Below are 51,930 nucleotides of genomic sequence, written 5' to 3' on the forward strand. Positions count from 1 at the left end.
GCTGTTATACGAATGTTGGCGTATGGTTCATCTGCTGATTAGATGGATGAGATTGCCCGGATGGGGAAGTCCATTACGTTGGAGGCCTTGGTAAGTGTTCACCCGTTTTTGTTTTTTACTCCTGTGATGGAAGGGCAAAGTTCCTCATTGCCTTGAAAACTATTGACTGGTCAACAAGCCAACTTTCTTTGGTGTGCGAGCGTGCCACTGCTAGTAATGAAAAATCCTAGTAGACTTCTTTGAAACAGATAACTTGCGCCCCAAGTTACTAATTTCTAAACAAGTGATTGTGAATTCGGGTGAGGAATATCTCCTAAGTAAGTTCTTTTCTTGTATGAGACTGGTGATGACTTCATAATTTATCACAGTATAAAATTGGTAGTTCTGGCCAGATAGATGATAATAAAGTGGACTGTTTTAGGCAGAACTGCCTTCTACAGAATTAAAAAGGGAAAAATCAACTCTATAAAGACAAAAAGACGGCTGGAATCCCATTTCTGCCTGGGTAAAAACTTCTGATCCGGGCTGGACTGAGTATATTTATGCTGGACTGAGCTGTTAACAACTTCAACTGCTTAGCTTTAGTTGTAAATCGATACCAAAGTTCAATTTTGGCAGAGCATTAATCTACTTCAAGCCTCGGGAGGCTTTTGAGCGGGCAGAACTGCGGCTTCTTTAGTCTGAAGGGGCAGAAGTGGCTGGACTTGAGGACTTAATAAGCTGGAACTACACTGTAAAATTTGTTGAGGTTTTCATATTTGTGAAAACTCAAACTCTGCTTGTCTTGGCTTTTGCTTAACCAAATTTATAGCGAGAGAAGTCTCGTTTTGAATGACTTATTTCTCTAAGTCTGAACTTTGGAAGTTCTGATCTATAGCTGGCTTATTTTGTGGCTCAAATGAGCTTTTGGTTGCTCCAGTTTGTTTGAAGGTTCTCAGTGATCAAGTGATCATTTTTAGTTTTTAGTTTTTTTTTTTTGCCTTTGGTTGATTTTTGATTGTTTGATTTATTTGTTGAAAAAATGAGTGTCCTTGCTCTGTTTACCCTCTCTTTATATTTATAAGAAATGTTCTGGAGTAGGGTTTCTTTCTTTCAATAATGGGCAGCAAAGATTCTCAAAAGATCTTTCATTTTTTAAATACAAAGAAGAGGGGGTTTTTATCAATTTCTGGCAGATAGGCTTTCAATAGTCAGTTCTTTTCAAGACCAATCACTTCTCTGTTTTTTTGAAAGAGAACCTTACCCCTATTTAATTCCAATTGCCCATTTGTGAGAGCTCAAACCGTGATGTTCAGTTTGCTTTTCCAGTTTTGAACAACTCCCTGTTTTCCCGCTTATATCTTTTTGAGAACTTTAGCCTGCGATCCCTTGAAAGATGGTGCTTTCTTTGGAGTAGAAACAATATCTCTAAATATATAAAAGGGTTTTGATCTTGTGGTGGCAGAGATTTCAGAGACGTCTCTTCTTTTTGCCTGCCTCTGTCAACTGTTTTATCAACCCAGTTGAATTTGTTTGACTTTTCCAAGTCAGAGAGAAAAAAAATCACGTGGGTCTGTTTCCTTTTGAGTTTCCACCTTTTTACTTTGATCATGCCAAGCCCAATTTAGTTTCTTCGAAGCCCAAGCTTGAGATAGGTTCTGGGCCGGGCTTTTGTTGGATTTTGGACCTTTGGCTCATGTTTATTTTTAGAGTCCAAACTTCTCGGGCCCAGCGTTTTTGTCTTTGTTAGTCTGGGTTCTGTAGCGTTGGGCTGGGTGAGCAAGATTTTGGCCCAAACAGTAAGATTTTGGCCCAAACAATAAGATTTTGTGATGCAGTCGAAACTCTATACACTAGGAACTACCCGCGCAGACCTACGCCCAGGGACCTCCAATGGCTTCTACAAAAAGTCGAGGCTCGAGGATTTCCAGGAATAATTGGTAGCATCGACTGCATGCACTGGCAATGGAAGAATTGCCCAACTGCCTGGCAAGGAGATTACTGAAATAGAAAAGGGTAAAATAGTATCATCCTTGAAGCCGTTACTGGCTTCGATACATGGGTTTGACATACCTTCTTTGGAGTTGTCGGATCTCAAAATGACCTCAATGTGCTGGGTCAATCCCCGCTTTTCAAAGATGTTTTGAGAGGTGAAGCCTCGACTATCACCTATCAAATCAACAATACCGTCTACCAGACTGGGTATTATCTAGCAGACGACATCTACCTGAGGTGGACCACATTTGTCAAATCAATTCTGAATCCCCGATTCCAGGAGCAAAGATTATTTGCTTCCTATCAAGAAGGATACAGAAAAGATGTCAAAAGGTGTTTTGGCATCCTCCAAGCTCGGTGGTTGATTATTCGAGGTGCGATGCGTATGTTTGATGATGAAGTGCTGAGGAGCATTATGATAACTTGCATCATCCTTCATAATATGATTATAGAGGATGAGTATGATTACAATGCTGCAGAGGTCTACGAACCGGATCTCATGAACACGGCCTTTACACAAATTTATGAAAAGCCCATGGGGCCAAGTGGAGAACCAATGGAGCAGGAACCGTTGGTTAGGGATAGTCGTTTCATGACCCGTATGATTGATCGATATACAAAGATGTAATCTTCTGATATTCATGAAATGCATCAAGTTGACTTGATGGAGCATCTATGGGCGATGAAAGGCAATGACAGTGAATGATGGAGCATAGATGCTTTAGTTAGGTTTTATTTAGTTATGATTTGGTTATGTTGTTTTTTTAAAATATTATGGTTTGGTTGTGGTTTGTTTTTATTATTGTGCTTTGGTTGTAGTTTTTATTTTATTTTTTATTATGCTTTGGTTGTGGTTTTTCCTTTTAATTATGTTTTGTTTGATGTATGGAATATGTTGAATAAAAAGGTATTTTATTGAATGCTTTCTTTATTAAATAAAGAAAGACGATACAAGTCATTAAGAATTACTACTACTAAAATAAAATACATGAATTACAACACCTTTAATACAAAACATGAAAAATACAAATAAATAAAAGGTATGCCAACTAATTTAATGGTTTTGATCATTTAACTAATCCGTGTTGCTAGGTCCATCGTTATGGAAAAGTCTTCTTCTCATAACATCCCTTCATTCTAGCTTTCAAAATTCTTTTGTTTCAGGGGACATATGGCTTATATCCATGACCATGGTTTCCCGTTCCATCTTGTCAATGTGTTGCTTGCGCAAATACTCCCTTTCTTGTACATATTCTGCTCGAATTGTCATCTCATTCTCTTGGTGTTTCTTCTCAATTTCAATTCTTATGGTGCTCTGTCTTGCAATTTCCTCCAAATTTTTTGATGTATTAGTGCTAGAATTACTCATTTTCTTCTTCTTCGCAGCCTTTCGGCCAATGGGCGTCGGCTCCTTTTCGTTGGATGAGTCTTGACTCATAGGGGAATCGATTGGTGAATCTGATGCCATTGAATCATGGAGTGGCGTCTCGTTTAACATAACGGGGGGAGCCGTGGGAATAATTCTGAATCGTTTGCAATTTTTCACCACCTCCCATTCGTGATGGTTGAAAGTTTTTTTGCCTTGCCCAATTACACCAAACCACATCTGTGCTTGCATAATCTATTAACAAAAAAATAATAATGGAAATGCAAGAAATATTAACAATATATTGAAAATGCAAGTAACCAAAAAAAATAATGGAAATGCAATTAACCTTACAAATATATTGGAAATGCAAGAAATATTAACAAAATATTGAAAATGCAAGAAACATTAAAATACATATATATATATATATTAGGACATTAAACTTAATAAAACAAAAATTAAAAAATATTTACCTTGCTACTAAGATTTTTCCCGCTTCTACGGTTGTCCATCGCTTTTGCAAAGGCATCTCTCCATTTTTCCAACTCTTTATTGAGAATTTTCCACCTATTAGACAATGTCATTTCAGTACAAGTCGACCCCGGAATTCTTTCACAAAATTCGGTATGAATTTTTTTCCACATATGATAAAATTTCATCTCATTGCCTGACAAGGGACAATGACTAATTTGGACCCAACACTCAGACAAGAAAACATCTTCCATGGTGCTCCACGCCCCTCCGGTTTCGATAGAAGAAGCCATAAAGATAAGAAATAAAAATACAATTTGAAAGAGAATAAAATGTTGAGTAAAGAGTGAATAATAGTAGAAGTAGAAGAAAATGTATGAGGATTAATAGGTATTTATAGAAAGAAAAAAAATTCAGAATTTTTTGGTATTTTTTTTCATAATTTATAGCAAAAAAAAAAAGGCTAGCCATTGAATTGGAGGAGGAGAAGCAGATCGAAGTGCCCAGGCAAAGACACGTGTCTTCTAGCCTTTGGAAATGCACAGGGATGACGTCAGCGCACGCGAGTTCAAATTTTTTTTTTTACCATTGGCGTGTGCATTGAACACGCCAACGGTAAAAAATTTTGAACAGCACACTGATGTCATCCTCCCTCTCGAGCTGTAGCTCAGGCGAGACTTGCCTTCGAGCCAGCCCTTCTTCATGAGTCCCACATCTAGCCTGGGCAAAAGTGGCCCGCTGGAACTGGATTTTTCACTTGGCCTCCCCCCCCAGCCTCGGGCTTGGGCTCCTCGGTGGAGCTTCTCTTATACAATTACAAGATGAAATTTTTACAAGCTAGACAAAAAGAAAAGCAAAAAACGCAAAGTAATTTGATTACCTCTAACAAGAGTAGCATATCCAAGGGTTAGTTTCTAAGACATTGACATCCCTTTCTTTTCTCTTCTTTTTTGGTCCCTCCTCTTCCTCGCTTTTATCATCACTATTATCACCTCCACCGCTTCCGCCACCTCCGCCTCTACTACCATAATTATATCTACCTCTGCTGCCGGTGTCAATATCCTTTATCCCCAAGTCAACAGTGAATATGGTGGAAGATTTGGTGTCAGAGACAACCCCAATACGTGCCTCAACAAAATAGCGTTATCACAGAAAGCCCCAAATCCCCAATAGTTGAGATTGCTGTGTTGCAGGCGTCAACCTTGAGAAATGGAGTCACTTCATTAGTGGCTCGAAGGTTAAGACTTAGAGTAAAGGAAACAAGTGGGTAGTGAAAATTTGGCTTCAATTATGTGCAAATAGTGGAAAGCAGAACTGGATTTGAGATGGATTTTCGTCAAAATTGATGAAGTTTATTTCTTTTTTGGTTTTTTTTGGGGTCGCCGGCTACTCTTGCCGCCGAATGAGGAAAGAGGGAGGGAAGGTGCCGGATATGGATGTGGGAAGATGGGAGAATCAAGGGCGGGCTGGTAGTGAAGGATTGTAATTTTAGTTTTTTTTTTTTTTTTAAATGTAATTTTTAATGTTTTTATTTTAATTATATTTTTATTTTATATGCGTAGAGGTGGGCTCCACTTGCCAAGTTACCCACTCAATTGGTGGATAATGAGTTATATGTATAAATTACAAAAACACCCATGACACGTCATCAAAGCTAACAGACTTTGGGATGAAGTTGACAGCAAGGGATAAAGTGAGTCACCAAACTTCGGTCAATGGATGAAAGTAAGTCATTTTGAGTTTCGGGGGATAAAGTGAGATTTGACTAAGTTTCAAGGGGCATTAGTGTAATTAAACCTTTTTGGTAAGTTTAATTTTCAAATCTTGTTCTTCGCATCAAACTTTGATAACTGTAGCTTCATAAATTGCAAACTCATAGAAGATGAGAAGTGGACACTAGAAATCTCTACGAATTTCAGATTGATGCGCTACAACTGCAAGGTCTTGATATCAACGAATCGATTTTTGCGAAGTTTAATATTGACAATTTCAATTCTCTCTAAAAAGTAAGGCTGCAAAGCGGCTTCTACGAAGGAAAGGGATAGCTAGTCGAAGTTAGAGAACTTTACGTTCTTTCTTGAGAAGTATTTTCTACAATTAGCATAGCCATTGTTGGAATTTTAAAAGGTTTTAAAAATTTAATTGTTTTATTTATTTAATTACTTTGGCTGTTTTATTTTATTTATTGTGGGGGTTATAAATATTTAATATTTAGGTTTTATTTCTAGTTGGTGAATGCCTTAATTTTTTGGTTGGTAAACTTTTATGGTTGGTGAATGTTACATGTTTTTGGATGCCTATAAAAGGCCACTCCTCCTTCAAATTTGATATACACACAATAACACACAATACATTATCAGAATATCACATACACATTCTAATTCTCTCCTTGTCTACTTTTACATATATTCTCTATTTTATATTATTATTATTTTGGGCAATGGTTATGTGACTTGGATACCTATATCTGTCTGTGAACGTGCTCATAGCGGATCTTGAGTTTGTGTACAAGGGGTCGTATTTTGGAGTCTTGTAGACCGTCAGTACCTGCACGTAGGGAGGCTACAAAGGCTTTAGGCCAGCGTCTTTGACGTGCTTCACCGTACCAAACTCACATTCTTACTTATTATTTATTTTCCTTTACTTACCTATTATTTTGTTTTCTTTAATTTCATTATACCTTCAAAACTTTCCAATTTGTTTATATGTTATTTATAATATAAATATTTTGCATTTGGCTTTACGGAAAGAGGAAAACTATTATTTTTTATAACAGCCACATCATCTGCTAGTTTGCTGCTTCTCAAATATGGTGCTTCTGGGGTAAGATTTAGTTTTGAATTCTTAACCCAAAAGCACCATCTCCGAGACGCATCGAGCTAACAAATAATTTCGCTCTACTAATCGTGGAAAAGACTTCTTGGGAAAGAACTTAAAGTTCTCCAACTTCTACTAAAAGTCCCATTCCTTCATAAAAACTGCTTTGGAGACCTACTTCTTGAAGAGAATTGAAATTGTCGATATTTAACTTCGCAAAACATGACTTGCCGATATCAAGCACTTGTGGTTGCAGTGCATCAATTTGAAATTCGTAGAGATTTTCTGCATAAATGTACACTTCCCATCCGCTATAAAGCTGTAGTTTAAACTTTAGCCTCTCAAGGCTCTAAGACCTTATTAGGAAATTATGCCCTCTCTCAGGAAGTTTCATAATTTTTCATTCTATTTGAAGATCTTGGAGCACCCGACACCACCTGTAGAAATGTTAAACATGCCTTGTTTAGGTTCAAAATGCAATAAAATGCAAAAATTGAAGCCAACTAAGGAGAATTCTCCTTGTTTAGGTTCAAAATGCAATAAAAGTGCAAAAAGTGCAATAAATCTATCTCCTTAGATTTAGGAGCTTTTAGAGGTCTATCTATTTTAGGAGGTGGATATGGGCATGGTTGGAGTTGTATTTTTTCAATTCCTAGTCTAAGGAGATGGTTTAGAGAGCCCATTGTAATTGCTCTAACTCATTGTAAAAAGTGTAACTCCAAATATAAGACAAATTATGTATGCAAATATAAATAACAGATCCTATTCATATCCATTTAAATACTTGAGTACTTTTTTTATGCACTTGCTTTAAGATACAATTAATTAAACAATATTAAAAGAAAATAATCGCTAAAACAAAAATTTGAAGGGAGAAAAACCAAGATACATTGTGTTGTGCATGCTTAAAACATTTTCCGACATAAACAAGAAAGAATATATCTCTTAAGAGCATTTTCAGCGGTGAGTTCAGCCCAGGCAAAACGCCCTCTAGGCTTCCAAAACTAGCTCCAACAATGAATTCCTGCCATGTTAACACATGGGGTCCACCAAGCCCAGACAAGGTCCAATGCAAGATCAGCTCAACCTCCTGCCTCGAGGGCGATGACGCTAGTGAATAACAAAATTGAAAAAAATTCAGATTTTTTTCAATAAAAAACCTACCAGTTTTATATTTATTAATCTCATACATATAAATAAAATTAATCTTATGTAAATAGTAAGTGCCATTGAGTTGATATGGCAATGGGTTTAGCCTAAAATAATTGCTAGAGCAGATACTATTCACACTATTCACATGAATAGTAACAATTCTTACTTACCTTTATCTTTTGCCATGATAAATTAGTGAAAATGCTCTAAACGTTAATTTTATCAACAGTTGAACACCCAACCCAACATGGAAAAGATATGGGAGACTTTGGAAAAGGCCAAAAGAGAGAGAATTTTTTTAAAAGAAGCCTAAATGGACAAAATTGCCCTTATTTATTTTTGAATTTCATAAGGAATTCTTTACATTTGCATATCTTTGATTTCAAAGTTGAGAAGTTTTTTTGTCTTTTTTGAAAAAGCTTTGACTTTTTCCAAAAGTGAAAGTTTTTTTTATGGCTAAAATCTAAATTTACTAAAAGGGTATGTATGTGACATGTGGTAATTGCTTGCATGTGACAAACCAGAACAACCACCAAAAAATATAGTTGTGAAATAACAACAAATAATTTTAGCCTATTTATTTAATATATACTAGCCTCTCTGCACGCGCTTCCGCGCCTGCAAGAGGCTTTTTTTTTTTTTTTAAAATTAAATTTATTTTAGAATTAAAAAAGATAATGGATAGTTGTGTTCCATAAAAATAGGATCCATTATCTGAATTTTCTTTTTTTTTTTAAATTTTTTTAATACGAAAAATTTTGAATTTACCATATTATCCTCATTTAATTAATAATTTCAATTTGTAATGTTTGCATTAACCAATGACATTTTCTGGTATTTTGAATGTTTCACCATTCTCTGCCTTTTGCTTTATATATATAGATTAATTTGTATTTTCAAGTGGAAAACAATTTTCGAGAACAAAAATAGTGAAAAATATATATGTGATTTAAATACGTGAAATTCGTTTTTATTAATAAATTGTGTATATAAAAAAAACCATCTGTGGATTGGGCCAAACCGAACTGTGGCTGGGTCGTTGGTAAAACCATTTGTGGATTTAAATACGTGAAAAACGTTAGGACGGGGATACGACGTCGTAACTGCAAAATGAGTTTCTTCAGCACAGAGACTACTCTCTGAAAAAGTGATTTGTGGCTGCGCTGCGCGAGCTGCGAAAGACAAGAATAACAATGGCGACGGAGCTGGAAGAACTAGTGGGATTTCTATCTTCTCCATCTCCAACAGTAAGTAATCTTCACACTTGATCAAACCCAACCCAGTTTACTAATCCTACTCGCAAACAATCCTACTTGCTTAGTAATTAAAAGAAAAAAAGCTGGTTTTTATTTTTAGAATTTTAATTAGTTTAAGAGAATTACATGTAACGTACTTGTCGTCTCTTTGATTTGATGGTAACTGTTTAGTTATTATTTATTATAATTAAGGTGGCGAAGGCAGCTGTTGATATCGTTCGGGGACTAACCGGGTCTGAAGATGGCTTGCAGTCTCTTGCCAATTATGCAAAGATTCTGCTGCCTTCATTGGCTCGCCTCTTAGCTGGAAAGAAGGTGCTTAATTAGCATGGAAGTTCCTCTTGACAACTTTTATTTATTTATTTATTTCCTGTGCTCGTTTATAAAATTCTTCAATTTGATGTTTACAAAGTAATGCAAATAGAGCAACTGAGTTTACGTTTTTGATTCTATAAGCACTGTGCAGCAGGCTAACTGGTTCTTACAATTCTCTGGTCTGATGGGTATTTATTTGGAAATATAAAAATTGGTTTTACATCATGTCTCAGGAGGTCTCAGAACCTGCAGCAGAAGCTCTTGTTAATCTTTCACAAAATTCAGGTCTAGCAGCAAAGATGGTTGAAATGGGAATGATTAACGCAGCTATGTACATTTTATATAAGCCAGATTCTAGTATTGGCCGATTGTTGGCTATGCTTTTAGTTAATCTCACACAGTTGGATGTTGGTGTTGCTTCTTTACTGCAGGTGTGGCTTTTTTCTTACTTCATCTTATGATTATCAAATCCCCTGGAATCATTGTTGGAGAAATTGCACTCTTAACAAGCATTTTCGTTTTTTTTTTTTTTGGTGTTTTGAAAAAAGGCAGAGATTTGTTTATTTATCTCTGTACATCCATCAATAAAGAAATAAAATATTTTTTCATGTTTTCGTCGCATGAAAGATTAGTTAGTAACAGTGTGAATTATATATATTTGCTAGACTGGAGAAGAGAAGATGCAAGGGCTCTATGTTTTGAAGCTTGTGAGATCATTTTGTAGATCCTCCGATGAAGCTAGAGGTGTGTTTTCAATTTTGAAATTGATTTGTTTTGATGTACACAAAGATGTAATCTTAATGCCTAAATTTGAAAACTGGTAATTCTTCTACTCAGTACATGTTGGTGGAGAAGCATAAAAGTTAAGTTTGCATTGTTGTTCCTCTAGATCATTTTAGGTTCCAGAGGTCACCATCAATGGGTGGTTTCAGACAATTAATCTCTGAATTTCTCGTAAAATCCTTGATTGTGACATTTATTTCTTTTTTCTGGTGACATAAGTGCCTTTAGTTGGCCAGATGTCTCTTTGGGTTCAGAAATACACAAGTTCTAGCTCTATAAACTTATAATTTTCACGTTGATTCTTGTTTGCGGTCTCCAATATTAGCATGCTTTACTCACTACACTTTTGTTGTTGCACATGTATCAGAAGATCCATTTGAACATGTTGGTTCCGTACTTGTAAACATCTCAAAGCAGGAAGCAGGCAGGAAGCTTTTACTGGACCCTAGGCGAGGGCTTTTAAAGCAGATTATTAGGCAGTTCGACTCTTCTAGTCCTTTAAGAAGGAAGGGGGTATGTACAATAAATCACCACAAAGGAGCAAGATAAGGGCTCTTCTTTGTTGTTTACTCTATATTTCACCTTTGATTGTCATCAGTTAGTAACAAAAGTAGGTAACCAATGCTTTGGCTTAAGTTGTTAGCAGCCAAGCAAAAGATGAACTAGGTTTCATACAAATTAGAGGATAATTATTTGAGAAGGTCCTTAAACAAAAATGTTAATTTACTAATTTTATGTAACCGTGCTTTACAGTCTGGACCTTAAAAAAAAAAAGCTTTACAATCTGCACATTTATGAGCTATCAGTTAGATTTTCTGGATGAGTTCAAAGTCTTCCAGCTATCAAGCACAGCTTACTCTGGTCAAGGTTGAGCAGCCAAGCTGGGGGCCAATCTAACCAAGGGAAGCTTAGTTAGTCACTGCTTACTTATGTTAATGAGATATTTGTTTGCTTTTAGGTTTCTGGAACTATTCGCAACTGTTGTTTTGAAGCTGAGAGTCAGCTTCAGAATTTGCTTTTGATTTCAGAGTTTCTCTGGCCAGCTCTGCTTCTGCCAGTTGCTGGTAACAAGGTAAACATTCAGCATCTTCTTGACTTTAGAGACTTTCATATGTTTGTCTTTCTACTATCCTACACATTATTTTTGGATTCATTTTGTATTGATCCGGTAAGTTTTGCCCAGATTTATAGTGAACAGGATAGATCTAAAATGCCACTTGAGCTTGGGAGTGCTCTCTCAATTGAGCGTGAACCAGTTGATGATCCTGAAATTCGTGTTCAAGCACTGGAGGCAATATACTTAATCTCATTACAGGTCAAATGAGTAACTTTGTTTTTGTTTTTGTTTTTTTTTTCTGGGTTCACGATTTTATTTGTCCTCCTCTCTCTTTATCTTTGTTGTAGTTTTATTCTCTTATTGGCAATATTTATAGTTTCTTCACAACATTTAACCACATGTATGGTTCTATCGCCTTCCAGGAGGCAGGTCTAAGAGCCTTTTGGTCTGTCAATGGACCGAGAATAATACAAGTCGGTTATGAAGATGAGGAAGATCCTAAAGTAATGGGAGCATATGAGCAACTTGGCTCCATGGTATGTTAAAATTTCTACCCTCACACATAGACGTAGACACTTTTTTCTCATTGCGGCTTCTTCTTCCTCCACTTCATATTCTATTATATATCATGTGCTTTTTCCTGTGACAACTAATATTACTGCCATCACTGTTTTACCAGTTGATTAATAGCAGCGGGACGGAGGAACCAACAACAGAGACATCGAATTAGCAACACCGGTGTTCATTCATTTGATCGAGCAGATCTTCCACAAGCAATTTTCAGCTGGTTTGGAATGGAGCATGTGATTTAGGGATTGAAATCTGAGTTCTTGTTATGCTTGGGTTGTTGAAATAGATTTACTTGGTAGTTTCATTTGTTCTTATGTGAACCCTCTGCTTTTTTTCTGAATCTCTCAAGTTGGCAAATCGAATCTTTTACTTTTACATAGATTAGTCACCGGCTCATGGTGGCCAACAATTTCAATCTTGAATCCAATTCGTTTCGTGCCACTGCCTGCCAGGCTCATCAAATAGCATTTAATCAATTAATTTTTTTTTCACTGAATAAATTTGACCAAACACGCCATAAAGATTTGGTCCAGCTATGATTAGCTTCACCCACCAACTGATCATGCCACCAAAAATTATTTATCACCTCCTGCAATAATATATATATATATAACTTTATTTAGGGATTCCTCAAATAAGTATTTGAGGGATACTTTTATAAAGCCTATTTTACATTGTATTTTACTAATCAAAACCGTCTATTTTGTAGATATTCATTTAGAGATATCTCTACAAAAAATACTTGAATCTGATATCATTTGATCACTCGACTCAATTACATTATTGAAATTCAAGTGCTTTCTTGAAGCATTGTGTTCATTGATTTTGTTGGTCTCAATTTTAATAATTTTCAATTTGCATGATTTTTTTGCAAGGATGATATCTGAATGAATATGTGAAAATAGATTGTTTGGGTTGTTAAATTTTTTTTTTTTTTTTTTTATAAAGGACCCTAAATAGTGTTTCTCAATAAAATTATTTAAGGGATCTCTTAATAAAAATTGAATATATATATATATATATATATATAAACTATACTCTAAAATGAAATTGCTATTTATGGATCACCCCACAAAATATCATTTTATACAAAATTTACGAATATTAAGTACCCCTACCCGGGAAATCGCGTTTAGCAATTTACAAAATCAGCGGGCACGTGATCTTTAATTTCGCAGCGGCGCCAAAAACTACCCGGGAAATCCAGTGTAATCTTTTAAGCGCGAAAACCACCGATTTTATCTCCCGCCATTTCAAGTGCTCAAATGGCAACGCCAATGCCAAACCCACTCCTCTCTCACTCAGTTTCTCTCTTTCCGCCAAAACCTGACAAACAGTGAGAGCCCATCTCAAGAAAGATGGATCTCTCAGACATAGCAAGGAAGCTTGACCTCTCCGACTCCAAGCACGTCATCCGCAGAGCCTCCGAGCTCCGCCGTCTCTGTGACATCCAGTTTGACTCTTCTATAATCGGCGTCGTAAGTTTCATTCGAACCCCATATCCTTGTTTGATTGATTTTTCGAAGTGGGTATTTATCAAGTTGCTTATGATTTGCAGGGTGAGGTATGCAAAGCTGTGATTTGCTTAGAAATCGCCGCAACAAGGTAAACGAAAACAAAAAAATTTCTTTTTGCATAGTCTCTTGCGTGCGTTTTAAGATTCATATTGGGTCTTTGTGGTTGTAAGTCTTTTGGGTTGAATGGTTATAGGTCGGGGCTTCTGTTCGATCGGCAAAAAGCGATAAGGTTGAGTGGGATGTCCGAAAAGGCTTACACCAGATCCTACAATTCCATGCAGAACGGTCTTGGGGTCAAGTGGGTTTTCGTTTTCTCATTTACTTTGTTCCAATTTTTATGCCATTTTTGGTTTAGTGGATTCTGATTGTTCGATTGGATTGTATGTTGTGGTGGTGGTGTAGGAACAAGCTGGATGTTAGAGAACTGGCAATTCAGTTTGGGTGCGTTAGGATCATCCCCTTTGTGCAGAAGGGTTTGTCTCTGTAAGATTTAATTTCCTTTCCACAATGCAAATTCAATCTCTTTTGTTTTTCTGTATGGGACTGCCATATTACATGTTAGATGTTCGACAAAATGCTTCTGAACATCAAGTTTTGTTGGCTTAGCATGCCTTTGGATAATTTAGTTATTATGGATGCTGTCTGGTCCCAGAGGATTAAACAATTATAAGTAGAGACCCTTTGGACAAGACAAATTTCTTTGCCTGATATTTGAGTGGTTAGGGAGGTTGTTTGGTAAATGGCTTGATTCTAAGTATGAATTTCTTGTATTCTTATATTTCAGTTACAGGAGTCGGTTTCTTGCATCACTGCCAGCGTCTCGGCGGGCAAGTGCTGACTTCACTCGACCTGTCTTCATTGCCGTGGCATTCTACTTGTGTGCCAAAAAACACAAGGTATCCCATGATTGATCCCTCTCTCTTTTGATTCAGGGACAAAAAAAAGAGGCTTCCATCCCTATAGTTTCACTAATTACATTGTCATATCCTGTATGTTTGCAGCTAAAGGTAGACAAACTTAAGTTGATTGAGCTCTGTGGTGCATCTGAATCTGAATTCTCTTCGGTAAGATACAAACTTTCTTACTATGCAATAGTCCCTCCTGTTGCCAATCATAATTTCTTTCTTTCATTATATATTTCTATCTTATTCGACAACTTCTTTCGCAGGTTTCTACTTCCATGAAGGACTTGTGCTTTGATATTTGTGGGATTGAAAAGGAAAAGAAAGATCCCAAGAATGTCAAGGGAAACCGAGGTTGGTGTCTGCTGCTGATTTTACGTTTTAACTTTGCCGTGGAGCAGAACTTTTGAGATTTTTTCAGCCCCTAGAATTTTGGTTTTTCAGACAACTTCCTACGTTATATATGTTTATTGTTTGTGTGCAGAACTTCTAGATGTTTTGCCAGAGAAAAGAAAACTTGAGGATGGTGGTTATTCATCTGATGAAGGAGCTGAGGTACTAAAAGCTAATTCTGATTCTATTTGTTCCTTAAAACTCATTACGTTTGTTGGCAAAACATAAATTCAAAGATTTGGATATAGTGAAATGTAACATTGTAACTGTTTGATGCACTTGCAGCCTTCAAGTTACAAGAAGCACAAAAAGATGGAAAAGCACGCCTATGAGGGTTGGAAAACCACTGTCATTGCATCAAATAACCAAACCAAGGCAAAAGGTTTTGAAGGCAATTCCTTTATCTTTTTCACACTGCACCAATGCACATTGAGATAGAACCTAACCATGTGTGTTTGTTTTTTCTCAGTTCTTTGCAAGCCCACCAGACAAACTCGGCTAGACTTTCTCAAGGACGTACCCGATACCCAGAACTTGAAGGCTGTATAGGACGACATCTGAAAACGAACTTATCAATATCCAAAGAAATCATATGCAAACTTTGAGTGAAATGTATCAAAAGTACCAAAACTTCAGCCATGAATATATGATGAGGTGCTGTGTTTTGGGCTGGGCTGATTTGTTCTTACCTTGTGAATCTGATATTGGAAGAGAATAAATTTAATTGATAGGTACAATTGGTTATACAAGAGTGTCTTAGTGTACAAGGAAACAAGTCCTCCAATCTAGGAAACTTACTAGGAAAGTAAATCCTAATTACAATAGTGTTGATATTAATTGATATTATACAAACTTATTTCCTAACACTCCCCCTCAAGTTGAAGAGTGGATATCAAGAACTCTCAACTTGTGAACAAGATTGTTGAATTCTTCTCGTCCCAACGCCTTAGTAAGAATATCGGCTAATTGAGAGGACGAACTCACATGTTGTGTAGCAATCAAACCTTCCTGAATCTTATCTCGAATAAAAGGACAATCCATCTCAATATGTCTTGTTCTCTCATGAAATACTGGATTAGCAGCAATATGTAAAGTTGCCTTGTTGTCACAATACAAAAGCAGATTGGCGATGAAGGATGCGCAAATCCTTGAGAAGGGATCGAAGCCAAGACAACTCACAACATGCTGCCACCATAAATCTATATTTAGCTTTTGCTGATGATAAAGATACAGTTTTCTGTCGCTTCGATTTCCATGAAATTAAAGAAGATCCCAGAAACACACAATAGCTTGTAGTAGACTTTCTAATATTAGGACAACTTGCCCAATCAGAATCACAGAAGGCACGCAAAGTCAAGTCATTCTGAGAAGACAATAATATGCCTTGACCTAGCGATTTTTTCAAATAACGAAGAATGCGGAGTGCAGCCTCCATGTGAGGTTTACGTGGGGCATGCATAAACCTGCTTAAGACATGAACAGAGTAAGTAATATCTGGCCTTGTGATGGTCAAATAGATTAAGCGACCAACGAGTCTTCTATAATAAGCTGGATCTTTAAGTAATTCACCCTTATCTGAGAGCTTAAGACATTTTTTCATAGGAAAATCAACAAGTGCGGCACCTAGGAGTTTTGCATCCTTCAAAATTTCCAATGCATACTTGCGTTGAGATAAGAAAATGCCCTGTTTTGATCTTGATACCTCAATCCCCAAAAAGTATTTCAAATCTCCAAGATCTTTAATACGAAAATGACGGTGCAAAAAATCCTTGAGTGCCGAGATAGCTATAGGGTCATTGCTCGTGATAACAATGTCATCAACATAAATCAATAATGCTGTGAAAGAGTGCCCCTTATGGCATGTAAATAATGAATAGTCAGCTTTAGACTGAATGTAACCAGTAGAACAAATGGCCTGAGAAAACTTAGCAAACCATTGACGAGAAGCTTGCTTTAAACTATAAAGAGATTTATGAAGGCGACGTACCAAGTTCTCCCCCTGTCGCCGAAGACCAGGTGGAGGGAGCATGTAGATTTCCTCATGGAGATCACCATGAAGAAAAGCATTGTTGACGTCAAGCTGATGAAGGGGTCAATTACGGGGGGCAGCAAGAGCAAGGAGGCAGCGGACAGATTTTAGCAGTAGGAGAAAAAGTATCATAATAATCAACACCTTCTAGCTGAGTAAAACCTTTAGCAACTAACCGGGCTTTATATTGCTCAACAGAGTCATCTGATTTAAACTTTATTTTATACACCCACCGACAACCAATGGGCTTCTTTCCAGCAGGTAACAGAGTAAGACTCCAAGTGTGGTTATCAGACAAGGCTTGCAATTCATACTGCATGGCCTCTTGCCAATGAGATTGGGGAGCAGCTTCCTCATAAGAACTGGGTTCAACAATGTTACTAACTTTTGTAATGAAAGCAAGGTGAGTCGAGGAATAACAATGATATGAGAGATAATTGCAAAGCGGAAAACGTGTACCTTTAGTAGGACCAGGCAGTAAAGAAGACGAGTGATCAGGGATGGGCAACATGGCCTGATTGGAGATGTAGTCATGTAAGCGAACGGAAGGCACAAAGATGCATTCAGATCAGCGGAGAGGTGGTGGTTCAGGTGTGGGTGCATGAAGACTGGTGGCGGTTGAACTATGGGCGCGCTCAACTAGTGGGGATAATAGCAAAGGCGGACCAGGCTCATCAGGCTCAGTGGTGGTGTCAGGTGGGGACGAAGGCATGGGATGTGGACTAGTGGGGGTTGACTCAGGTAAAGTAGCGGCTGGAGAAGAAAAAATTGGGTCCACGTCAGAAGGGAAAGGAGGAGCCAGAAAAGAAGAGGGAACCGAAAGTGAAGAGAGGGAAGGAAAAGTGTGATAGGGAAAAATATTTTCATGGAATTTAACATTATGACTTGTGAAAATTTTGTGAGACTCAAGATCATAAAGTTTGAAGGCTTTTTGACCAAAGGGATAACCAAGGAAAATAGATGGAATAGCACGAGGAGCGAATTTATGTGTCACATGAACATTAGTGGCATATGCAAGACAACCAAAAATGCGAAGGTGAGAGAAAGACGGGTTTTTGGAATAAAGACGTTCAAAATGAGTGTTAAAAGAAAGAAGAGGAGTAGGAAAACGGTTGATGAGATGAACTGCAGTTAAAACACATTCCCCCCAAAATTTGGAAGGAAGATTGGCCTGAATTTTTAAAGCACGAGCCGTTTCAAGGATGTGGCGATGCTTACGTTCTACGACCCCATTTTGTTGAGGCATATAAATGCAAGAGTGTGGAAAAATGACGCCATGTTCATGAAAGAAAGTCTGAAGAGAAAGAAATTCCCCTCCGTTATCGGCACGAAGTTGTTTAATTTGGGAATTAAATTGAGTGCCAACAAAAGAAAAAAAGGTTTTTAAAAGATGTTGAGTCTCATGTTTATTGCACATTAAAAATACACACGTAAAGCGAGAATAATCATCAACTATTGTAAGAAAATAACGGGCACCAGAAATTGACGAATGCTTATAAGGGCCCCAAATATCACAATGAATTAAATTAAATGTTTTGACAGAGGAAATTGAACTTGTTCCAAAAGGGAGATGACTTTGCTTTGCCAAGGGACAAACATGACAAGCATTATTAGAGACAAAAGGGAAATCTATTAAATGCTTAGACATAAAATTTAATATGGAGGAAGAAATATGGCCAAGACAACCATGCCAAAGGTCGGTAATGGTGACAATTTGGTTGCAGGATGGACGGTGAGACGGATATTGGTGAGGGGTTTCTCCGCCAATAGTGCCGCCAAATAATAAAGCCCGCCATGTTGCTTACCCAAACCAATCGTCTTCCTCATAGCAAGGTCCTGCAAAATACACAAATATGGGAAATTCAAATTTTTTGTAAGCCTACTCACAGACATCAAATCTACTGTGAAAGTAGGTACACATAGCACATCACGCAAAGTATAAGTAGAATTGAGAGGGAGTGATCCTATTGTAGTAATTGAAGCCTTCTCCCCACTAGGCATACGAACCGGTTGCATAGAATGATCAATATTACGATGATCTGACAATTTTGGAGAAGAAACAATGTGGTCAGTCCCGCCATTGTCGATAATTCATCGCTGAAATTTTAATTTTGACAAACCTTTATTGGTGGCAGCGGCATTGACCTGGGATTTCTTGTCAGGCATTGGTTTGTCATGCATGATAGCCAATATTTGCTGAATTTGAAGGTCCGAAAGGCCGGACATAAGAACTGCATCTCATCCTTGGTTGGGCTTTCCGAAACATGATTGGAAGATGGACCTCCGTGATTTTTCTTAGGTTTGTGGCGTGGATGACCTTCTGGATACCCATGAAGCTTCCAGCAGGTATCAATATGATGGCCATCATCATCACAATGGATGCAATGGGGTCGATTTTTTGAAGATCCAGCGCGGCTGTCATCACGGTTGGAAGTCTGGGAACGGTTTTGGTCTGACCTGTCAGTGCGATAATCCTCGTGGTTGGTTGATCGATTCTGATTAGGGCGTCCAGTTCTAACAACCATGGTAGCAGTATCGGAGGTTCCAGCAGCGGCTTGTGAAGCTCCAAGCGTGCGTTGCTTTTCTTCTTGGCTGATGAAGGCATATGCTTGCCTAACAGACAGCAAAGGATTCATCAAGAGAATTTGGCCATGCACAGCACTGTAATACTCATTCAATCCAATAAGGAATTGCATGAGTTTGTTGCAATCACCATGGGCTGCACAGGTACAGGTAGAAGAATCTGTGTAGGAAGCAAGTTCATCCCAAAGACCTTTCAACTTGGTATAATAGGCAGTAACTGACAATTGGTCTTGTGTCAAATGTGAAGTCTCCCGTTGAAGTTGGAAGATACGAGGAGCGTTGCTTTGAGAGAATCGTTCACGGAGATCCTCCCAAATTTCACAGGTTGTGGTGCACTATATGACACTATCGCTGATTTCGGGATCAAGCGTGTTGACAATTCAGGAGAAAACCATGTCGTTACAGCGCATCCATACCGCTTGTTCATCAGGATTGGATTCCGATGACGGCCTTTTGAGAGTTCCATCAACAAAACCCAATTTATTCTTTGCGTTCAATGAAACAGTCATGAATTTGCGCCACGTTGCATAATTATCTCCATTCAAAGGCTTTGGTACAATTACCAAACATGGATGATCTGAATTATTGATGTAGTAAGGACTTGAAGGTTCAACCTTGAATGTGCCAGAGGAATCACCCATGGTTTCCGGCGGCGAAAGATCTACGGCACGAGAAGGTAAGGTGCGGCATAAAAAGAAATATGAAGAGCTAAGGATTGATGTCTTACTTTGATACCATGTGAATCTGATATTGGAAGAGAATAAATTTAATTGATAGGTACAATTGGTTTATACAAGAGTGTCTTAGTGTACAAGGAAACAAGTCCTCCAATCTAAAAAACTTACTAGGAAAATAAATCCTAATTACAACAGTATTGATATTAATTGATATTATACAAACTTATTTCTTAACCTAACTGGATCTCAATTGCTTGTTTGCAACGTTCTTTTATGAAAATACCCCCAAAAATAGATGAATTTTTTTAATAAAAAAAATTGTAGTCCTCACCGGCTATTGTGCAAGTCTTCTTATTGACACGTGCGGAGGGCACTTTGGACTTTTTATGCTTCGGGTCGAATTGTCGGCTTTGAAACGGTAGAAAAATCTTCCAGTCATTTTCCAGTCAAACCCGGTGTCCGTTTTTTGTCCGTCCCACAGAAAGGCAAACCCTGAAACAAAAAAAGAGTAGGTCCCCAGTTTTATTCCCGTGCGGACGCATCATGCCACGCATCCTTTCCAAATGGGCTGCTTTAACGATGTAAAAACTCCTACGAAATAGGGGACCGACGCCAGTTCTTTCCGCAAAGAGGCCACGTAGCAAGTTCACGTCCACAAATATGAAATCACAAACACCAAAATAAACCTCCACAAACGATACGAGGGTTTGAATATTCTCTCTCTCTCTCTCTCTCGCACATTGATTTCAACGAGTCTAACGAGCCTGCTCTCATTTTAAAAATCCAAACTTGACCCACTTCTTCTTCAACGATCGATAAATGTTATCTCAAAATTTCATTTTTAAAACTCTATATTCCAACCAACGTCAATAATAGTGGGAAAGGCCTATTTTAGTTAGGGTTAGGTTTCTCTTCTCCTATTTAGGATTTTGGGTTATTTGGGGAAAATCATCCTATCTCATGCAAATTTCGATTCTTGGGTTCCCTTTTTGATCATCGTTTTTCCTTTTTCAAAGATGGGATTTGAGGTTTCTGATGAGCTATTGGGAACTTTCGTCCCAGTTTTGATATATTGGGCGTACTCGGGGATTTATGTGGTTCTGGATTCGTTTGAGAACTACCGGCTTCACACGAGGAAAGACGAAGATGAGAAGAATTTGGTGTCCAAGAGAACGGTGGTCAAAGGGGTTCTTCTTCAGCAAACCATTCAGGCTATTGTTGCTATCCTCCTGTTTACGGTATCACTTCATTTTTTTTCTCTTTCATTTCACATGAAGATTAAAATTTGGTCAATGATCGAGAATCTTCTTAGCTTCAGCTAACATATTGATTTATGAATTGTGCAAGATTAGTTGTTTTGTGGGTAATTATTACTGTTTGTGGTAGTGAATTCCGATGAAGAAAATTGGGGCTAAAATTCTGTTGATTTTGCATATAAATTTCTCCGTGAAATAAATTGGTGTTTTCAGTGTGTTATTTCTGTGGTGTGATAATTGTAGTATGCAGGCTACTAAACCTTCTGCCTAGTTGTATAACATCTTGAATTTTCATATATGGTTAGAACAATGGTTGGCAATTTGATGATTACAGGAGTTCCTGCGGTTTTTGATGTTGTATGATTAATATATTATCACCTTCATAGTTCTTATCCTCTTCTTGTTATATGCTATTGGGTGATCAATAACTTATCTAATTAACTAAGTTTCAGCTTTTAGTGGTCCATTGTATTTATCCTAATCCTTTAGTGATCCTGATCCTAAATTTATCTAAATACCTAGGCTTTACTGTCGAAGTTGTTTGAATTTTCAAGTGAGTGACTTGCTCGTTAATTCTGAGCTTCTTTCATTTTTTTATTTCCATAAGAGGAAACTGTTACATGATTATAGAAAATTGTCCACCTTCAGGCAATAAAAGGAAAATATTTGCAATGGATTCTGCATTTTTTCTTCACTTGCTTTTGATTCTACCATGGATGTAGCTTTGTTCAGAAAGTCAGTTCACACTTTCATTTTATTTAAGCCCCAATTGATATATGAAGGCGAGTCGTTACTGTAATTGTCTCATTGATTTAGGGATAATGTCATGGCAATTTTGTTTTCATTCGCCGCACCCTGCCATCAGCTGTTTTTCATTTCCAGCCCCCTACTCGAGTGTTCTGATTGTTACATTGGTTGAGAAAATTCAGACCTGATGCATCATCTATGATATGCTTATGCATGCTTGATGGTTTTGACATGTGTGTCTTATGACTTCTTTTTAATGTACTTTGTTATTGTATAGGTGACGGGAAATGATGATGGGGATTCAGGTGTAAAGCCTTCTTTCATTGATCTAGCAAGACAGTTTGTTACTGCAATGATTGTTTTGGATACCTGGCAATACTTTATGCACAGATACATGCATCACAACAAGTTCTTATACAAACATATCCATTCCCAACATCACAGGCTTGTTGTGCCCTATGCATTTGGAGCTCTGTACAATCACCCTGTGGAGGGACTTCTTCTTGACACAATTGGTGGAGCCTTATCTTTTCTTCTATCTGGCATGTCTCCTAGAGCCTCCATATTCTTCTTCTCCTTTGCCACCATCAAAACCGTAGATGACCATTGTGGATTATGGCTTCCGGGGAACCTGTTCCATGTATTTTTCAGTAATAATACTGCTTACCATGATGTCCACCACCAGCTCTATGGAAGCAAGTACAACTTCTCCCAGCCGTTCTTTGTTATGTGGGATAGGATACTTGGTACCCATATGCCTTACTCATTAGAGAAGAGAGCAGGTGGGGGATTTGAAGTGCGGCCTAAGAAAGTAGACAAGGAGAATTGATTCTTGCTTGAGGAAACACGAATCTATATTGATTGTACCAGTATTAGGGAACCTCACTGCTTGCATAGTTTGTTGTATATACATATATATTGTTGTGCCTTATTCTTTTGTTTTCTTCTTCGAATGAGTTTTAAAACTTAGTTGTGGAATTGAGAATTCATGTATCGAGATCAAATCTGACAGCAGCTTCAATTTGGTTTGAGCATCTGATATGGAGCAACTGTTATGGGGGGCTTACTTGCTCATTTAGTCTCATTTTCACTAAATTGTTTTCCAATTCCTGTTCATGCTGTAATGATCAACATTCTGGTGGTGTCATGTTATTCGATCTCTGTTAATAAACTCTCTGGTTTTTTGGTTTAAAGCACGATAATTTACTAAGGAAATGGTTATGTTGTTTACGGATAAACTAGAATTATCAGCTTAATCAACTAGAGGTTTTATGTGATAAGCTCGCTCTTTAGAAAATTTTCACCATCATACGAACCTTTTAAAGTCTGATTGTTAGTTGAAAATTCTTGCTGATATTATGGATCCAAAAGGGACTTACTTTCTTTTTACCATTATTCTTACAGGAACCGACACCTCTCGCCACGATTTCTGAGTGGTTCCCAATCATTATCGTCATCGTGTGTGTGATACTTGAAATATAATACATGTATGTATGCCCTACCTAACAAGATAGTTGAGTTTGCCATTTTGAAGCATACACTTGATATGCTATTCTAACCACAGAAAGCTTCCTCCAGCTCCAAATTCCGCACAACCCAATTCGACTCACTTGTGTTGTGTGTTTGAGATTTATCATGCATGTGTTCTCAAGCATTTATGGCCCAACAACCTTCTCTGTCTTGATCTTGAATTACATCTTCACCTCATCGACATGCACAATTGCAGATGCTTGTCTCCTTACCTCTCTACTCTGCCTTCTCATGCCATTGCGTTGTGTGTTTTGTAACTTATTATTTACATCATGACAAGACAAGTGGAATGTTTCTGAGACTAAAATCTACTCTCTGCCCAACAACAACAACACACACATAAAGTTGGAAACTTTCTCTGATTGTTCATTTGGGATTAGTTCTAGCAATGAAATGGTTAAACATACCTGCTAAAAATGACTTCTTCAAAGTGGGCATGCTATTTTTCCACATCCAAAAAGACTGGTCCTATGTTTTGATTTTGAAACAAAATGGTCCACTGTATTTATAAGGTAGTTGCAGATTTTGATTGCACATCCAATTATGTTCTAATCTAATTATAATGAATGTTTCACCGGGAGAGTGTCAATTTTGGACGACATTCCTTTGCTTTAAAATTGAAAGCTAGACATTAAATAGCTGGATAATGGAAAAGAATAAGATGCAGCTACAGATATAAATGACTAAATTGATTGAATTATTAGCAAGACTTTGGAACCTTATACTCAGAGACGCATGTGAACCTTTCTGGCTTCTGGCCCCTTCATGGTTAAACTTTTTTTTTGGGGAACTTGTGGAATCTTTCTAGCCCCTGGGGTGAGGGTCCCTAAAGTAAAGCACTTTATGGGTGATTATAATGTTGCTTCTTCTAATACAAAAAGGAAAACCAAATCCATCCCTGATGAGGAGCTTTCTGTTGCTCCATTTTTTTTCCTATGGTAGTTTAACAAGTGTAAAAAAGTTGTTAACTGTTTAACTCTTACATGGTAGTTTAATTAGTTGAAGGCTTTCCTTTTTTACAGCTTACACAGCCGACAATTAAAAAGGATTATGGTAATTAAGTGTCTAGAGCTTTCTAAATTTGGTATATATCACCTCAGATGTGGTCCTCAAGAGGATATGGACAAGATGTTTGACAACTCAGTCATGTTAGGCTCCGGTTTTGAGTTGCTTCTTTGTGAAGCGCATTGAAAGTGGAGTGTTAAGGGCCTCAGGTTTAAATCAAAAATATACAAGAAAAAGAAAGCTAGATTTGTAGCCTTCTAAGGATGTCATGGCAGAGGAAGCATTTGAAAACTGAAAAGTAACTTTCCTATGCACGCCTGAAGAAAGGTGCCCGTGCCTCTCTGCACACTGCAGACCAATTGTTTGCAACAGCAGCCCAGCAACTTACACTTTTTGTCAAAAGAAAAAAAAAAAGACAATACTGGCAGAAACTAGTATGAAAACTAGTTAGAATGTATTATACATTGTCCAGGAAGGTGGTTTTAATGCCAGGCTGCTCTGACTCTTAATCATACTTGAAAACACATGAAAAGATTTGAATTAAAGAAGCAACTAGACCAACTTTTGGAATTAATCACTACTACAGATCAGGAAAAAAATATTTAATCATACATGGTACTAGAGATTCTAGATAATATTATGATCACACACTATATGTACTACCTTAATAACTATTAGATTTAATTCACTACATGAACAAAAGATGTGAGGCATGTGGTGAATGCGAACGAGACTGTGCTGCAAGAGCATGCTGCCCTTGTACTCTTGAGTCAAAGCCTGTCAACTTATTAGGGGACGTCTCAGCTTGAAACTTTGTTGCTGGCACGAACGATTCTGGCCTGTTGCGGCGCATCATCTGTTGGTCAAAGTTGGTCTTCTCATGATGATATGTTTTGTGGGCATCTCCTGCAATTTTGACAGCTTTTTGGCTCTTACAACCCAATAGAGCCGTGGGACGATGCCTTGGAATCTCCTTGTTCATTCTTGTTTTGGCATTTCTGGTGTTGTTTGGAACAATTTTCATTGGACTTAGTCTTTGCAGATCTTCACAGTCTGACGTCACAGAGAAATCAGCAACACTGGCAGTGGCCACACTCCACTCTATGCTTGCCTCACTTGGGGCATAACAAGTTGTTGTGGTCATGCAAGGGTTGGCTTTGCCTGTGAGGCTCTCTATCTCAAAAAGATCTGAACTTGCATCACTATCTGACTCATTATTGTATATCACTCCACCAGAGTTTGCAGGAAACTCATCCCAAGGCAACATTGTTAGCCTTTTGTCAAGGCCTAAAGACCTGTTCCTTTTCTCAAACACAGGAGAACCAAATACCTCCAGAGATTTCCTCACTTTCTCTGCTTCTTGTTCTTCTTGAAAGGGCATCTTCACTGGCAAACTCCCCATCCCAGGTTTTGAAGATGGGAAAGTAAAACAGTTTTCTCTGCTCAACCCAACTCCCAACTTATCAAGCTTTTGGCTGTTGTTCATCTCAACTAGAGCTTCACCGACAAGGTCTACTACAGCTGCAGGTTTATTGTTAATGGTGCTTGTTGTGCTTGCTTTGCCATGGACCAATGTTCCACTGTTAGCAGCACCATTATTCTTCTTGAAGCTGATTTCACCAACATGTTCATCGACATCAACCGAATTCTTATCCGAACAAGAGCATTTGCAACCAAGGCTTGCAAAAAAGTTCTTCTTCTGTCTCTGTGCCCTGCTTGTATTACTCTGATAAGGATTTCTCAACCGGCTTTGCAATAGCGAAGTTTGGCTGTTCCAACTTGATTCAGAACGAACACTTGGAGTTCCAGGTTGAACTCGTTTCTCTTTGTTATGATGGTAATTCTTTGAGCTGCTGCCGCTTTTTGGGCTAGTCTCCTCGTCCATTACTCCATTGAAGTACTTTTCAGCTCCAAATACTCCAATTTCTTCATCTTCTTCCTTCTTTGTTGCCAAGTGATTATTATGTTCCTCACTTGACTGATCAACAAGTTTACGTACAAGGGTTTCCTCATTGCTACTCAAGTATGAAGAAAAGGAGGCATCACGGTTCTTGTTGTTGTCACAGGGAAACGTTTGTGAGAGGTTGGCCTTGCTAGTTGATTTTAAGGTAACCATGGCCATAGAGACCTCAAATTTTCCAAAGAAACTTTATGCAACAAAAAGAAGAGAAAAATGAATTTGTGTCTAGAGGCTAGGGAGAAATTAGATAGGAAGCACACAAAACTACAAAAGAAAAGGAAAAAGACCCAACAATAGAAAATTTTGGAAATACCAAAGAGAAGAATGGTACACAAGTTTTGGAAAGTGAAAAGCAATTGGGATGATGTATATGGAATAACAAGATCTCTAGACTCTAGCTGCAGAGACAAGAACAATTATTCAAATTCAAAAAAGTAGTCTGTTAAGATCCCCTCAGGTACTAAGGTGAAAGAAACTCAACATGGAGGAGCTTTGATTATTGTCTGCTACAAAAAAGAGGAATTGGATTGAAGAAAAAAAAAAAAGAGAGGTTGATGAATTCAGAGAGGCTTAGATAAGATAAGGCTTGATTTGCTAGTTGAGAATTCTTGTTCCATTTGTAGGCTCATGGAACATGCAAAGTTGTTCATTAAGAGGGTAGGGCCAATGTGCCTTAGGCCTGATTGACATATTGTCATTTTTTTCTCAAGAGGAAATTTTTATTGATAAGATTTTCTTAACATTATCTGACTCACATTTCCATCAAGTCTGTTAAAGAGTACGTAAACGTTGGTTCCTTTTCATATTTGTGGATGTGATAACAAGGTGCTTTAAATTTCATTTAAACATCTTAGATTAGGTGTGAACAAAATTATCTTATATAGATACAAGTTTATATCAACTTGATGGGATCCTATCCAATAATACCAAAGAAATTTTCTACTTGTGATTTTCTCTCTAAAAGGAGATATGAGATATGACTACCAACTTGACCCAAATATGAGAAAAATAATTATTTGACAGCACCTAAAATTGATCTGTCATACAAGTAAAGCCATTTAAAAGAAAATAGCACCCATCCTCCTTCCTTTGTTATAATAGTTTAAGACACAAATTCTTTGTCGTCTCAATATCTAGAGACAGATTGCAGTGTCTTCTGAAGTCTGAACACCATTGATCTGTCATGTTTTTCTGATCAGTTAGAGAATTATGCATCAATAATTGAGGCATACAATGAAAAGTTGCAAACAGTGCCGGTTTGGTTATTTATGGTTATGGACTCTGGTAAGTTAACCACACCAGACTTGCATCCTAATTCTTGAAATTCTAAATCATTTATAAGAATTGAACAACATATGAAAGGATATGAACATTACACGCATTTATTGCCTTTCATGCTTGAATTTCTAACCAACACATCTCATTCGTTCCATCCCATCACAATCTATACCATAAATTGCCTCCTTGTTGGCTTGTGTCTTTGATTTTAAGTCCACACAAAACTTTTACCATTTAAGTCCAAAACCTCCTTCTCGACACCAAGTGGTCAGATTTAAGCAGCTTTCTTCCATGCCGATTTTGCATCGATTCATTCATGCACTTCATATTGATATGACAAGCATTCATTATCATACACAAACCACGGGAAAACTAAATCCTAGTGGCTTCGAAATGCTATAACTAAAGTATTAGCAAATCTATAATTTTTTTTTTTTAAAACCAAAACCCAAGAGTGTGTTAAGTTTTGAGAGGAGGGAAACTGAATGTAACGAATAAATAAACTATCATTAAACTCTGGAGGATGCAAATCATACTGAGAATTTTGAGAGTCAACTAAGGAGGCTAGTATTTGCTCAAATGTGTGGCCTTAGCGGCGTACTAGACAATAAAGGGATTTTAGTAAAATGAATGATACTGTAAACCATACAATCAAAGCTTTGTAGCTGTGTCTACTTATAAATCACTACGAAGGAGAATGGCCAAAGACAGATAGCAAACATAGGTTGTGTAAGCCCTCCTCCCTATGAAGTATATGAAGTACTCGGGCAGCAAAAGTGCTCACTGGAAAAATACACATCCGTGTTAGGACTTGTAACAGAGAACATTGCCAGCTTAGATCCACGTGAAGGCCTTGAAGCTTTTCTTTATGGCATTCATTGCGAGGAGGTGGAGTTCCCACCAGCAACCCAGTACTGCTTGACAGCAATCAATACCTTCTCTGGAACAAGGGGACCATCCTCATGGTCCACCATTTTAGTATCCCATCTCATCCCTCCAACTATCTTCTTCACCTTAATCAATACATCCACTTCATCACGGAATACGACGGCACCTTCTGGCCGCAAAATTCGGTCCATCTCAATAAGAATGTCTTCCCAATCACATCTGCAATATATTTAGATACAGCTTGTGAGTAGAAAGAAAGAAGAAACAAAGCATTGAATTGATTTAGCATAAGAAACAATCTGGAATGGAAGTGGGTGATTCTACGTCTATTATTGCAAGTATGGCCATCCCAATCACTACTTAACGGCTACCACTCATCTTTAGACATACATACACTATTGCTCATCATTGCAGTCCGATTCTTATTATGACTAGTTAATAAATAGTTGGTATTAGATGTACATATACTATCATAACCAAAAGAGTCATTACACCTCAAACTAAAAGGCTTTACGTAGTTTTGTCATTGAGCGAAGTGCTCAGGGGAACGACTCAACTTTGTACCATATGAAGACTACATTGGATCTAGAAAAATGCACAAAGTTAGAGGCCCAAGATTGAAAGAAGCTAAACAGGTTCAGAATGTCACTGGGATTGAGCTAAATGAGCTTAACATTATCAAGGTCAATCCATGCTTACTGAAACAGCCAGATAATCAGCTTAACACCTGTGTCTATGTATTAGCCCAAGTACTGTTCTTTTTTATTTTTATATTATTTATAAGAAACTGTAACCAAATATCTCATTGGATACTGATTACAGAAAAGCATTTGTGGATTGAGCCAAGGCTTTCTTCAATAGAGTACAAAGATCAATGCCCTCTTCTTGTAACCTGTTTTCATACCAACATCTGAACCCTCCCATGAAGATTAAAAGAACACTTAAGAAAGCCTAGAAATAAATGATTAATGAAGATATACTACTTACTTGCCATCGTACAAACTGAAAAGACCATGGGCATGAATGAGGTCATATGTCCTTGGGTAAGTAGAAAAACCTTCACACCTGAAATAGCATCACCAGAAAAGAATAAATGATTAACAAATGACCAACATTAGTGACAGATGGGCTATGCTCCAGGGCTTATTTAGCACATAATAGTACACAGAACCTGACAAAAAATGGAGGCAACATTTCTTTTACGTCAACCTATTTAGACAGACTACTTCTGTGACACTTTTTTGAAGTTTAACAAAAATCTTCAGCTACCAGAAGACATTTTTAGCAGTAGAGGAAATACTAATAGGTATCTTGAAAGCACATACTCCAGAAAGCAGGTAATATAATTGAATGGTAAATGAAGGAATTTCCACATAATTTGCTAAAAGGACGCTTTAGAGAAACAATTATCAGATAGGTGGGAGAAGTTCAGAATAGGGTACCAGTCATGATAGATTCCAATCAATCCTCGCTCATATATGACACCCAGCGTATTTTTCTCAGCTATTGTGGGCACAACATTCATGACCCACAATTTTGGAGATTCAAGTGCTGCAGCAAAACCACCCAAACCAGCATTCATATCCATAATGTTGCGATACCTTCCTGAGTCAATTAGTTTATTGATTCTCCTATATGCATTTACATGCTTCTTCCATTTGTTGTTATCCTCCTCGTAGGCCTCAACAGAAACTCCGGGAACAGACCCACTAGCAATTCTAGGGGGTACAGCATAAAGCCTTTTTGGAAATGGCTCCAGCTCCCCACCAGCAGCTCCATCTGCATTGTTGCTGTCAGGATATGGAGTTATGCATGCCTCCATTTTCTCATACCTGATACCCATCACAATGAAGACAAATTAAGAAAATAAACGTATATCTATGTTAAGCGGATAAGCAAAGCTCAAAACTGAGAGTCTGGCCCTTTTGATGCAAAATTTAAAACTAAAATTTATATAGCAAGGTTTTTTTTAATGCAGATGATAACAAACCCTGTGCTACTACTAAAGTTTTAACGTAATAATATCTGAATACCATTAACATTGATTCAAAAGTGGTCGCAAATTGAGAACAAAAATTGGATGCCTGTAAAGTTATAAAGGGAGAAATTATTGATCAATTTCTTTTGTCAATAAATAACTGAATGAAGGCCTGCCATTTAAAAAGAATGACAAACACAATGTAAAGTACAGGAAAATACCAGACGGCATCTGCTTCATCAGATTTGCAAAAGGTAGCATGGGAGTCATCTTTTCTGTCTCCACATGAATCAGTATTTACCCTCTTCTGCCAAATGGCAGTTTCACCCTTCTCAGACTTCTTCTCCCAGCAAAGAAGTTTAGCAACTTCTTCGATCTTTCTCTGTTCCTCCTCAAGCTCCTCCCTCGGACGCTGCCATGATTTGTAATTATTCCTCCAATTGATTGGAGGACCCGAAAGCACCCAATAACCTCCAGGCCTAAGAACTCGGTCAACTTCCATGAGATATTTTCCATCTGTGCATAAAAGATAAAAATTTAATGTCACAAATGACTACTGTTTATTAGACATCAACAATTCATACCAAGTAGAAGTGTTTTGAGTTTGGTGTATCTAATTCTTACCATTTACTCCCCATGGAATCAAACAACGAGAACAGTGAGCCATGTCAAACGCTCTGGATGGATATGGCAGCTTTATTGTTCCCAGAACACCAATAACTGCAGGTACACCCCTTTCAAGAGCAAATTGGACCTGTGCCTCATGGGAATCTCTGGGTGCAAACGACATGGCAAGAACATTTCTACTCAACAAGTACGCACCCCAACTGGCAACCTGAGCAAAATAGACCATTGTTACATCATATGGATCACTCATATAGAAGAATGCGATAAATTTCCTCTCAAGAAGAGAAAGTGAAAATAAAAACAGATGGAAGTCAAGGTTAAAGAAACAGGTGAAGTGGTGGAACACAACATACCCCACAACCAGTGTCCAATGCAGTTCTAACTGTCCCATTCTTTATTGGTATCACAGAAGCAAGCTGATCAATATATTTATCTGCCCCTTGAGGAAACTGTGTTCCTCCACCAGGGAACCTAAACACTTTACCCTCATATTGGATCCAGTTCTGGACAGCCTTTTCAACAGTCAAGCTCTTATAGGGTGCATTCGCATATGGTACATAGTCACGGCTCTTTGGCCAGGGAAATGGAGTTACATATCCCTTTGGCGCTGGAATAAGGCAATGTAACTTCTCTTCCTCCGGAGGGCAATGTCTCTCTCGATAATTCATATCGTCCCTTGGGAATGTCATTGCACGCTTCTGATCTTGGCATGGGGTGTAATCAGTGTAACGAGGATGACATGGTTTGAAAACTTTGGGCTTCGATTCAGATTCATCGATTTTCCCAGATTCACCAGCATGGTGGGATTCAAAACTTAAACTTGGAATGATATTGCAGTCAGCCCCATTCTTAGTAATCTCTAAAGCTATACTATCTCCCTTCCCAAACCCACTTCTCTGCCAAGCACCCAATATATAGAAAAAACAGCACAAACCAGCTACAATAAATATTTGTACTGAGCTCCTAGTCCGACCATCTGCGTTCGTTTTCAGAGCCATAGCGCGCCTGAAATAATTACCACAGTAATTTATTACAACAGAAAACGCAATCTGAAAAATGCATATTCGAAATCAGCAATCTCACATACAAACACATGTCATCACAAATCTGTGTATCAAGAACCACAAAGTCAGCATTAAATTTGCTGAACTTAACATCATATAAACACTATTACAATTACAAGAAAAAGCACTGCATGGATTCAGAACATAAATGACTTATGGATAGATTGACAAATCAATCACCAAACCAACAGAGCATTTAGAGTTATCAAACCTTGTGCGATATGTAAATATTTCCTGTTACCAAACTTGATATGTCCAAAAAGTAACTAAGCATCCGTTCAAAGCAAGCATACCGTTTAATAACTATAAAAAACAGAAAACTTGTGTAAGCAATCCATACTGGGTAATGCTCTGTTTGTTTAGAAATAGTAGGTATGTGAAACAAAGATGGGAGCTTCGATTAAAACTGTACAGTTTTTGTTTCACAAATGAGATCCAACAGAGAAAAGAGCTTCACTGCGCTGAATTTAGATTCAATTCAGCACTATCCTAACAAAAATGGCGTATGTGGATCCAACTCTAATTACTCAAAGACAACACTAAATGAAGCAGCTGATTAAACACAGATTAGTTAAGAAAAGAACAGAAAAAAGGAGAGAGCAAATTGCGTACAAAAAGAAAAGAAATGGGGCGGGATGACTGGGATCGCTTACCAATCGCATAAGGAAAAGCGAACACAGAGGGTCGAGATCTATCAGACGTATCAGAGAAATAGGAAACAGAGGAGGCAATAAAAAGCAAAAGAAAAAGGGAAAATCTCAACTCTTTTTGATGTGTGAAATGATGGAGAGAGAGAGAGAGAGAGAGAGTGGAGAGGAGGTGGTAGATTCACTGCTCAGTCTAATGGCGGTGAGACGTGTCGATAAGTCTCTGAAAAAACCTGAGAACACTTTAAATGGGATTATCAGTTGTTTTGTGAACTTGTGACATTCATATGGGGAATTGGTTTTTTTTTACTCTGTTGATGCGCAAACAAAAGAAAATAAAAATGATAAAATATAGTACGACATGAGATCACGGTCTCTCTCGCTATTAATTGAAAGTATTAATATATCAAGGACAGCATGAACCAGACAATTTAAAATAACAATTTTGGTGATATTTCATAAAAATATATAGAATTAATATTTTTCTTAAAAATAAATAAAAATGAAAAGTTAACTTTTAAATGTGCACCGTCATGCATCTATGTGATGAAGATAAACAGATCTAATCATGTTATGTGCCATCATGCCTTCGCAATGAGACCACTTTTTACATGTAATCATCGCATTAGTCATTTTAATAAAAAACGTTCTAAGTCGTTGTAAGGATATTTTTTGTTATTTTGAATATTTAATATTTTCTGCCTTTCTTTTTATATATAATAAACGATTGGTTTTTTTATTATATAGAAATTATACTTTTCCACCTAATAAGCCTTTGTTAAATTACTTTGATTAATAATAAGTGTTTGGAGCTTGACACTTTGACAGTGTTCACCTGCCTTCTCGGTTTGTTAAACAAACGCGGATGTCTTACGGGACCCACACGCAAATTAAGGTTGGATTCCTATAGGAGATGGTAAAAATACAGTTGCGAGGTATGTGGGACCCATGCCCATAATATATCAATACTGGGTATTGGTGGATCACCGGATCACCAGGACACTTTTTTTTTTTTTTGGTTGGGTCAGAAATCATCTCCAGGAGTTCATCTTGGTGGATCCACATTGGTCGTTCGATGGAGTGGAAATTATGGTACGGCGATGTGAAAATTTCATATTATATGTGGCAACAATTTTAATTATCAACTTCCATAAGTTTTTTTACATTTTTTTAATAGTAAATTTGGATTACAAACGATTAAAAAACAAAACAAAATGATTACTCCAAACCCAACAAATGCATAACTAGCATAGTCCACTCTTCTCTACCACATTATTACATCCTTCAAAGTTCGATCAAATACCATTTGCAGAATCGCATCATTAAAATCGATTTAATTAGGATCCAATATTGACAATGTGATGGAGTGGACCTGCAACCCATAAAACTTGATAAGCTTCGAGTATTATTGAGAAAAATAACTTTCTGTTTGGATGAGGAAAAATAACTTAAGATTTAGCTAAAAGATGAAAATTGTTTTGACAACTAAAACATGTAAATTATTAAATGATGCGCGAAAAAATTTGAGAAAATTGGGAGTCAAGATTCCTAAGTTTCATTTCCGCAAAAAAAATGTGTCATTTCACTACTTTTATTGAGCATGAATTTGTTTTTCACTATAATTTTTGTCATTTCCAAAATTTGATGTTCATAAGAAGAATTTGAATTGTAGTGGTCCATAAATTTATACCCAGAATTTCATTTTAGTCGAATGCAAATTTAGGAATTATTGAAGTTAAAAATCCAAAAAAAAATTATAATGGTTGACCAGTTGGCAAAATGATAGATAGGGATGATGCGAGAGTTAATGCTGAGAACTAGAATGGCCCCAATAAAAGATACTTACAATGAACTCTCAAGGGGAGGAAAGAAGCAAGCCAATCAAGAGAGAAACGTATGCCTTCAATTCAAGGACCACCGACATGATGTTTGCATTTTGGCATTTTTCTAAAACTTGTCATGTCACCGAAGTTTTTCACTTCTTCAAAAGGTCAAATGTTGTGGTCCTTCCTTTGATGCAAAAGTAATAGAAGGGATCATATATAAAATTACAATATACACACATATTCTCATATAAAAGAAAATATTGTAGGGTTTATGTTTACCATAATATTGGTCACCTCTCTAATAGATATATGGCTTATTTCTATTAAAGAAGTAATTAACAATATAATCAGTAAGTATGGTACAAATAACAACACTCGTATATTTATGTAGTGATAATTTACGAGACCATATGATGTAGGGCATGTACAAATGGCATGTTTTAAAATGAGTAGGGTGAGGAGGGTGGCAATAAGGCAATTGGATGGTTACAAACGCAAAAGCTGTTGAAGCAAAACGATCTCAATACCGACAGGACGGCAAAAGGCAAGAGCAATAGGCAAGATCTTTAATTAAATTCAGAATTTTAAATTAAAATATAAAAATTGATAATGTTGGATCAACTTTCGCTATCTGCTTTAGATTAAAGGTTATATGGTTGACCAAGTTGTCCCATACAACTATGCAAAGAATAATCTCATTATTATTATTTAAATTGCAATTTGACTTTATGTAATGGAAAATACATCTCTCCTTATCAAGTAAGTAGGAGCTTCAACATTCCTGTCAATAACAATATGACATGTGTATATAAATTTTTCTTTATATGTTTTTGATAAATTATTTTTGTATATGTGTCAAAACAAACTGTGATTTGCAATAAGGAGGAATATTTCCTAACATATAAAAAGGTAAGTAGTATCCTTATGTAATTATGTATCATGACAAACAAGAATTATATTAAATGTAATGCAACTCACTTGGCATCACTTATTATTATTATTGGCATCGGTTTGTATTATAAAATTAATGTTGCAGAATTTTGTTTGTTCCCGTGGTTTTATAATTAGGCATAGAAGAGTTTGCCCGATTTAGATCTGATCCAGCCGCTGACTGCTTCCACATGAACTCAATTTAAATTATGATCACAAGATCCTACTTAGCACCTTCCAAATAACACACTCAACAAAAAAAGTCAGCTTCCCATATGGATAAAGTCAAAGGAATCTGATCAAAACAATTGCATTAATAAAAGTAGAATCCGGGGAAGTTGGCTTGGAGTTGGACCATGATATGTTACAGTTCGACCCTGAGGTCAGGACAACGAAGAAAACAAAAGGCTATATAGAAAACTGCCGAGGCAGCTAAATTAACAACAATTAATCACACACACAAACTTCTTAGCAATATAACCACATCAGGACTTGGTTTGTAATGTAATTGGCACAATGGGGCCTAAAGGCCCAGAATACGAAGAAGCAAAGGGGGATATTAATCTCAGAAAGCCCAACACAAGGTTTTTCTCAGGGGCTCAAACCTCATCTTGGTACAGCCTTATCCCTCTCTGTCTCCCTCTCTCTGCAGTCTGCATGCTAAAAGAGAAGAGAAGCATTAAGCACCCAAATTTCACACATCAAATTCGAATACATTACTAAAACCAGCAATGGTTTACGCTCTGTTCACATCTCTAGCTCAATCTTCATTTTCAAGTTTCTCAGACTCACCCAAGCTAAGTTCCTCCAAATACCAAAGCCGTGGCCTTTTTCTCAACGCCCACAAAAGCTTTAACGCCAAGTTTTCTCCACGCCAATCAACCCAGCTTACAAGGCTCAGAAATATCAGAAGGTCGCCTTACATTTGCTTTTTCAATGGCGGAGGAAAGCCCAAAGGCGATTTACAAGAAAAGGTTATCACTTTTCAGCTTCAACTAACTCTCAGTTGACTCAAACTAAACGACTCTGATAAAAAAGGACAAAAGTAAACATTTTCTGGGTGAAATTCGCAGGAAACTGGAGAGCAGTGGCAGATTTTGAAGCGATGGGAGGTGCCCTGGGAATGGCAAACAGTCTCCTTAACATCACTTGCTTGTGGACTCAGGTGGGTTCCTAGTATTTAGTCTGCCAATGCTCATATAACTATGTTTAATGCTGGATTTCACAATTCAGAAGAATAAGATTAATTTTTTTCCCAGGCAGTTTTGTTTTGACAGGATTGGTAGAGACAGCAGCTATACCGTATTTAGGACTTCGAGTTCAAGATTTGAGTATAGATGAAAAGGCAGAGATACTGTTTCTTGATCAAAGGTATGTATTATCACATTGTAATTCTACTTGTAATGCTGTCTGTTGGATTCAGAATTTTATGAGGGTCTAATTGGTTCAGTTATTGTTTTGCTAGTATTACAACTGCAGCTGTACTTGCAGTTCTGTATACTGTTGCCAGCACTTTCCAACCGCTGCCTCAAGACGTTTATCGCTATGGTACTGATTTTTCCAACTCCTTTTTTACTTTATAGTAAGACAACAAAGACACAAACACACGCACACACACAGAGGTGAGAAAGGGTTCACGTTATCCCATTTTCTTGTAGTTGTCTCAAGATAACACTTGTTGTAGCTTATATATGGACTGCGATTGATGCACAATACTGAATTAGGGATATTTGAATTTGGCTAGTAGGTCATTGTAACTACGTGCTTTGTCATTAAGTAGAGAAAGACTTTTACCATATAGTTGCAAAATTTATATTTGAAAGCTCATCATTGCCAGATTCTGGTTTGTTTAAGCCTATATCTAGACTGTGACCCACCTAGCTAATATTAGCTATTGCTGTTTCAGATTTGAAGGACCCTTTCAGTCTACAGAAGGGGTGGCTTTTGTGGGCAGGGATTGGTCTTGCTGGTGCAATAGCTGCCATCGCAGTGACAGGGGCTGCCGCGTCCTTGTTCAGGGGGGAGAGCCCAGAGAGAGAGGTTTGAATTGATTCCTACCCTATGATTTCTCTCTCGTTATAAAGTGCAGTGGACATAAATTCTATGATTCTTCGGAATCAATTCCACCATGTAAGGAATCATATATGAGATTTTTATTAATTTTTACTTGGTTTCAGAAGGACGCTCTAGTTAGCTTGCTTCCACTGATTGGATCTTCAAGTGTCAGGTACTTTACAAGGTTTTTTCATTTTTGTGCATGTTCTGGTAATTATAGTATTCATAGGCTTAGGTGTTGAAACTTTTCAGCACTAGGACTTGAGGATTCAGCAAGTTGATTCAGCTGTTGTTAATCTTCATTGCAGCACTGCTTGCTTGCTAGGCATCACTGGAGTTTTGGCTCCAATTCTTGAGGAAACTGTATTTCGGGGTTTTTTTATGGTCTCCATGACGAAGTGGTATTTTTCCTTGTTTTTCCTTTTATAGAGTTGCATAATATGCCTACAATGATTGATTATTTCTCTCTACATTGCTCTAAACATGCATGATAGCTCCCCTAAATTTCCTTACAATTATTTCGAAAGTTTTCTCAATAATATCTGTCCATAGATTTTGTTATCAATTTTCAGAAGTTTAAACTAGCTTGTTGGAAAGTAGAGGCTGGATTGACCAAAAAAAATAAGAAAGTAGAGGCTGGATTAACTAGTAATCTGCCATCCAGGTGATATTGTTTGGTTCACTCCTAAAACTACTTTGCTTAATTAATTAGCCAGATTCACAAAATTCTACAAACAAGAGTGAAGACTGAAGAAGTGGAGAGGCTATTATAAAAAAATAAAAAATAAAAAAAATCTGTCCAAGAAAAAGAAGTGTGGAAGCTGAGAAATATATGGTAGAAGAAACTGCTTTTGTGGCACTTATGCAGTAAAACTAGCAGAATCATCCAAATATTTGATATAAGGTTTTGTTGAGTTGGCTAAGGATGGGATTAAAATTCCTTGGTTTTAGCTAGTTTTAGTATAGTTAGTTATGTTATTGGTGTGAACTGTTCATTCTTGAGTATCTAGCCCTTATAATTTCTTTTTTGCAGGGTACCTACACCAGTTGCTATTGGAATAAGTGCAGCTGTATTTGCACTTGCACATCTCACTCCGGGAGAGTTTCCACAGCTGTTTGTGCTAGGTAACATGTTTACTTAAAAAATTTAAAAACAAAATTCTACATCACCTTCAACAAACATTAATGTGGTTTAGGTGTCCCCAAGCACAATCTATCTCATGTACTGTACGATCTATTTAGGCTCTGCTCTGGGATTTTCATATGCTCAAACTCGCAACCTTTTAACCCCCATCACAATACATGCTCTCTGGAACTCAGGAGTGATATTGCTTCTGACCTTCCTTCAGGTAAACATGATGATTACCAAGTATTGAAGTTATGACCCTGTATAATCTTTCTCAACAATGATTTATTTTCAATGTGGATTACTAAAACTGATCCTGCTTGTTTGTGTGACAGCTACAAGGGTACGATATCAAGGAATTGCTGCAGACAACCTGATAGGAGTTGAGTTTCTTTTTCATTGATGATACAGAGCATTTTCTAAGGGGTCCATAAAAGTTACAAGCTTCTGTAAGGCCTGCAACTGCCTGCAGTTTATACTTGATCATGCTTGGCCATGGTTTTGGCCATATTCTTGTTCAAAGAGTAATACCTCCAATTCTAGGGCAAAAATGCGGTTTTGGGTCCAAACATAAGCCCCCGTTTTCATGAATTTGGGCAAAATTTGTGAAAATTATAGCCATTGATAAATCTGGAATGTTCTAATTCTCTTAACCATGTATATGTCACAAATTGGCTCCCTTTGGCATAGAAAATGAAACGTAATTAATGTGTTGGCTTAATACCATGTCTGAACATATGCCCAAGGCCATAAATGGTTTTGGCCGTTGCCATATCTTGGCAACCATGAAGGAAAACTACAAACTGTATTTTGGCATTATCATGCCTTGGCCAAAGTCTCTAGCCATATGTTTCTAGCCATTTTGTTTTGGCTTTCTTGTCTACCATTTTCTTTTCTCAATAATTTTTTATTTATTTTAAAGACATCGAATACACGTATTGTAGACATACACATGTATTCTTCATGTTTAATACATGTATTTGTTTACAAAAGTTCACCTTTCTTTTGCATGAAATTGGGGCATTTGTGAATTTTTAAGCACAAAAAATTGAAATTTTAGTTGGGTTTTTTAAAAAACAAAATTTTAAAAACTCAAAAAATAGAAAAGAAAAAAAGAGACTCAATATTATATAGTGGCCAAACTTTATATTTGTATTTTGTGAAAATTTTGCCAAATAAAACACGTACATATTTTATTCATACTTTTCTATTTCTGTATTTTACTAACTAGTGGTTCTTGAGAGAAGAGTTTCTATTAAAAAAAAAAAAACCAAAAAGAGAAAAGAAAGAAGATAACATTGAATAATGTTGAATGACACCGAGCCCGTATAAATGGGGCATGACCTGGTCCAAATACAATTATTGGCGAGCGGTGCTTGACACAGCACGAAAGCATGCACATTGGGTGTGAAAAAAGAGAGGATAAAATAAGGGATCGCTGCTTCTTGCGAGCCTGACTCAATTACCTTTCGTAGTAAGTAAGTAAAAATTATATTTTGGAAAAAAATTATGAAAAAAGAGGTATAAAAAGGATAAAATGGGTTGTGAAAAATCACTGCTTATCTTCTTACCATTTGGGCCGGTAAAAATATTGGTAACTGGTAATTTCCAGACAGCCTGAGACGGGTGAAAATTGCAGGTGACAGAAAAGAAAAATGTTACGCTAATTATTGAACTCCCATGGAAACTCGGGGGCTCTATCAACGATGATAGATCTTCACCTTCCCATCGCTTTCCCACTTCACCACTCCCTTACCGATAGATCTTCGATCAGGTAAACCCGCCACGTCATGGAAGCAGCTCTCTTATGTTGTTAGTTTCCTATTTGAGAAAATGCATGTAAGATTATGATGATGGGTCTCTACACACGACGGTAGAGATAGAATTATTGTTACAGGAGATGAGGACTAGAGGTATAATAGGGGCGTTGTTGAAATCTTTTGGTCCAAGTGAGCATGACACTCGCCTTGTTCGTAAAGGAAGAAGGTTGGGTCGATTTGTCAGACACAAATTCTGGATCTAGGGTGTTTCTCTTTGCAGCAATCTTTTTGATTTACTTGCTACTCTTCGGCCTCAACATGCATTTTCCTGGTATGTTCAAAACTTGAACTTTCGTTTATTTTCTTATCTAATCATCTTGCTATTATAATGGGATATTTACAGATGTAGTTTATTACTCATTGCAGCTAAACTAGAAGGTAGTGGTCTAGTATCCGTATTTCAGCACGGCAAGAAATTTTTGCCATTTCATGTTGTTGGAAGACCACCCAGATGCAAGCATTGTAAGTAGTGTAAGTGTGAAGTGTTATATTTTCAATGTTTCATATCACAACCCTTGAGTTTATTATTGATTTAGTGCTTATGCATATGAAGATGTGATGTCTTTTTCTTTCTTGTTCGTTGGATTGTACAAAGATACAAAATTTGCAAACCAGTTTATCCCTATGGCTCATCCCTTTTGCCCCCTCCCATATAATGATTTTCCAAATTTGCCTTGCGAGGTTGGGTTTTTGGAATAAGTTGAGTATCTTGTTGAACCTAAGGAAGTCATGAACTTCACACTGTTTTCACTAGAGTTCATTGACCAAGAGGGATTACCTTCCCTTAGTAATATATATGAACCTAGATTTGGAGGACATCAGACACTTGAGGAAAGAGAGCAATCGTTCTTTGCGAAGAATCAAACTCTACATTGTGGATTTATCAAAGGACCCCCTGGATTCTCAAGCACTGGATTTGATATAGATGCGAAGGACAAGGCATACAAGAACGAGTGTAAGATTGCAGTATCTTCTTGCATTTTTGGAAGCTCTGACTTTCTTAGGAGGCCTACAAGCAAAAAGGTTAATGAGCTAGTCTTTATTGAACGTATTTGTCTTCTCGTATTCATATAATGCATATAATCAAAAGTTTTTGGTTAAATAGTTATTTTTCCTCTTTCTGTTGGTTCTGTATGAAATGGGATGATGCTAAAAGAACTTGCCATCATCCTGATATTTTGTTTGGCTAATAAACATTGAAGTTAGTAATTAGACCCCTTTGTGTCGGACAAGAAAATTAATAGGTGTAGAGTTGAAGATGACGAACCAAGTCCTCAGAAGATGTAAAGTTTTCTTTCAGACAGCTCTTTTCATTAGTTTAATTTTACATATAGGCAGTGTGACGACGAGGCATTAGAGGGCTTCTCATGAAGTATGGAGATAAAAAAGCAATTAAGTGAAGTTGTTATTCATGGAGAGCTTTGGTGCTATCTATGGTATGGCTACATATGAGTTTAAAGTATGATCTGATTAATGGCTGAGATACCTGCTGGGATGTTGAAGGTTGTGTAGATGATGTCTTATTTTTCCGATGACCTACTTTTGTTCTCAATCATCATATTGATTATAGATTGATAAAAAGCATAACTCAGCACACTTTTCTTGCACAAGGAACAACTAGATTATTTTATTAAGTTCATTCTTTTTAGCAATTTGCATGCATTTGTTGGCATTCTAATCATGTATTTTGAGTTTGTCGAGTTGAACCGTGTCCTGGCTGCATAATGCAGAACATACAATTGAATGTTTTTTAGTGAGACAAATTATTAATTGTGTTGATGCAAAAAAGTGGTTCGGCACTTTTTAGCCCAACTTAGTGATAATGTATGATGGATGATAGGTGAAGGTGAGGACCTTCAGCATGTGTGTGAAGATTTAGGCAAGCGATAAATATACAGAAGACAAGATATACGTGGTTCACCCTTAATGAATGGGCTACGTCCACGAAGAAGTATATTCTCATTATTGTAACAATGTGTATTTACATTTGTACATGGGGTTGGACCCAAATATAAAGGTAAGAAGGGAGAAGCCCTTGACTAAAGATCAAGTACAACCCAATGATCCCTTCCTTAGTGGAGAGTGGTCTCCTTTTATAGATGAGGGGGAGTCTACACATCTTGTAATATTCCAATGTGGGACTCTTTGCCTTGCTTAGATTTGCTTGTAATTGCTTAGTTAGATATGGTATAAACAGAAGTCCCCTAAGTCCTTAAGTAAAGAGGTACTTCTTGGTTGAGGACTTGTAATTTTCAATGCACTGACTGGGCAACACCTTAGTCTTCTTCCAAGCCGTATAGTGCATCATTGACGCTGTCGAAGGGCTTGAGAACGTTACTACTAGCTTCAGGTCTGTAAAATACCCCACGTACCCAAGTGGTTGAGGAACCATCCAAAATTGGATTTAAACAAAATGGGCCCCACCAAGAAGGTATGTGGGAGAAGCTTGACCTCCTTGTGTGGACTACTGATGTGTTTGGCAAACTTTAGCAAGGTAGGCAATTTGGAGTTGGAGTCTTTGTTGCCGTGATATAAGGTAGGGAACTACCGTTCGGCAATTTACTCTAGAAACGCGAGGAGCTTAAGTCTCCCTTGTTGCACCGTACAATATTTTTCCATGATTGCCGTACCGATTGGTAAGTTGATTTGCTCCGAGAACGAGTAGCTCCCAGTGGTCGTTTGAAGATGGTGGTTCTTCAATTGCTAGAAGATAGAGATAAGTATGAGCTGGGGTGGCGATCAGCAATTGGGCTTGCTGATGATGAACCCATCTTCTTTGGGTGTCCTGATAAATTCAGTAACTGGGTCCCATTTGGAATTTTGACGAGAGAACTTGGAATTTGTCATTTGGCAATTGATTTCAGAGACCAATAAGGGTCGATTTGCACTCGAAGCTGCATGAGGTATCGTTTGTTATAGCACTTGGGGGCTGTGAGTGGGCTTTGTGATGCTTTTGCAAGAGGAAGCTATTTCTTACCAAACGGTAGGTTAATATTCTGATAAGAAGTAGCTCATCTAGTTTATTACTATCCGAGGTTACCGATCGGAAACCATGGTGGGAGGTTGACAGCTTGATCGTGGCTTGCCGCTGGGCATCGCGCTTTGCTTTTCTACCGAATGGTAAGTGAATTGCAAATCTGATATAGGTGAATTGGGGGCTCTTGCTAGCTCGGTTCTCGACTTCCCGAACGGCAGGATGACGGGTGTCAAGAGTGTATCTCATGATGGGAGAGACGACCAGCTCCCGAACGGCATCCGTGTGACAGCGGGGAGCTATGCTTTTGGACTTTCACTCGATGAGTTGTGTACCAAGGTCGTTTCTCCTTCTCACAGAGTGACCAATTTGGTGTTGTTTTGAATTGATAGCGTCGTCGTTTGGAAATGGATTGCCGTTTGCAGACAAGACAAAGCATGGCATTCGTAGCCTCGGAATATTGAAAACTTGAAAACTTGAGTTCGGCACTCTTGGTTTGTCCATTTGAGAAACTTTAGCAAAGAACTGATAAGGCTGTAATTTGCGGTGCTGAACAGTAATTTGATTTGCCATTAGTGGGACAAGTCCCCCTGTATAGCTTTGGCACAGGGGTTATTCACTTGGTGCCTTTGCAGACGCATGTGCTGCTTCGAAAGATAAGAGCAAGTGTCCCGATTTGTTTCAAACAGAGTTAAGAGAAATATATTGGAACTCCAACCTTTTTGATGAATTCTTTGTCATGGGTTGGGTGTCCTGAGTAGTTCTTTGGCATGTTGTGCACAGCCAAGGGCTTTGATTCTGCACAAGAGCATGGACTTTGATAGCCATGGGAGATTTTATGGCTCCGGTGGATGACTTGGCATAAGAAATTCAGTCAAGTTGAGTCGGTGGTGCTGAACAATATGATGCCGATCCCATGACTCGTTGGCCACTGTAAGGGTATTCCTATTGAATTGCCGAATGGCAATTGACAGGTGTTGAACAACACCAAAGCCACAAACTCACGGAAATGGACCATGTGGGCTACTCTTTGGATTCCTTGATTCCAATGTAGTCCGCCATTTATTTGATGGAGGTGGGTCACGTGGTCCCTAGGGTGAAATGTTGGCTTCCTCTTTTCGCCATGCAAGGCTGGATGCCGAAGGCTTCGCTCTCGTCAAAGAGGCCGGGTACTGAAGGCATCGCTCGGGCTAAATAATAACAAGGGGCCGAAGGCATTGCTCGTGTGGAATGAAGACGGGGTACCGAAGGCATCACTCGCATTGAATAATGACAAGGTGCTGAAGGCATCGCTTGTGTCGAATGATAGCAGGGTGCCGAAAGCATCGCTCACATCGAATAATGACAGGGTGCGGAAGGCATTGCTAGCGTCAAATGATGACGGGATGCCGAAAGCATCGCTCGTGCCAAATAATGACAAGGTGCCGAAGGCATCGCTTGTGTGGAATGAAGATGGGGTGCTGAAGGCATCACTCACGTCAAATAATGACAAGGTGCAGAAGGCATTGCTTGTGTCGAATGATGGCGAGGTGCCAAAGGCATCGCTCACACCCAATGATGATAGAGTGCCGAAGGCATCGCTCGCGCCGAATAATGACGAGGGTGCTGAAGGCATCGCTCACGCCGAATGATGACAGGATGCCGAAAACATCATTCGTGTCGAATAATGACAAGGTGCCGAAGGCATCGCTCACGTCAAATGATGACGGGGTGTCGAAGGCATCACTCTCGCCAAATAATGACGGGGGTGCCGAAGGCATCGCTAGCGTCGAATGATGACGGGGTGCCGAAGGCATCGCTCGTGTTGAATAATGACAAGGTGCCGAAGGCATCGCTCGTGTCGAATGACGGCCGGGTTGCCAAAGGCCATTGGTCTTGAGTTTTTTGCTTTTAGCGTATATGTCGTTGATCATTACCAATGGCTAATGCCGATGACCAATGGCTATTGCCTATAGCTAATAGTCTTGGGCTTTTACTTTTGGCATTTATGCCGACAATCATTACTAATGGCTATTGCCGATGGCTAATAGTCTTCGGTTTTTTTATTTTTTGTGTAAATATTGATGATCATGTGTGCCAAAGGCAATAATGCAAATTATGATGATGTAGATGTGCTGATGGCAACGATGTGCATGTAATGATGCTTATGTGCCGAAAGGCAATGTGGTAGAGTTGTACCACTTGGTGCTTTTGAGACGGAAACCATGAGGAGGTGTCTTGCAAAATTTAGTTGCCACCACCTGGTTTAGAATTCAACTTGTGGTGGGCCTATGAAAATTGGTTCATGGGTTTAGTAATTTTGGAAATTACCGTTCGGCAATTGACTTCAGAGATCCACGGGGAGTTGGCTTGCACACGGTGCCATATGGGATGCCGTTTGTTAACCCCAGAATACGTCCAAAATTGAAAGTTTGAATTCGACACTCTTGATCTGCCATTTAGCATTCCTGTAGCCGCTTGGATTTTGATTACAGTTCGGCAATTTATGCTGGGCACATAGACATGGCAATTTATGCTAGTGATGGGCTGAAGATGTGTCAGTTCTAGCAAGCACATGAATCACCGATCAAATACCTGTTGTTTAGCACTTGCACGAAGGCATGGATGTATTGATAAAATTCTCTGCTGGAGATACCAAATGGTGAGAGGCTACGACAGAGTGAGCTGAAGAGAGGACTAGTGTAGCTGCTTCCTTCTTGTCTTGCAGTGGTCAAGACTAACCGGTAAGACGTTATGTGAAGCTTTTGTTGGCCTCAACATTTGGGGTACTGTTCGGCAAGCTGGTCTTGAGCTGCTGATTAATAAATTGCAGATCAATTGGAGGTCTAAGCATATCACTTGGCTCAATGCTGTAGGATGATTTGTGTCGTCGAGGTGGCTCCCAGATGAGTCATGCCCAACGTTACTGTTCGGCAATTTGGAAGTTCTGACGAGGAGACCATGCCTTGTGGTGCGAAGAGACCATGATATGCCTTTATCTGGTGATGCCTTTGAAGATTTTGAGCCCATGGGTGGAATTGCCAGAAATTGTGGTTTTAATGATTTGGGGCTGAGAAATGCACATGCTTTGCCATTTGATAATGTATTTTTGCAAAAGCCTTATTTTGAAAATATGTTTGGATATGGAACCAAAAGCCATTCCCGATAAAGTACCCTTATTGAGGAAATGATGCTGGAAATGGGGGTTTATTATATGAGGGTCAAACTTTCTTGCAAAGCCATGGGTGCCATGAATTGAGATGGTATATTGGATTTCATGCAAGCCATGCAAAATTAAAGAATATCATCTTCTGCAATTTGTTGCCTTAGCATTCATGGTTGCTTCAATATGGGATTGCCGAACGGCAACTTAGGTGATGCTGATTGTAAGGGTGCCGAAGGGCACTGAATAAGGGGAGAACGATAGAAGCCTTTTGTGTCGATTCCCACAGACGGCGCCAAACTGTTGATGCAAAAAAGTGGTTCGGCACTTTTTAGCCCAACTTAGTGATAATGTATGATGGATGATAGGTGAAGGTGAGGACCTTCAGCATGTGTGTGAAGATTTAGGCAAGCGATAAATATACAGAAGACAAGATATACGTAGTTCACCCTTAATGAATGGGCTACGTCCACGGAGAAGTATATTCTCATTATTGTAACAATGTGTATTTACATTTGTACATGGGGTTGGACCCAAATATAAAGGTAAGAAGGGAGAAGCCCTTGACTAAAGATCAAATGCAACCCAATGATCCCTTCCTTAGTGGAGAGTGGTCTCCTTTTATAGATGAGGGGGAGTCTACACATCTTGTAATATTCCAATGTGGGACTCTTTGCCTTGCTTAGATTTGCTTGTAATTGCTTAGTCAGATATGGTATAAACAAATTGATGAACTACTTCTCTTTGTTAAATTTTTTCAAGACTGTGAGTGCAGAGCACCAGTAAAGCTATTCTGGCATAGGGAAGAGCCATCTCCTCCAGGACCTCCACCACTTGTTACTTGATCAGTAATTATTCATTGCAGTTATTATGGTAAGGTTAATTTGATGTTCAGTGTTTAGATTCCTAACAGTTTCTGACTGGACATTAGTTTGGTAAAAAGGCTCTGGTTCTATTTACCAAATTCATCAAAGTTTACGAAAGACCTTCCTCTGGTTTATGCAGCGATGGAGACTGAAGTGAAAACCAAGCTAATGTCAGCTGCTTATCTCGCGAGATTGAATGGGTTAATTCGTTGTAGGCTTGTAGCTGCTGCTGAGCCTGAATGGCTGGTGGGTTTTTTTGTTGTTGCAACTTGCACCTGACCGTGTAGCACATAGAGAGGAATTTAATTTAGTATTAGAAAATGATCCAAAGATCGAACGGCCACAAGTCTCGACTGCTGTTTCAAATGGGGAAAGGCAGTCCAGGCAATGTTGTTGAGGACATTGGTAGGGAAAGGACATTGGTAGAGAAACTAACAGGTTGTAATATTCGTTGGTATATAACCCTATACATTTTTAGTGTAGAAATTCCTTTAGCTGACCTCCAACACACGAAGGGATGAGAGCCGTTCTGTACTTTGTAGAAATTCATTAATATGTGACATTCATCCAAATATCTATGAAAACTCATGTGGTTTTCATCTCATCTGCTTGCTAGAAATACATACAAGATAAGTGGGCAAAAAGGTTTCCTCAATTGAAAAGTTTATTTTTTTTTGTTTATTATTATTATTTATGTTTGTTTGAATACTTAAAATGTAGTGAATAACTAAAAATATGTCCATAAAAGCAAAAGAGCCTCAAATAAAGTTAAATCAAAGATTTAGGATTTAGCAGCTTCAAGTTTTGAGGACACTAAGAAGGACATATCGACTTATCACTTGAAGTTTTGAAGTTGGATTCCCTATCAACTTATCCATGGAACTTGGAAGACATATCATCAAGTAACTCAACTCAATTCCCCAGAAAAAGACATAAATAAACGAACTACGTTATTACATAAGTACGTACATCAGTAGTATTATGAACTACCCAAATCAAATCAAAGTTGAAAATTGGAGATGTGGGTCCAAAGGCAAAGACTATACTTAACATTATCAACAAGACAAAAAAAACTCCACTGAACTGAATGAACTAGGTTGACTTATCCTTTTTTCCTTCTTTTTTTTTTTTGGTCCGATGATGACTTATCCTTTTATATATATATATATATATATATATATATATATATATATATATATATATATACAACAACAATTAACACGTGCGGATACGAAGACAAAGAAAAAGGGGTTTTTCTTTTAATTATTTTATTTTTATATTATTCCAGTTTCAAAATAAATAATAAAGCGCCTTTTTTCTTAACCCAACGGCTAGTTTCTCTTCTCTCTTTTGTCTCTTCTTCCTCTGGTTTTTCCGTACTGCGTTCCCCTACGTGAACGAATGACGATCTCCTATCACCAGTAAGCCAAAGCCCCGGACATGGAGACTGATCCTCCAAAGCAAACCAAAGCCACGGACAAGGAGACTGATCCTCCGAAACAAACCAAAGCCACGGACAAGGAGACTGATCCTCCGAAACAATCCAAAGCCACGGACATGGAGACTAATCCTCCGAAGCAAGCCAAAGCCACGGACAAGGAGACTCATCCTCCGAAGCAATCCAAAGCCACGGACATGGAGACTAATCCTCCGAAGCAAGCCAAAGCCACGGACGTGGAGACTGATCTCCGAAGCAAACCATAGCATCATCTCAAGACCATCTCCTCCAGGTCCCCATCTCTTCCGAGGTATTCTTCCACATCCCTCGATACCCATTTGACTGCTTTTTCATATAATTTGTTTCTTGAAAAAGATTATGTTTTTGCTTATTTGAAGAATTTAGGGCTTCCCTCTTGTCTGTTGAAATCTGTATGGGGTTCTTGATCTGTATGCACTCTTTCTGTTTGTAAGGTGTACCATGAGACATCCTGACAAAAATCCTGGTTATCTGTATGCATTCTTTCTGTTTGATCTGATTACAAAAATCCTCCACAAGCCAATTCGTCCTGTACTATCAGGAACATTTCGCTCTGCTTTGTTCATCCACAAACATCACAAGCATCATTTTTAATCTTTTTTTTATTTTCTTTATTTTTTTTAAAAATCTCCATACTTCATGAGAAGCCCTTTAATGCCTCTTCACACTGCCTTTCTGCAAAATTAAACTACTGAAAAGTTCTAATAGTCTGTAAAAAGATAAAACTCTACATGTTCTGACCTGGTTTTTTCATATGCTTTAAAAGAATAAGAGTTCAATAAGGACTGGCGCATTAACTTGCTAGTAGGCCTCCTTAAAAAGTCAGAGCTTCCAAAATTGCAAGAAGATACTACAATAGTACAGTCGTTTATGTATGCCTTATCTTTCACATCTAAATCCAATCCGAGCTTGAGAATCCTGGGGGTCCTTTGATAAATCCACAATGTAGAGTTTTATTTTTAGCACAGAAGGATTGCTCTCTTTCCTCAAGTCTCTGGTGTCCTCCAAATCTAGGTCTAACACTATTTTCTTGATATGACTCTTTATGTTTATAATAATATGTACCATGAGTTGGTTATTAGACTTTGTATACTTGTGGTCTATATTCTTGGGATATGCACTGTTCCTGTCTTGTTCTTGCATTATGGAGTTTCCTTTATTCATGTTTCCGTTTTTAGAATTTATAAATTTATCCATATTGGAAATTCTCCTCAGCTGGCTTCAATTTTTGCACCTTTATCGCATTTTTAACATAAACAAGGCATGTTTAACAGGTCTCCTTTCTTGGGTGCATATTTGGCAAATTGTGTGACCTAATATCAAAGCTGAGGTAGTAAGTGGGTTAATTGGGTTGTATTTTGGGATTTAGGGGCCCGGGTTGAGAATTAGGGTTAATTTATTGCTTTGATAGCCCCTCTGGTCTGTTGTCTTCATATGCTGCACTCTTTTATTTGTTATATGTACCAAAAGTAGCTCTTTTATTTATTTTTATTTTTTAAAAAAAGTAGCCGTCAATCAAGCTATTCCAGCAACCATATCCTCTCCTAATGAATCATCAAATCCCACCGATTGCTACCCTGCTTGATCTTGTGAATCACACTTTGTAATTTACCAAATATAGCCTGATTGAAAGTCAACTATATTCCTTATACATTGTACATCTGTATCAATGCATGAATCAATGAAAATCACATTCTTTACAGTAGCAGATAGATACAGAGGGTTCTTGATCTGAATGCACTCTTTTTTGTCTTGTTTTTGGTATAAATTTATCCATATTGGAAATTCTCCTCAGTTGGCTTCAATTTTTGCACTTTTTATTGCATTTTTAACCTAAACAATGCATGTTTAACACGTCTCCTATAGCAGGTGAGGGCCAGTTGGACGCATGACCTTCCCATGCACCTTGTTGACAGCATACTATCAGACTTACCTGTAAAGGAATCAGTGTGCACTAGCTGCATGTGCAAATCGTGGCATGATAATTTGTGGAGTTTTGTTTCTGCAGATGACACCTCTAAGTCTACTAAATCAGACTTCAAAAAGTCACTGGAGAAACTTCTTCAGAATCCGGCGTATTTCCTTAACGTCAGGTTAAGATGCACAAAATTTAAAAGGCACTCTTTCCTGCATGAGTTTCTTCGGGAAGTGCTGAAAAAGAAAGTAATCAACCTGGAAATCGCAGTGGATCGTCATGAGAGTTTGGGATTTTTCCCCATCCCACCCGAAGTCTTTACAAGCATGCATCTTAGGGTCCTGAAGATAGCAAGCGCCAGAATTATTCTGTCTCCTCCAGGGACTTTCACAAGGTTGAGCGCTATACAAGTCGATGTATCTCGATCATCTCACGCATCTATCCTTGACTTCTACAAGTGGTGTCCGGTGCTCCAGGATCTGCAAATACAAGGAAAAATTATGAGACTTCCGGACAAAAAGCAGAAATTCCAAATAAGGTCTCAGAGTCTCCTTAGACTAAAAATTACACTGCATCTTCACAAGCTACAGCTTGATAGAGGACAAAAAGTTTACCTGACGTTAAGGAAATACGCCGGATTCTGAAGAAGTTTCTCCAGTGACTTTTTGAAGTCTGATTTCCGGCGTATTTCCTTAACGTCAGGTAAACTTTTTGTCCTCTATCAAGCTGTAGCTTGTGAAGATGCAGTGTAATTTTTAGTCTAAGGAGACTCTGAGACCTTATTTGGAATTTCTGCTTTTTGTCCGGAAGTCTCATAATTTTTCCTTGTATTTGCAGATCCTGGAGCACCGTACACCACTTGTAGAAGTCAAGGATAGATGCGTGAGATGATCGAGATACATCGACTTGTATAGCGCTCAACCTTGTGAAAGTCCCTGGAGGAGACAGAATAAT

General features: G+C 38.0%; 6 protein-coding genes and 1 long non-coding RNA gene across 13 annotated transcripts in view; 5 read left to right on the top strand and 2 right to left on the bottom strand.

The window, feature by feature from the left end:
* Positions 1–8,870: 8,870 nt before the first annotated feature.
* Positions 8,871–12,205, top strand: LOC117636171 (protein HGH1 homolog). 2 transcript variants are annotated; one of them, XM_034370666.1, is made up of 9 exons: positions 8,871–9,030; positions 9,232–9,354; positions 9,588–9,785; positions 10,020–10,098; positions 10,505–10,650; positions 11,096–11,209; positions 11,321–11,452; positions 11,617–11,730; positions 11,874–12,205. In XM_034370666.1, the coding sequence occupies exons 1-9, from the start codon at positions 8,977–8,979 to the stop codon at positions 11,922–11,924; spliced, it is 1,011 nt and encodes a 336-aa protein (XP_034226557.1). In that variant the 5' UTR covers positions 8,871–8,976; the 3' UTR covers positions 11,925–12,205. The 2 variants fall into 2 exon arrangements, with proteins under 2 accessions (XP_034226557.1, XP_034226565.1); XM_034370674.1 differs by lacking the exon at positions 9,232–9,354 and having other exon boundaries at positions 8,893–9,030.
* Positions 12,206–12,932: 727 nt separating this feature from the next.
* On the top strand, positions 12,933–15,320 carry LOC117615089 (origin of replication complex subunit 6). The gene is made up of 10 exons (XM_034344092.1): positions 12,933–13,242; positions 13,323–13,369; positions 13,475–13,579; positions 13,684–13,764; positions 14,066–14,177; positions 14,283–14,345; positions 14,450–14,537; positions 14,668–14,738; positions 14,862–14,958; positions 15,046–15,320. The coding sequence occupies exons 1-10, from the start codon at positions 13,123–13,125 to the stop codon at positions 15,123–15,125; spliced, it is 864 nt and encodes a 287-aa protein (XP_034199983.1). The 5' UTR covers positions 12,933–13,122; the 3' UTR covers positions 15,126–15,320.
* A 5,227-nt stretch (positions 15,321–20,547) lies between these two features.
* Positions 20,548–23,061, top strand: LOC117614180 (sphinganine C4-monooxygenase 1). The gene is made up of 2 exons (XM_034342901.1): positions 20,548–21,103; positions 22,146–23,061. The coding sequence occupies exons 1-2, from the start codon at positions 20,882–20,884 to the stop codon at positions 22,695–22,697; spliced, it is 774 nt and encodes a 257-aa protein (XP_034198792.1). The 5' UTR covers positions 20,548–20,881; the 3' UTR covers positions 22,698–23,061.
* Positions 23,062–24,876: 1,815 nt separating this feature from the next.
* LOC117614142 (protein PHYTOCHROME KINASE SUBSTRATE 2) lies at positions 24,877–26,934 on the bottom strand. The gene has a single exon (XM_034342844.1). It carries the CDS (start codon positions 26,523–26,525, stop codon positions 25,092–25,094), a length of 1,434 nt encoding a protein of 477 aa, XP_034198735.1. The 5' UTR covers positions 26,526–26,934; the 3' UTR covers positions 24,877–25,091.
* A 1,195-nt stretch (positions 26,935–28,129) lies between these two features.
* Positions 28,130–33,122, bottom strand: LOC117623590 (probable methyltransferase PMT2). Its single transcript, XM_034354640.1, has 7 exons — positions 32,852–33,122; positions 31,488–32,139; positions 31,132–31,342; positions 30,729–31,023; positions 29,972–30,361; positions 29,517–29,594; positions 28,130–28,748 (listed from the first exon to the last, which is right to left on the bottom strand). The coding sequence occupies exons 2-7, from the start codon at positions 32,130–32,132 to the stop codon at positions 28,517–28,519; spliced, it is 1,851 nt and encodes a 616-aa protein (XP_034210531.1). The 5' UTR covers positions 32,133–32,139; positions 32,852–33,122; the 3' UTR covers positions 28,130–28,516.
* A 3,090-nt stretch (positions 33,123–36,212) lies between these two features.
* The window catches only part of LOC117627875, a 53,899-nt gene continuing 38,181 nt past the window's right edge, over positions 36,213–51,930 (top strand). The window contains exons 1-10 of one of the 6 annotated variants that reach the window (XM_034360151.1): positions 36,213–36,575; positions 36,675–36,766; positions 36,865–36,972; positions 37,067–37,149; positions 37,493–37,641; positions 37,779–37,828; positions 37,965–38,057; positions 38,690–38,781; positions 38,853–39,005; positions 39,118–39,438. In XM_034360151.1, the coding sequence (XP_034216042.1) occupies positions 36,333–36,575; positions 36,675–36,766; positions 36,865–36,972; positions 37,067–37,149; positions 37,493–37,641; positions 37,779–37,828; positions 37,965–38,057; positions 38,690–38,781; positions 38,853–39,005; positions 39,118–39,185 (1,131 nt within the window). In that variant the 5' untranslated portion in view covers positions 36,213–36,332 and the 3' untranslated portion in view covers positions 39,186–39,438. Of the gene's footprint in view, positions 36,576–36,674; positions 36,767–36,864; positions 36,973–37,066; positions 37,150–37,492; positions 37,642–37,778; positions 37,829–37,964; positions 38,058–38,689; positions 38,782–38,852; positions 39,006–39,117; positions 39,439–51,930 lie in introns of those variants that run through there. The other 5 variants (XM_034360157.1, XM_034360166.1, XM_034360175.1 and 2 more) reach the window with 5 other exon arrangements.
* LOC117627972 lies at positions 40,246–48,183 on the top strand. Its single transcript, XR_004585877.1, has 4 exons — positions 40,246–40,873; positions 40,969–41,625; positions 47,481–47,591; positions 47,724–48,183. It is a non-coding gene; the product is annotated as an uncharacterized LOC117627972 (long non-coding RNA).

Source organism: Prunus dulcis, chromosome 1 (assembly GCF_902201215.1).
Source record: "Prunus dulcis chromosome 1, ALMONDv2, whole genome shotgun sequence".
Taxonomy (NCBI): domain Eukaryota; kingdom Viridiplantae; phylum Streptophyta; class Magnoliopsida; order Rosales; family Rosaceae; genus Prunus; species Prunus dulcis.

What these genes read in the sequence shown, in the direction of transcription:
- LOC117636171 (XM_034370666.1), top strand. Translation starts at nt 8,977, where the DNA reads ATGGCGACGGAGCTGGAAGAACTAGTGGGATTTCTATCTTCTCCATCT. An exon ending in GCCTCTTAGCTGGAAAGAAG is followed by an intron (nt 9,355 to 9,587) that starts GTGCTTAATTAG and finishes ATCATGTCTCAG; the next exon opens with GAGGTCTCAGAACCTGCAGC. An exon ending in TATACTTAATCTCATTACAG is followed by an intron (nt 11,453 to 11,616) that starts GTCAAATGAGTA and finishes ATCGCCTTCCAG; the next exon opens with GAGGCAGGTCTAAGAGCCTT.
- LOC117615089 (XM_034344092.1), top strand. Translation starts at nt 13,123, where the DNA reads ATGGATCTCTCAGACATAGCAAGGAAGCTTGACCTCTCCGACTCCAAG. An exon ending in GTGCAGAAGGGTTTGTCTCT is followed by an intron (nt 13,765 to 14,065) that starts GTAAGATTTAAT and finishes CTTATATTTCAG; the next exon opens with TTACAGGAGTCGGTTTCTTG. An exon ending in CATCTGATGAAGGAGCTGAG is followed by an intron (nt 14,739 to 14,861) that starts GTACTAAAAGCT and finishes ATGCACTTGCAG; the next exon opens with CCTTCAAGTTACAAGAAGCA.
- LOC117614180 (XM_034342901.1), top strand. Translation starts at nt 20,882, where the DNA reads ATGGGATTTGAGGTTTCTGATGAGCTATTGGGAACTTTCGTCCCAGTT. An exon ending in TTGCTATCCTCCTGTTTACG is followed by an intron (nt 21,104 to 22,145) that starts GTATCACTTCAT and finishes GTTATTGTATAG; the next exon opens with GTGACGGGAAATGATGATGG.
- LOC117614142 (XM_034342844.1), bottom strand. Translation starts at nt 26,525, where the DNA reads ATGGCCATGGTTACCTTAAAATCAACTAGCAAGGCCAACCTCTCACAA.
- LOC117623590 (XM_034354640.1), bottom strand. Translation starts at nt 32,132, where the DNA reads ATGGCTCTGAAAACGAACGCAGATGGTCGGACTAGGAGCTCAGTACAA. An exon ending in GATTCCATGGGGAGTAAATG is followed by an intron (nt 31,024 to 31,131) that starts GTAAGAATTAGA and finishes TTTTATGCACAG; the next exon opens with ATGGAAAATATCTCATGGAA. An exon ending in GATGAAGCAGATGCCGTCTG is followed by an intron (nt 30,362 to 30,728) that starts GTATTTTCCTGT and finishes GATGGGTATCAG; the next exon opens with GTATGAGAAAATGGAGGCAT.